The following is a 54,854-nucleotide window of genomic DNA, read 5'->3' on the forward strand; positions in this document are numbered from 1 at the left end:
AATCACGCCTATAGTTTAAGGCATATTGCACTCACTTCATCCCTTTATACTTGACAATCTATTTTCACCAACGCAATGCAAAACTCCAGAATATTAAATAACATGGTTTTCTCGTATGGTCTGTACTTTCAATTTCCTAATATTTCTTTAAAATTCTTTTCTTCAGACTGCCGTCTCAAGTTATTAGCCTATTTATAACGACAGACTTCTGCATTCCAATCCCGCCAAAATCATTCTACCATGAACCAGTTAGATCACCGTTTATTCCTCCATCCTGAATTGTTAAAATCAACACAATTTTGCATTCTGTCATCAGACTTCTGTATATTTGATTTTACTTATATGAGTGTACTGATTGTGCGCCTTATTGTTCTTGAAAAAAATAAAAAGAATACTCTTTTTCATTTGGAGTACATTCAATGCAGACAAGAGAATAAAGTCCGATTCTGAATTGAACTAAACCGAACTGATATGTTAACTTTTAATTGCTTTCTCACTGGTTGTGCGAGATCGTAATAGCTACAGAAAAATATATGATGCACTACGTACGCATCGTCGAGTCATTACGTACGCATGGTTCCGTCATAACGTACGTATGGCTCTGTCATTACGTACGCATCGTTCATTCATTACATACGCTTGGTTCTGTCTGAGAGTGTGCCATTTTTTCCGAATCCATGCGTATGTAATGGCAAAACCACGCGTACGTTATGAAAGAAGCATACGTACGTTAGGAATTTCATTGAAAAATAATAGCAAATGTCCCATGCGTATGTTATGAAAGAACCATGCGTACGTTATGAAATAAGCATGCGTACGTTCTGACATGTATGCGTATGGTTTGGCACGCGTTTTGGCGGCGATGGCCTTCCATACGCGTATGGTGTTGACACGCGTTTTGGCGGCGATGGCCTTCCATACACGCGTACGTTATGATAGTAGCATGCGTACGTTTTGACAGTAGCATGCGTACGCTAAGAATTTCATAGAACTATAATGACAAATGTCCATGCGTACGTTATGACAGAACCATGCGTACGTTACGAACCAACCATGCGTACGTTCTGACATGCACGCGTATGGTGTTGGCACGCGTTTTGGCGGCGATGGTATGGAAGGCCATCGCCGCCAAAACGCGTGCCAAACCATACGCATACATGTCAGAACGTACGCATGCTTATTTCATAACGTACGCATGGTTCTTTCATAACATACGCATGGGACATTTGCTATTATTTTTCAATGAAATTCCTAACGTACGCATGCTTCTTTCATAACGTACGCGTGGTTTTGCCATTACATACGCATGGATTCGGAAAAAATGGCACACTCTCAGACAGAACCAAGCGTATGTAATGAATGAACGATGCGTACGTAATGACAGAGCCATGCGTACGTTATGACGGAACCATGCGTACGTTATTACGGAACAATGCGTACGTAATGACTCGACGATGCGTACGTAGTGCATCATATATTTTTCTGTAGCTATTACGATCTCGCACAACCAGTGAGAAAGCAATTAAAAGTTAACATATCAGTTCGGTTTAGTTCAATTCAGAATCGGACTTTATTCTCTTGTCTGCATTGAACGTACTCCAAATGAAAAAGAGTATTCTTTTTATTTTTTTTCAAGAACAATAAGGCGCACAATCAGTACACTCATATAAGTAAAATTGAATATACAGTAGTCTGATGACAGAATGCAAAATTGTGTTGATTTTAACAATTCAGGATAGAGGAATAAACGGTGATCTAACTGGTTCATGGTAGAATGATTTTGGCGGGATTGGAATGCAGAAGTCTGTCGTTATAAATAGGCTAATAACTTGAGACGGCAGTCTAAAAAAATAATAGGAAATTGAAAGTACAGAGCATATGAGAAAACCATGTTATTTAATATTCTGGAGTTTTGCATTGCGTTGGTGAAAATAGATTGTCAAGTATAAAGGGATGAAGTGAGTGCAATATGCCCTAAACTATATAAGGCGTGAATTTTTCCTGAATGGTTTGATGTTTAATACATTCATGAATAGTGATCCGAAATATCAAATGCATAAAGCATATCGTGAATGACATATTTAGATGTTTCCTGATCTTTAGATATTAATAGGCCTATGCTTTGTCATGGGAAATTTGAAAGAAAAGCAAAGGTGTCGCGCATGATTTGATTCGTTCCGGCAGTGATTTCTATTAACTGCAAGGTCCGTGGTATGAGATAGAACTATGGAAGAGGAGTTGCTTCGGATTAATGAAAACGAAAATCTTTGCAATGACGTGTGGGATAGGAGGTTGGTATTGCAGTTGGGGATGAATGTATCGTGGAAGAAATGAAGTAATTGTGTTGATGTGCTTTAATATAGTGCAGACTGGTAGGTACAGAGGTCACGTACTCTCATAGTTCTATAGTTGTTTTGATAAAGGAGAGGTACAAGCTAAATAGACAGAATCTATATATACCAATTGGAATGTCCTTTTCTGTACGAGAAATAACGCATCAATTTTGGATTTGTTACAGTAATTCTAAATAGTAGGCTATTACAGAAGTTGAGCCATGGTGAAACAAGATAGTTTCTCGGTTGAAAAGCAAAACATTTTCGCGGCATGATATTGTCGTGACTTGGAGCCGACGGTCTTTTTTCGTGGCACAAAACGTTCGCGAATCGCCACTGACATTCAATGCATATGGTATAGCAGGCAAGAACTGTCGCATGCATTTTCATTTCGGAAACCTTGACTCGCGAAATTTTGCGAATTGATAATGCACGCGAACATCTCTGGTGTTCTAGGATAAATAAATTATCAGGAGGACTTTCTTTTTTTTTTCGGGGGGGGGGGAGGAGGGGTCAATTTGATAAAGTGTTTCAATTGATATTGATATTGCTCTACATCAACGTATAGGCACCGAATTAATCAGTGTTTAGTAGTAGCCACGATAAAAAAATAATCAAAGGCCTACATATTCGGGCGGGATTCAAATCTACGACCTCCTGCGACCTCTATATGACCTCTTGCGACCTCTACGACCTCCTGCAACCTTAATTGCACAAAAATCTATAAGACCTAATGGACCAAACCTTTGGAACACACTTCCAGATTATGTTAAATCATTTAAAACGTTATATTCTTTTAAAGCTAGATTGAAAAACTGTGTTACTGTCAGATTACAATAAATGAATACATGTATTGAATCTGAATACAAATTTTGTTTTGTTTAAGGCATTTATTTTCTTAATTGAACACAAATTTTCCTTTGCCGTCCATGAAAAAAAAAATATTTTTGTGTTATGTTTCTGCTCAATATCAGGGATATGCATGCCAAAATAAGAGATGAATAATATCTTAGAACGCTTCAGAGACGCTATCTGCAATATCTGTGTCTGCGCATAATAATAAATTGTCTCATGTTTCTGTGATTAATTCGTCGTTGAACAACAATATTTTTTTCTAATGCAGATGAAATTTGCAGTTTGTCTCAAGTTTTGTTGGTATAAGTATAGAAATTCTGTGTGTCGTCAATAGGTATATACTGTATAGATGATCAGAAATGTTAGTTAGAATATAACCAATTAATGTTGGTAAACTGATTCTCGCCGATGTATATACTGCATAGTTTATTGTTATAGATATTCTCGCAAATTCCGAAGATCAATATTAGAATTGCCCATCTCTGTTTTCTTAAATATTAATTGAGGCAAATAAAAAACAAATGTGAGTTAGAGGATAATTTATTTGGAAAATAAACGTGCGTAGTAGAAGCGTCCACCTTGTGAACGATGCTACGACACAGATCAACAGCTTCTGAGGAATTATTATAAAGCGTAGGCAGTGGCATAACTAAGGGGGGGGGGGGAGTGGCACGTGTCCCCCCCCCCCATCTGCTGGTAAATGAACCCCAAAACAAAAACAAAAAACAAAATAAAAAAAAGACCTCACCAAAATGGTAATGCAAGGGTTAGTAAACTGCTTTTGAAATCGACATGAAAGGGTGATCAAGAAATAAAATATTTTTCTAAGATTTCTTTTAACCATGATTAAAGAGGTATATAGTGTGGAACGTTGTTGAAAAAGCCTGGAACCGACAAAAGATTGTGATTCAGCGTGATCCCTGGTTGGCATTCTAAATATAAGCAGGATGTGCGCAGTGTACATCCGAATGGCAAAAAGAGTCGCTGCAACGTTGCGTAATGTGATATAGAATGTACACCTTTGTACCTTACGCTTCGTTATCAAAGCCAGATCATAGATTTTGCAGTGTTGCTTTATACAAACTAGTCTATCTTAAAATGCCTTGCATTGCCAATAATAAAACTTGACCTGGGCTATTTCCTAACCTTTCCATGTATATAAAACATATACACACACAAACACAAACAATTTGGGGATGCTCTATAGTGCAGATTTTGAACATCTTTCCCCCGCTTGGTCACTTCGACGCCCCTTCGCTGGTCATACCTCCCCCAATCACGAACATAAACCGACACCCTTGACTACCAGTGGTGGATCAAGGGGGGGGGGGGGTGGCGCACTATGGGCGCCCCCCCCCCCTCTTAATTTCCAAAGCGAAAAATATAGCTACAAACGGCAGTTTTTGGACTGTAAAATGTCAAAATCCGCTCGCTCGCATTTCATCGTTATGCCATTCTCCTGATGTTACTGTCAGTAAATTGCCAGCAGTTGCGCCCGGTGAGCCCCCTTAATTTCCAAAGCGTAAAAGTATAAGCTACAAACGGCAGTTTTTGTACTGTAAAATGTCAACATTTTCAAGCTCGCTCTCTCCGCTCGCTCGCATTTTATCATTATGCCATTCTCTTGATGTTACTGCCAGTAATTGCCAGCGGTTGCGCCCGGTGCACCGCCCATAATTTTTAAAGCGAAAAAGATAACTACAAACGGCAGTTTTTGGACTGTAAAATGTCAAAATGTTCAAGCTTGCTCGCCCCGCTCGCTCGCATATTATCGTTATGCCATTCTCCTGATGTTGCTGCCAGTAATTGCACCCCCCCCCTTAAATTCCAAAGCGAAAAAACATCGCTACAAACGGCAGTTTTTGGACTGAAAAAATGTCACAATTTTCAAGCTCGCTAGCTCCGCTTGCTCGCATTTAATTGTTATGCAATTCTCCTGATGTTGCTGCCAGTACCTTGTCGTTTCACACCGTCATTCCATAATCCATGTAAGGAAAACTTACAATGTTGCTCAATGACTGCTCTGTGGAATGTATCACATTGCGTTATGTATTGTAGTCCCTTAAAGGGACATTCCGGACGATTTTCATAATTTCACATCATGTAGTACATAAATCAACAACTCCATGTATAGATTCGTGGAATTTGTTGTGGTCCTTGAGCAGAGAAGCCAATAAATTGAAAATCTTAAACAAATTACACTGAACAGTGTTGATGACATCAGAGCCGGTTACGCCGAGATATGTAGTAAAAAAAAAAAAGGAAACCTCAAAACACAACAAAGTTTGTGTAAAAAAGAATATCAATGACTGCAGTGGACACTTGTGGGCAAGCAGGTAATGTTGCCTCAATGGTAAGACTTATCTGTCAATCGCTACTGTCCATGTATACTTTGAACCAATGTGCGAGAAATGGGAAAATTAGATTACAAATCACGATCCACTTGCCAAAGTATTCACTTTCTCTTGTAAAGTACGTGCAAATGAGATCACTTGAGCGATCTTTTCCCAAAATACACTACCGCTGCACACGCATTTTCTCTCTCTCTCTCTCTCTCTTTTTTTTTTTTTTTTTCATTTTTCCGGATCTAAGAGAGTTATTATCTTCCGCGCATGTAGTTTCTAGATTTTCAAAACGTAGTGTTATTTCCATTCAGGCTGAATATCTTATATTATGAAGGATATGGCAATATGATCAAAGCAGGAAAGCATATTTACAGCAAAAAGTTATTGTGACGCCTTTAACAGAAACAGGTGCATGAATTGATTAACAGGCGATGAATGTCAATAAGTAGTAGGTCCATTGTTATAATCACATAATTATTAGCTTCATTTGACGAAGTTGATCGGAAAATGATAATATAGGCTTTCCAGTCAGGATATACAGTTTCAAATATTTTCACATTATGCCTCAGATTTATGATTGAACTTTGCACATTGTTTTGGACAGGATTTACTTCTGTTCAATGTGCTTTACCATCAGGTAAAATGTAATTTCATTGAAAAAATAAACAAGCGAAATATACGGCCAACATTATGCTAGTGCTCAAAAGTATCTTCAGATTGCTTGGAAAGACGGCGGCATACAATCCCAATCGCCAAAGGCACAAATGCACCTGTGGAATTCTTTTGTGAATCCATACAAAATTGACAGCTGTTTGAATAGTTACTGCCAGTTGGAACTCTTCAGATTGCTTAGAAAGACGGCGGCATAGAATCCCAACCGCCAAAGGCACAAATACACCTGTGGAATTCTTTTGTGAATCCTTACAAAATTGACAGCTGTTTGAATAGTTACTGCCAGTTGGAACTCTTGTTCTTGAGCCTCCTTAATTGGTATCATATAGGGACTACCGCCAAATTGGTCATTCCAACATACCCGCTATATATTGCTCACGAAATGAAAAGACTATGCGTACGTAATGACGAGACCATACGCACGTAATGACAAGACCACGCGTACGTAAGGAAAAGGCCATACGTACGTAATGACGAGACCATACGTATGTAATTCCAAGACCTTACGTACGTAATGACAAAAATCTGTTAGACCATACGTACGTAATGACAGAAGCACACGTATGTAATGGCAAGACCACGCGTACGTTATGACAGTAACATGCGTACGTTATGACAGTAGCATGCGTACGCTAAGAATTTCATAGAACTATAATGACAAATGTCCATGCGTACGTTATGACAGAACCATGCGTACGTTACGAAACAACCATGCGTACGTTCTGACATGCACGCGTATGGTGTTGACACGCGTTTTGGCGGCGATGGCCTTCCATACGATGGCCTTTTGTACGTACGGACGTGACGGACGACGGACGACAGACATAATCTGAATTTCACAACAAACTACAAACGTTGTGTTGAAACCGGTCACCGAAAACAGGACAATTATACATGTATTTCCTATCTAACCGTAGCGCAATTACACATCAGTCAAGTTATACCACCAGCGAATTCCCATGCATGTCTTGTAAACAAGGTGAGTTTGTGATTGTGCATATTTTATTGTTTTAGCTGAACTAACCAATGGTTATGGTTGCTATATTGTCTGCCCAGCCAGACTAAGCGACCACTATCGCTAACGAACTGCTGCTGATGATGTTGTTCATAGTCGAATGGAGGATAGAGCGATCGTGCCGGGATCGACCGGTAACCCCACCGGCGCTCGTCGCCGCTGCGCTGCTGCTGTGCAGCTGCAGAGTGCCGTGTGATTCAGGGTCGCATACATCTCTTTTTCTGTTTCTGTTTCTGTTCCGGTATACAATACTCAGAATTATCTGTACTCCACCAACGTTATGAGTATTATGGTGTGCAGGGCAAGAAAAGTGTTTTACATTTGAAGTCTCTGTTTGAAGACTGCATTGGCTGTACCCATGTAGACGTGACTGTTTCCTCGTCAAGTAAGTTACAATGTAGGGTTGGACCTACTACTAATCGACCGCCTAATGTTTATTTGCTTGATAAGAATATTTAACACTGAAATTCACGTAAAAAACTTGACCTACGTGATTGAGAAAATCCAGCTCTATCAAATGCCGTTGTTCCCTTTTCGATTCGAAGTTTCAGTGCAAAAATATCGCCGACGAACTTGCGTGGCCTCGTTTCAGCTCCCCGCGGTAAATCGCGTTTTTAGGATCGACCGCTGATTTTGCATTGACAATGCACGTAAACCGAGTTGTATTGAACACCGTGTTGTACGAAGCTTTTTAGAAGCCTTTTAGAAACTTCCATAGACATTACATTGTGCTGTCATTACGATTCGGTGAAAATATTCATTCGAAATTTTGTCCTTGATTAAAACCATTAATGAAGAGTGAATTATCGCGTTTTCCCACACCATCCTAATCTACATTCAAAGCCAATCCATTTTCATGTGCTTTGCGCGCAGAGAAGTGCGTATTAAGTGTTCAGTGCGCGAATTATACGCGGTCGGTTTCAATAAGGGTGGTCGATATGTAGTAGGGCTACCATACCGGTAGGCCTACTGGCAGTACTGCTGTCCAATGGAAGAATGAGTACTTGTGTACATCTTTCTTGGTCAGTGTTCTTTGGATTCTTCTGCTGTTCCCTCTGGTTGTTCTTTCCCCTCTGTCATTAACTGTAATGTAGGCGTTGGGATCAATTCCCACTTCCCCGTTCAACTCAGCTAGACCTATTTCATTTTCTTTTGATTGAATAGAACCTACTATTTCCTACTACTTTTCCAGGTAGGAACAATTGTTTTGAGTTGACCCGTTTTTGGATGTTGGCCTAAATTTGTATCGTGCATGGCTTTCCTGATATTTTTTTTCTACATAGACGGGGCATGTGGGGTTCTAACATTAGATCTAATGTATGCCGTGAACTCCAGACAGTAACATTGTTACGTCATGATTCTGGGGACATGTCTGTGGTTAGTATTGCACCATCAATATACAATTAGATCTACTGCATTGACAGAAAGATCGGTCTGTATCTGGTCGTCGGGGATATGTTCCACGGAGACTGCGTCTAGCTTCACGGTGATAACGTTAAAAAAAATAAAAGACTCCTCCGGACAGACGGATCTTTCTGTCTAATTACTGCCACTAAAAAATAGTGCATTATCAGATTATGACAAGGACAGTACGTCGGATGAGAATGCGAAGGGCTTTATTCACTAGATTCTACACACAGCCCTGCCCTGTCACTGTACACAAGTGTACACAGCGTCTGATCGGGCTAGGCTTTAAGTTGCCTCGAACACTGGCCTTAGAGACAACTTGAAACGCCCTTTGCTTTATATTCTTTATATTATTGTACTGTGAATTCCATGTAGTGGTACTTTGTTATGGTACTACTACACCTGTAGGTTCCATGTAGTGGTAGATTCTACTTTGTGTCTTTGGATTGACCGAAAGATCATTCTAGCTAGGTTCTATACCATTGGGGATTTGATGTTTCACTAAGAATACCATCTGACTTCTCAGAATTCTCTCCCTATTTGAAATAGAATCTATATCTAGGCCATAGGGACTATAAATCTGGTAGATGAGAACCATCAAAGTAATTTAAAAAAAAAATCGTAACAAGAGTCTCCTCTGAACAGACAGATTGTTCTTGTGTATTGCCACTTTTGAGCAGATTCAATAGTCATAGTATTAAGACACCTGTCCCGTGTCATCAATGAGTGGCGCTGCCAAGAAAAAAAAACAAAAAGAGCACACAAACAAACAACAAATAATCAATCAATTATTTTAAGACCAAAATGAACAATATTGAAAAGGCACTTTTCTTGTCTTGAAGTTGTCAATTTCATAATTGAAAATGCAAAATTTTCGTCCCTAACAGGGCGAAAAATATAATACACTAACAATCATCTATACACTAATATTTACTGATGAGTAAATTTAGTGTATAGATGGTAGCTTCATGTCTTCAATCGACTTTGTTGACCACTTAAGAGAGACACTGGTCGAGACACCAATGAGATAAAGACTGCAATGCTGGACAGACAAACTTGGAGTGCCATTGGCATTGTGAATCGAGAACACCACTTGAATTAAGCAAGCAAGCAAGCAACTCTGCTTATAATATGGAAATGTACTCACAGATATACTTGCTTGATTTGATTTTGATTTTTATATTTATTTATTTCTGCAATTCATAACAAGCGTAATACATGTATACAAATACATTTTTTTTTGTACAAACCATAGGATTTTTTTAAAAGAATTAATAGACTTGGTGAATACGGAATATTGACAATAATTTGATAATTTGATTTGATTTGAAAGTGATTCAATGATTCACAGACTTTTGCTAATCAGTTGATTGCAATTCTCTACTTCTATTCAAAGAGATGTGACACCAAAATTATGATTAGAATGGTACATCTGTATATGATGCATCACGCGTTACCCCGGGGTACAATAGTACCCCGAGTTACCACGTTGTGTAGCGCCACCTCACGTCCACTCGAGGACAGCCAGAGAAAAATGCATGCACTGTGTGTGCGTGTACATAGTCATTCCCATGCCACTGCATGTTATACTATACGTGCATGGCATGCTGTGCTACCACTTGCGTGTGCTTCAGTGCAGTGCAGTGCAGTGGCTAGCGCGTGCTAGCTCCAGCACCAAAATAATTTCCTCTTTTTGGCACCCAGGGTACAACCTTTTTAAAAAATGTAATAATTCAACAAAATGGCAGATTTTTATTTGGTCTCCGGGATACCATTTATGTCATCATATACTGATGTGGGATAGGTGAGGAAGATTTTTGGTTCCCCCCCCCCCCCCCCCCCCCGGCTATTATTAGCAACCCACCTTAAATACTGACTGCCTTGTTGGAGAACAAGACAAGCATTGTGAATGTGAACCAGGAATATTAAGCAAAAATAAAATGATGATTTGAGGATACCTGCAGCCAGGATAGTTTGCTGTTGAATGTTTTCATCTAATGATATCCTGCATAATATGCTGACTTCAAGGTCATGTCAATTTCAGGAGTATGGGGAAGGACATAAGTTACTTGATAAAAAGTTATCAAATCAAAATATTGTTGTATTCTGGTATTGGAACAAAGAAAGGTTAACCATGCAAAATTTATAGTCACTAGTAGTAAACAAGGTGCAGATTTTATGCAGTTATACAATTATACGTCTGTATTACTCTGCAACCATGGTCCAGATACAATGTACATAGGCCCTACAGGGAATAATTTTCCTGGTATCGCATAGCAATTTGCTATGCATTTTGGTATGACTGCTATACAAAATGTAATTAGCGTAGCAATTTCATTACATAGACTTGTATACCATATTGTTAAAAATGTATGTCCATCGACAAAAATTGCTATTCAATTTCGAGAATGAAAATTATTCCCTGCCATATATTCATAATTTACATGTACAATTAACAAATGTGGCTGATTGTTTTTATAGTTCAGCAAATCACATGTTCCCTTTGGAATTGTCTTCCCCCATCACACGGGTACATTACAAATACATCTGTCCTTCATGTATACAGTCCCATGAGTGGAAGCACCAACACCCTGGCCACCCATCGAAGGCCCCCTGTGGGACCTGCAGGGGCCATCCCAAAGAAGAACATCCCCAGTGCCAACATGGACAGGCCTCATGGATCAGGACGACTGAGACTTGCCAGGTACACTTGTACTTCTGGGCTGTTGTACATGTATGATACATAGAACTACCAAGGAATTTACACTATTGTATGATAAAGTAACTCAAGTGTAATAAACCAAAAATATGATTTACCTGAGATCTGCATGGAAGAATAACCCATCAAGTCTTGAAAGGAACTTGCATGAATTGCACTTATTTTGTGAAGATGTATATTAATCGGTCATGTAGTGATTGAATTATTAGAATATCATGGCATTCTTGATTCACGTCTTTGTTTGTACATCTTAATGTTATATGTTTTAAAGCATTAATTGTACATGTGCACTGAAAGAAAAAGGAAAAACAAGTCAAAATCATTAAATCTCAGCAAAATGGTGTTTGTAGGCACCTACAATCTTTGTTCAGATAATAATAATAATATTAAGTTATATTGCGCTAAATCCACTCTGTAGAGTGCTCAAAGCGCTACATACTACTGTATATGCCATATATTTCGCGAGTCTAAATTTTTGCGAATCAAGACTTTCCGACGATTTCGCGAGTGGTTACTGAAAATTCGCGATCGTAGAGTCCTGTACTGAACGGAGAAATGTGTACGCGTACGTCACATTCATATCAGGATCAGAGTCGATATTTTCGCGTGTTTTTAATTTCGCGAATATCAGCTGACTCTCGTAATTCGCAAAATATTCGGCGTATACAGTATTATTACCCCGGTGTCTGGATATTTCCCAACAGCACTGACAGTGCTCACTCTCCACTCTCTGGGGAGCATTCCAGCCAGTCGCCATTTTACAGGCACGCACATGCTGATCAACCAATATAAACATTCTCATCCTACCGGGTAACCATTTATACTCCTGGGTGGAGAGAAGCACAGAGAGATGGGTGGGTGGAGAGATAACTTCGCAACTATGTTGTTACAAAATGGCAGTATCATTTCTCTTATTCTTATACATCAGTCAGTGTATTTTTGAGTGAATACATGAAGACGGATGTTTCTCTAACGAGGTTGGAAATCACTACACCATGACACCAATTTTCATGAAGGAAAAGAGAATCAGCCATATTACCGGTACTTATAGCCATTATAAGTGTATGTCATCAAACTTGTCTCAGTGGACAGGTACAGTCCCTGTGGAAAACAGATGTAGGAGGCAGTAAATAACACACCAGCTGACAGTAAGATTCCTTCAGGGGTGTAAATTCTTATTCCATTAAATGGCTGCAACTATAAACTTATTTGAATTTTGTGGGCATATATGATATTATCATAATCATATTATATCTTCAGTGTTGTGCTCTTTATTTCCTGACTTGTCACTGTATGTGTACTTTCATTTTACTAGTATGGTTCATATTTTAAGTCTATTTCTCATAGGAAGAAGGAACATTTTACCAGTTCTGAAGCAATCTGTGACATGGTTGAGCATTCAGAGGTTCTACACACATGGTAGATGGAGTGATTGTGAATGGTGATACATCATATTTGTCTCTATTCTTTATATATTTATTTGTATATTTATATTGGTATTATTATTATTAATATTATTATTATTATTATTATTATTATTATTACTACTACTACTACTACTACTACTACTACTACTACTACTACTACTACCACCACTACTACTACCACCACTACTACTATTACTAAATTTACTATTATTATTATCATCATTATCATCGTCATCATTTGTTTGTTTTTTGCTGTTTCTGCTGCTGCAGACAACTCTCCTCCAGCCAGCCCAAGCTGGCTGCAACCACACGCAGAGGCTCTGTGGATGCCTTGCTTCTGGAGGGACGAGTGCGGTCAAACAGCCTTGCCAAATTGACAGATTTGAAAAGGTCAGCTCATCATTTGTAATTACCCAGAATTTCTTTTTGTTTGTTTATATTCACTTAGTATTTCCTTGTTTGTGTATTTTGTTTGCTCATATAGCCATTGGACATTTTTTGTTCCTACTGCTATTTGGTAATGTTTAACAGGATGCTTCTACCAGAGAGAAAGTATTTATGCTCATGCGTGCAGACTTTGACAAAGCCGATTTAGTGAAGTCTGGCTTAAAGGGAAGATAAACCCCAAGAACAATGTGGATTGAGTGAAAGCAGCAACATTAGCAGAACTCATCAGTGAAAGTTTGAAGAAAATCGGACAATCGATGCAAAAGTTATGAATTTTTAAAGTTTTTGTGTTGGAACCGCTGGATGAGGAGACTACTAGAGGTTATGACGTATGAGTGGACTACAATATCAAGAAAATATAAAGAAAATACTACAAAAATCCATTTTTCATGAAAATTACAAATTCCATCAACTTGATATTGACATATGTTAAGGGTTGCAATTATTTCCCCTGCTTTCTGAAAGCGGTTGGTCCACTGCTCTTTCATAATTCTAGAAAAGTGAATTTTTGTTGAATATCCTTTATATTTTCTTTGTATTGTTGTCCACTCATACGTCATATCCTCTAGTAGTCTCCTCATCCAGCAGTTCCAACACCAAAACTTTAAAAATTCATAACTTTTGCATCGATTGTCCGATTTTTCTCAAACTTTCACTGATGTGTTCTACTAATGTTGCTGCTTTCACTCAATCCACATTGCTCTTTGGGTTTACCTTCCCTTTAAAGTGTATTGGAGTAATCAAGTCATCTGAGAACTTGAATACTGGAGGCTGCTGTTTTCAAGTGTAGAAAGACTTCCTTTTTTTAATGAATGTTGCATTTCATGCCACACTAATGTACAAATTATAGCTACCTTTTTGATTGGAGCTCAACTGTGCCAGAGGCTCAAGTATTAAGCTATTGCAATAGGCATACATACGTCCTGCATAAACTTTCTTTCATAAAATTTCTTCTTGAAAACCAACATACCACCAAACTTGGCAGGTAAGATTCCTAGGATGATGGGAGCTCATTTGTTGTTTTTTTGTTGTTGTTTTTTTTTTTTTTGTTGTTTTTCATATGAGCACAATGCTCTCCCTAAAATTTAGAAACATTTCCCTCCAAATTATAGATTCTTTATTCTATCCCCCCCCCAAAAAAAAAAAAATAGAAATGACAGAGCTAGAATGCTATAAGGAAATATGTGTTTGAGCGTAGTTTCAAGTTTGTTCATGTCAGATCCAGGGATATTCTGTTGGGGCCCAAATAGAGGAGGGGGACTGAAATGGGACGAATTTTCACACTGTCATCTTCTTCTTGAAAATGCATGGTTAAATTTGTCTCTAAATCTTGCAGGTATTATTGCTAGGATGATAGAACATACACTGCAAGCACAAATGGGCACTCATGTCCCCCTCCCCCAAACACCAAATTATATAATCTGTAAAAGATCTTCTTTTTTTCTATGAAGCCAGAAATACATTGAATGAAGGCATGAGTGAGTGTACTTTGAACATTGTTTATTGGGGTCCAGAGATCAGCACCATAGGGCCAGTGCTACACATGCTATTATTCACACTTTCATCTTCTAAAAAATGCATGGTGAAAAATACTACAAACTTGGCAGGTATTACAAATGTGATGTGATCACAAATGTGATGAAATAAACAAATGGACACCATGTCAACATGGAGGTCCCCCAAAGCACCCAAATTTGCTATGTTCATTAGGTAATAATCTGTAAGAATGTGTGAAAGGGGAACTTACTCAGTTGAACGCTAAACCCACTGGGTCTCATGTCTTCTTTATTATCTTTCCAAAGATTAAAATTTGACCATACCCATTGGTAAGTCCTCATATTAATACAGTCTTACTCCTTCACTTATAGCAAAGCTACCTGTTGGATATGTATTGCAGTCGTGCAATATTACATATGTTTGGGCATGGGAATGTTTTGCTTAATCAAAAAACAGACACAGAAATTAATAGAATGAGCTTTTCTTGTCTGGTCTCATGTGATATATTTCACATAAGCCTTGTGTTATGCCCAATTGGTTAACTAACTTTGCTCTTAACCAAATTCTCCTTGGGATATATATCCCCTCACTTACAAAATTGTTGATCTACACTTGACATATCAGCCACAAACATTTTGTAAATTGCCTTTCAAGACAGTAATTTAATCTCAGCAGTTGATATAATAATGATAATGCTTTACACTTTTCCCTCACCCAACAGAAATCTTAGTGCTAGCAACTTGGCAGCACTCTCAGACAGCAACCTGTCGGTCCAGGAAGCCGAACCTGCCAGGAGCTATGACACACCTAACACTGCAGGAGCACTGGCAAAATCCTACCTTGAGCAGCTGGTGAAAAGGTTTGCCCTAAAATTTGAACTTTGCATATATAGTTTATTTTCATTAAAAGCTTGTGTAATGTTAGTAATCAAACTGTAAGCTCCAAATTGCATGTGAAAAATTTGACAGTGTATGTAGTCACATCATTATTTTCCCATGTGTGGCTTGAAGGTATATATTATACTGCTATGCATCCAGTAACCAAGCAACTGATCTTGCTGTAATAATATATTGTACAGTTTGTTTGAGATTTGTTGTGATTTATTTCATAATAAACTTAAGAATATTATGGAGAACAACAAATACGTTTCTTAAGTGAATAAGTCTGTAAAAAAATGTGATATGTTTTGTACTGTTTTTATTGTGGCAGGTACTACTACCAGATTACTGAGGGTTGTGGCAATGTGGAGTGCCAGAATAAATTCTGTAGATCCTCCAAGGGTGCGCTAAAACTTGCCCCAGACATTGCAGCTATTGTCAGCATACAGCTTGCATCCAGTCAGAGGTATGTCATTGTTTCATCATATATATAGTTGCTTTTGGTTTCAAAGAAAGCATGAAAAATTAGTCATGCAAAAATATCCACTTTTACTGTACTTCTAAGCAGGGTCTAATTTTTCTTTTTTTAAAGAACAAAGTAACTGCATTATTTCTTCATCAAAGTCACAATGAAGACATTCATTGAGGGAAAAAAAAATGGTGTAAGGTAGACATATTTATCTCTTTTGTCTTATTGGAGATCAGATGTCATTTTTTTTTCCTGTATATGGTAAAAACAGCAAGATGACAATGCATGTCCTGAATACGTGCCAGTCAGTGTGTTTTGGCTCTATGTCATTTTGTCAAGAAATGAATTAAGAGAGAAAAGGAACACAAGTAAATGAAGAGAGCATTAAGACAAAGATCTTATAAATAGAAACAGGACAGAACAAAGACTGTAGGGCATGTATTAAAGACACTCAATCGGGAGGGTACATGGATATATTTCAGCCGCGGGTGGCGCCACGTAAACTCGCTTCCGAAGTTACTACGAAGCATCCCTGCTGCAATGTATCACGCTATAGTATCTCGATTTCTCGCTTGAGCGCTGAGCTCAGCTGAGATGTGTGTACGTACTGTACATGTGAATTGCATGCATGGTATACACGGTAGCGATCGCAATATCGCCAGCCGTAGTTACTATAGCACCTGAGCTGCCTTTACATATGTACATACATATATGCACCTTCTATAGTAGACTCCTCTCATCATCGCATCGTCGATCGTCGTCACTCGTCAACTATACTTGTCAGATCAGATCAGACTAGAGTACAGACCACAATCAGTTGACAATAGATACATGTGTGCGGGTAAATGTGAGGATGGCCATCATGGACGATGGCACACCGTCATGGGTTGCGGACATGACCGCAGAGCTGTCCATTTTGAACATGGACGTTTGGGTCGGAGACCCTGTATCATGTACTTGCTCAGGCGTGTGTAGATTCAGGACGGGGAAGCGGCTGTGCCTGTGCAGGGCCAACGGCCACAGTTGCACTGCACAGTGTACCTGTGGCCGGCCTTGGTAAAAGGGGGCCCTGCGATAGCGTCATACAAGTAAATACGTTCGCAGTCTTTCGAGTTGGACGGCTGTTTGATCTCCATTGTGGAGTTTCATTACTAAACCAAAGGCTTTGCCGAACTGAACTGAACAGAAGCAGTACTTAATTTTTATTCCAAACAGTACACGCACACCACACACATTGATATTGACATACCGATGACCTTATATCGACTTTGCATGTTACGATCCGGCCGAACGTATCACAGCTGACATGGGATATGCAGCAGATCACTGCACAATGATCAAAACAACCTGCCATATGCATTGCAACTTGCTATATATATGAAGCTTAGGGTTTTAATATTTCTTCATTAAACCATACTCATAAAACTAAATATTCAGTAACGTATTATATAAATAATCTATAATATTGTTATAGGATATTTCCAGAAATTTTAACATATCATTGCTTAGATTGCTGAAATTGGCACCACAGTGCAAATAAACAGAGACTGTAGCCAGGTACATGTACAATGTACGTACGTACACACACAGCTCTCTCAATTGTGTCATGACCGGACCCCGTAGGAGAGATTTTCATGCGCATGGCTGTTATGCGGTTTTGTGCGTGCATGCACCCATTCGGCCCCATTCGGTAGATATTCGGGCGTCCATGTTGAAATTAGGGTGGACGGCTCGAACGCCTCTTGTAGTCTAGCTGGGTGTTCGCTGGTGCGTTGCGTAGCTTCGTGTTCGGCATTCGGTACGTACGGGGGGGGGGGGGGGGTACGGTAACGGGAGGAGCAGCGTGTCATGCTTTTCTACTGAGTTGCAAATCGCCTGCGACGATTGAGCGTCTTTAACTAATAGCTATGTTTCAGTGACCACTTTTCTATCAACCTGTTCCTCCTTATGATCATATAAACTTCAGTAAGGTATCCCTTGACATTATTGTGGTTTTTGTAGCTTAGTGCCCCTTCTCTTGTCTTTGCATCACAGGCTTTATTTCTGCAGTTCTGAGAAATTCATCGGCCGTGCCTTGCCTCTTAATGTCTTCCAGTCCACAAATGGTAAAGTAAAATCTTTTCTCCAAGCCCTCTACTCATCCTCCCCATTTGCCACTCTTTTCAATGATGGACCAAAGAGGGAGCCCTTAGTGACAATTGATGGTCGTGTTGCTGGGGAGCGAAGACGAAAGAGCTGCCAGCAGCTTTCCTATTTGGACCATGAGGGCTTAGATATGGGCAAGAAGGCCTTTCCAGCCAGGAAGGAGCTGCTGAAGAAACTAGTGCACAAACCCCCCTCTGGGAAACATTCCTCCACTGCCGCACTGCCTACAGGTTCCCGAAATCGACAGGCCCCCGAGGGTAAGGGCTCCAACCTATCACTGCCCACCCAACACTCGGGTTCACTCGGCAAGCTTAGAGGTGTAGGTCCAGAAGAGGTGTGCAGCAGTGGAGGGGATGTACTGCGATGGGGGAGTGATCACAGCCTGCCAATCACTGCAGAGGCAGACATACCATGGATGGATGGACCAGCTAGCAGAAATAGAAATGGTATGAAACCCATTTTGTTGGAGCATAAAATTCTCAGTTTCACAATTTATTCTCACATGTACATGTCAATGCATTTAGTATGGATCTGGTTGTTGTCTTGATGTTGACAGTTTTGATCATATTGACAATATTTCATATAACACAACTTATAGTAATTCTATATATGTTTACCATCAAACAAACTTGTCAACGTTAAAGAGAATTTACCTCAAATACATATTTAAATGTTGATTGAGTGAATGCAGCAATATAAGAGAACACATTGGTGAAATGTGAAGAAAATGAGACCATTGGTTCAAATGTTTTTGTGCTGCTATCACTGGATAAGAATCCCCCCTCCTCAACATTTCATGCAATAATTCTGCAATGCAAGAAGGCCTCGTCACAAGGCTTCTTGACTTTTTTTGTTCATGTCGCACGCAACTTTTGAGACTAAATTTGCAACGTCCGTAGATACCGTTACGAAGCCATGCCCTCTTTTGTATGCATGTCGCCACAAAAAGGGCAAAATTTTGTTCATTTTTTTCATGTTTCCTATGGAAAACTGCTCTGTCATAAAACTCACAAAAACCTGACTTTTATTACTATTAATCACTTTAATTGCTTAAATTTGATGCTAATTATGGTAGAAAAGTGGTCATTGACAATTTCCAATAAAAAAGGGTTTAAAAAAACAAAGAAATAGATAATAAATTCCAAAAATGATGAAATACATAAGAATTGAAATGACTTTTGGAAGTTTTTAATGATGTGCAATTGTTAAATATGTTAAAACAGACATACAGATGAAAAAAAAAAATAGACTCTCAGTGCTAGGCTGAAACAAGATCTTAGGCTCAATTTGCATCCTCGAATAATCAAAATAGTAATTGATAATTTCATCAAAGCTTAAGACACAATCTTGTAGATAACGATGTGGGTGTCACACGTGGCATATTTCATAGGATTGCACCACTGATGGCCAGTAGAATCCACCCCCCTCTGATTTTGACATAGCCAAAAAAGCCCAGCGTGATTAGGGTTCAACATCTCACTTCAGCATATAGACCCAAAACATGTAAGGATGAAAATCATTTCAACTGTAAAAGTAATGATGTTATAAATAATGATGTGATATCAAACTGAATGACTGTAGTGGCATCTAGAGTATACCTGGTGCGAGCAAGCATTGTGTCGTTTTTTACTTCAAATAAGTTCTTGGTTTTTGTTACAGGTCAGGTGACCGGGTCAGGTGATGATGTCAATATTGGCCATGTGAGAAACAGCTCAGGGCTATTGAAGAGTCGTGGGATGTCTGTTGACCAGGAGGATGGGCTTCATACTGCTGGACTTAGCTGTAGCCAGGAGAACTTCAGTGCTCATGGAATCCAGAATAATCATTATAGGTCAGGAGAGAAAGATTTTTTCTTTTCTTTTCTGGGGGAAAGTCTGGTGCCTCTAATAGAGAAAATAGTGCCATACCAAATCTATACATATGATTTATTTTCACTTTGAATTAGAATGGGATCTATAATTGTAAATCCACTCTACGTTATAAATTACCTGTGTACACTGTGAGTCAACAATTACCGTATTAACTGCATGCTTTTACTGACAAGAAGTGTGTCAAAAGGGGTGCCTGTCTTACATGGGTCATAGTGTAGAAACACTGTTAGTCAACTTATCAGATATTGTGTTCAGAGAATTAGATAGTGGTAACATCACTGCTCTTATCATGCTTGATATGAGCTCAGCTTTTGACACAGTCGACCATGCTATTCTGATTCAGCGATTGAGATATTTGGGCATCAAAGGAACTGTTCTTGATTGGTTTATATCCTACTTATGTGATCGATCTCATTATGTCAGAATTGGTGATTCTACCTCTTGTAAAACTATGACAAAGTTTGGTGTACCTCAAGGTTCTGTTGGAGGCCCGCTGCTTTTTTCTCTGTATATACAACCAATTAGTGAAGTATTTCGCAAGCATTGTATTAGTTATCATTGTTATGCGGATGATATACAACTTTATTTGTCTTTTAAACCCACTGTGTCTTCATTGTCATCCGCCATTGTAAAACTCGAAGCATGTTTGCAAGACCTGAAAATTTGGCTTACATCCAATGGCCTTAAACTAAATGATGATAAATCTGAGTTTCTGTTATTGGGATCAAAGCATATGTTAAGCAAAGTTGATTATCAGTCATGTCATGTCAACATCGGTAGCACTTGCATTACTCCGTCGAAAACAGCCCGTAATTTAGGTGTCATATTTGATCAGGAAATGTCATTTCGAAGTCATGTAACTCATATTCAGCGGAATGTTTGATATCAGTTGCGTAATTTAAGTTTCATAAGGAAATATTTGTCTAAATCTGCAGCTGAGATACTTATTCATGCTTTGATTTCTTCTCGGTTGGATTTTTCGAATTCATTGTTGTGTAATCTTTCAAAAAAAGATGTCACAAAACTTCAACGGTTGCAAAATTCTGCTGCCCGATTGTTAACTTTTACTAATAAGTTTGATTCCATGTCACCAGTTCTCCGTTCCTTACATTGGTTACCTGTAGAAAAAAGGATTATTTTCAAGATTCTGTTATTAGTACATCATTCAGTTCATTCTTTTTCCCCAATATACATAAGTAATTCTGTTCAAAAATGCAATCCGACACGAAGGCTACGTTCATCATCAGATGCATTCTTACTCCAAACACCCAGAGTAAAACATGGGTATGGTGATCGTGCTTTTTCCGTTATTGGACCAAAATTGTGGAATCAGTTACCTCTTCAGTTAAGGGAACTGTCATCTACAGAGTCATTCAAATCCAAACTTAAAACTTATCTGTTCCTTTCATACTGAGGACTGTAATTGCTGTATGTCATTAATATTGGATTAATATTGTATTTTTAATTGATATATGTTGTATTCTTTATATGGTATATATTTGCTTTTGTTTACCATTTTTTTTTCTTTGTTGAAATGTTTGAATATGTATATGCATGTAAATATATGATATTTTTTCATTTTTGAAGCGCCATGAGCACTGAAAAGTGGACCTGTGCGCTATACAAGTAGCCACTATTATTATTATTATTATTATTAACATTTGTGCATAATAAAACATTCTATGTCTATGTACACATATACGTGTATCATCCTCAGTGTTATTTCAGTAGCAAAAGTACAAAAGGTAGCATTCTTGTGTATGTTACATGATACATCAAATTTATATTCCTATTTTAGACGTTTTGAATGACAAGAAGTAGTCGTAGTAATTGTAGCAGTAGTGTAGTAAAAATGTGCAGCAGCAGGATTAGTGGAATAAATAGTATCACAGTAATAGAGTAGCAGCAAGTGGCATACAGTAGGAGTACTTGTAGCAATAGCTATTATATCTATATCAGCACATCACTTTTATATTTCTTTTCCTCCAGTCTTTATTCAGTTTTTGTCTTGTTGTGTCTTCAGGACCAGGTCCAGTCCAGTAGGAAGTACTAGCCATGGACTTCTGATGAATTCTGGTGGCTCAGCCCTGAGTCTTACTTCAGCCTGCACCCCTTCCTCCCTCTCCTCCAACCCCATGTCAGTGAGCCCCATCCCCAGCCCATGTGCCAGTCCTGCCTTCAGCCCAGCCCCCAGCCCTCTGCGGCTCCTGTCAGACCAGGAGGCTCTGGAGGAAACCGAGGACCTGAGGGAGTTTGAGAGGTCGCTGTCCCTGGAGCTGGACTCAGGCAGGGAGTTTGCCCTTACTCACCTTACTCTGGGCATGCTGCAGGTGAGTGCCTTGACTTCACTCAAGCCTGATATTAGTATTAGTTTGGTTGTAGGGCAATTACCCCCTGAACATTTACCCCAGACCCTTCCCCTGACCCTAACCCTAATCCTTATCCTGAACCTAACCCTAACCCTACACCAAACTCTAACTCTAAACTTAACCCTAACTCTAATCTTTGCTCTAACCTTAGAACTAACCAGTATTTAGTCGGGGATAATTGCTCTGATGATAGCCCTGATACAGTTAGTTTTCTGCTGAGAATGGCCCAGGTTCTGAGATAGGCAGCAGGCTACTAGAATGTCTAATACCTGCCCTTTGTGCTCGACCCTGTCCAGTGGATCAATGTGGGTCAGGGGGGCATTTCATGAAGGAACTTGTCGGATAAAATGTCCGACAAGTCAATTATATCCGACAAGTTCAGAGAAATCAGCAAATCAGACTAAATAATTTCTCAAAACTTGTCCCATATAATTGACTTGTCAGATATTTTATCCGACAAGTTCCCTCATGTAACGCCCCCCAGATCACACATCCTCATTATACCCCCGCCACACGTAGTGTGAAGGGGGTATATAGGAATCAGCGTGATGTTGGTCGGGCGGGCGGGCGGTCTGTTGCAAAATCTTGCGTCGCAAACTCCTCCTACAGTTTTGAAGCGATTTAAATGAAACTTAGGGTAAATGATGATATTGAGGTATAGATGTGCAAGACATGTTGTTTGTGTTTGTCGGACAATGCGTTGCCATGGTAACCATAATTTTACCAAAAGCTTGTGGATTGAATAACTTCCATAGTATTTAAGCAATCAATTTCAAAATTGGTATCTGTGATGATCTATAGGTGTAGTTATGCAAGACACTCTTTGTGTTTGTACTTGACAAAGCGTTGCCATGGTAACCGCATGTTTTCTTCGAAATCTTGTGGAGTGAACAACTTCCACAGTTTTGAAGCAATTGAAATCAAATTTGGTAGGCATTATGGCCTTGAGGTATAGATGTGGAACACATAATTTTTGTGTTTGTCAGACAAAGCGTTGCCATGTTAACCATAATTTTACCAAAACCTTGTGGATTGAATAACTTCCACATCGTTCAAGCAATTAAGATCAAATTTAGTATGTATGATGATCGGGAGGTGTAGTTATGCAAGACACCAATGTGTTAATATAAGAAAAATGTGTTGCCATGGTAACCACTCATTTTTTGTATCAAATTGAACTATTTAATCTATGAAGGTGAAATTTGGTGTGTATGATGCTCTTTAAGTGTTGTTTTGCAAAATGTCCTTTGTATTTGTATCGAACAATGCGTTGCCATGGTAACTGCATTTTTTTTTATTTTAAATCCTGTGGAGTGAACTTCTTCCACAGTTTTCAAGCAATTGAAACCAGATTTGGTAGGCATTATGGCCCTGAGGTATAGATGTGGAACACATAATTTTTGTGTTTGTCACACAAGCCGTTGCCATGGTAACCACAATTTTACCAAAACCTTGCAGATCGAATAACTTTTCCATCATTCAAGCAATTAAAGTCAAATTTAGTATGTATCATGATCTAGAAGTGTAGTTTTGCAAGACACCAATGTGTTAGTTTAAGGAAAATGTGTTGCCATGGTGACCACTCATTTTTGTATCAAAATAAACCATTCAAGCTATGAAGGTCAAATTTGGTGTGTATGATGGTCTTTAAGTGTAGTTATGCAAAATGTCCCTATTGTGTGTATCAGACAATGCATTGCCATGGTAACCACACTTTTTACCTAAACCTTGTGGAACTCAGTGTCAACTCTGTAATTGTAGAGTAAACTAAAATTATTCTGTTTCCAATTCGACAAGTGCACAAACTTGGTATCAACGTCATTGCCCTCATGACATCACATACTATAAAGCGACACTAGGGGCGGGGGTATTAATCACCTTCAGTGATAATTCTAGTTCCAGCCCTGACATGATCAGACCAAGTTTTCCTTGGTCTTCCATCTCCTCTGGACCTGTAAATCGGCATACTCAAGACTGTGTTAATACAGTGTGGCACTCAGTCATTGACCTTCTGGTTATTTCAGAGTTAATTAGTGGGAGGATTCATTGTGCAATTAGTGTTATGCATGTGCAGATGGAGCCAAGTCAGACCATGGACATGTGATGAAGTCATGATGATGTCCCACTGTAGACATTGCTAATCTCTCTGTTCCTATTTGCTTTCAGAGCATCATCAATCAATACAAAGAATGCGATGACGATGCCTTCCTGATCAACACAATCCGCACAGTCTTCATGTCTGATGCTGCCCTTAATGCAAGCTTCAAGGTATTTAAAGTCATTGCCTCCCTCCTTTTTTGCACTCGCACTAAGCAGAATTTATGTTTATACAACCTCAAGGACAATTAACCCCAAGAAAACAGTTACATGTCTTGTGATCAATAACAACAGATTTTTTTTTTTAATGTAAAAGTGAATAAATATGATTAATTAATGTTCATTATAAATGTCATTATGTCATCAAACCTGAGATCTATACATCTGCTGTGGTCATATAAGTCCAAAATAATTTTGATTCCCATGTGATATAGGTACCGTATCTTACATTATTAAAGAGGTTCCAATCTCAACTGGTTCCTTTGTATGTACATGATACTGTAGAATGGTCTATTAATTAAATCCCAACTTTGCTATCATGTTTTGTTTTTTGTTTTTCTAAGGTTGATGAAAGGGACCCAAACAGTTCACTAGATCTGCAGGCTGTGCAAATGGCCTTCAGTCTCTTGTCAGGCCTTCAGCCCAAGGACCGCTTCATGACCGTTCTGGCCAATGCCCTAGAGATCCTCTTGATGAGACTAGATCAGACTCTGATCCAGCCCCACCAGATCAACCAGGTCAGGCTCTTGAGCTAAAGTGCTTCAACATTTTATGGGTAGTTCAACAAAGTAACAATAAGTGTGAGAATTCACCATTTTTCTCTTGAAAGCATGATAAGACATGCTAGTGGTAATTTGGAACAAGCAGGGTGAAGGAATGATTATTTGAAATACATTGTGTTTTTACTTTAAGATAATGATTTTCAACTGAAAGGAGGCTCAATACTTTATTTTGGTGATTTGATAGTGCATGATCACTCAGACTAACTCATTTGGACAATGAGATACTAGGTTGGATCTAAATGTGCAGAGTTGCAGAAACATTAGAATGTACATGATGCATCACATTGAGGATAAAGTGAATATCATCACAGTGGGTGATTTCAAGTTCGGTGCTAGTGCTAGTGCTAGTGCTAGTGCTAGTGCTATCTCAGCACTAGCACCGGCGATAAAACCGAACTTGAAATCACGTCGGTGTTGGGAGTTGACCTCAAAATTATGACGTATTTCCAGTAGTTGGTGCTGGGCTCGGTGTTGAATGTCATCTGCTGAACTGAGATGCGCCGTTTGTGTTAGCGATTTAAGTGCTTTTTCCACATTGACTAACACTAGCCCCTAGGGATTATCATTTTCTTCATTTCAAGTTCAGTGCTGGTGTTAGCGTTGCCGTGCGAGACCCGTATGCAGTGGTTGCCCACGTAACGTACACGAACACTCCAGACATGGCTATATATATCTGAGCCTGGGAGCAAAATTAAGATAGTTGTATTTTGGAGAATGGATGAAATTTGTGGCATTTTAATCCATCTTCCTTACTATATATCTTAAACTAAGCAGTTTTGGCTACATCTTTTAATATTTGACTGTAATCACGCGCCATCACTTTTTTCGTCGCGCAATTCCCGCGGAGCTCGCGGTGCTGTGATTCCAACACCTAGTGCTGGTGATCGATAATTTTGATCGGTATCACCTCTTAATCTGACTGTCGGTGTTGGAGCTCAGTTTATCGCTGTTATTTGGCGGCTAGCACTAGCACTAGCACTAGCACCGAACTTGAAATCACCCATTGTTTTTGTGTGACATAAGTTGTTGCGATGCAATCCATTGCTGAAAAGTGTATTTGTACCTCATTTTCTCTTATTCGTAACCAAGAGATCTTTAAATGATTATTGCCCTAGAGAAGTGGTGACATCATTAATTGTCGACATTCTATTTTGCTTTTCTAGCTTCTCATTGTGCTTGAGTGCCCGCTCCTGGAGATCCATTTTGATATGGTACAGGTCTTGTGCCGGCTGCTAGCCAAACATCTGACCCCTGGTGCCAGGTCTGCCCTTGTTGATGCCCTGGCTCTCTTTAAGAGGGACCGGTTCCAACGCATTCTCCGCATCATGCAGACCCACATGGTGTCCATGATAAGACCAAAGCATGGGTATGTCTCACCAGTAGTGCAAGAATAGCTTTACTTCCCAAAGTGTCATAATCAGAGGTGAACTCATCACAGTAAATAATAGGGGCACAACTTGCCAAGTATGCCACAGTATTAACCCATATCGGGCCAACGCACTTGTGTGAACAAACACTGCAGTGGCCCAGCACCGTTTGCACACACACGGCGACAGGCAGACAACTCTCCAAACAATCGCTCTTCATTAGCAAACAGTAAACAAAACATAGACAAGTTATATATCATTCAAAAGAGGATAAAATTGCCTTTTAAATGATATATGACATGCTGCCATTCAATGCACAGTGCAGTCATAGCACTCAGCAGAAGTGAAGTACAGTCATCCAAAAGTTACGAAATCAATTTGTTTGTTTGCTTTCATTCATGGATTAAAGATAGCAAATGTTGTAATTTTACACATCCAGTACCAGAAATGAAATGATCAGTGTCGGCTCTCTGGACATATAAATATCATGACCATTGATACAATAATTGCAGGTTAATGTTTGTATTTATGATGATGAAGCCATTGCGAGTGCACGGAAAATCGATAGTATAATGTGTGCATCCTATAGTTTCTTGAAGCGAAACTCGTCACGATAGATACAGCTACAGCTTTTCAGGTTCGACTGAATTATACAATTATTGTACATACATGTGGATGTACATGTGGGACTATTATCACAGTCGAATCATCGCCCAGCAAGTGTCCAAACCTCCTCAAAAACTGCTGCAGAAAATTGTGTGAACAAACACTGCAGTGGCCCAGCACCCGGGAGCTTGAAAGTCGGCGTCAATATTGATACTTCTCAATTACCGATTTCGTTCAAATATAAGACAGTATTTTGAAATATGCTTAGAAGTATATCCTGTAATTTTGGTGCGATTTGGTTCAGCGAAATTTGAGACAGGTGCATGAATAGGACAGTACACAAGTGCTGCCTGCTAGCTAAATTGGGCCTAAGCGTCGTCTGCTACTCGGTACAATTTTACGCACACGTATGCGAGAGCTTGTAATCAGTGATATAGTTGGCACCGGTGACATCACGACATCCAGGCTCGTCAGCTCATCAGCATGATTCTCCCCCAAAAAGTTCAATTTTTAACATGAAATTACGGGCTACATCGTTATGAAATTTTAATTCTGTTTGCACCGCTGGGTCTTTTAGAATTAAAAGAACAACATATAAAAAAATAAAAAAACCGGTACAATGCCCTTTTAAGGACGTTCCTCAGTTAAAGTGAAGTCCATGTCATTTTCTTCAAACTTTCCATGCAGTAACTTTGACCCATCTGAAGCCCAAATACGTAAATAAAACCATATGTTCATGTGCTTGTTTTTCTTCTACGGGACTTTGAAGAATATGACTTATATGCCGCCCTGTACCACAATGATAGCGTTACAGGATCAAGACCATGATTGGCAACAAAATCTGCAATGACAAACTTAAATCCCCATAATTATACCCCCATCCACACATAGTGTGTCGGGGGGGTATATAGGAATCACTCTGAGGTCGGGTGGCCGGTCGGTCAGTCGGGCGATCGGGCGGTCGGTCCGTTGCAAAATCTTGTGGATCGAACTCCTCTCTCATTTTTTGGAGCAATTGACCCCAAATTTGGCATGTGTGACCAATATGAAAGGTAGATGTGCAAGACACCTTTTTCGTTAGTATCGCATAATGCGTTGCCATGGCAACGACATATTTTTGTAAAAAATTGTTGATTGAACTACTCTCTCATTTTTTGAGCAATTAACCCTGAATTTAGCATGTGTGACTGCTATCAAAGGGAGATGTGCAAGACATCTTTTTCGTTAGTATTGCATAATGAGTTGCTATGGCAACTGCAAATTTTTAAAAAATCTTGCAAAATGTTGTGGATCGAACTTCTTTCTCATTTTTTGAGCAATTGACCCCAAATTTGGCATGTGTGACCGCTATCAAAGGTAGATGTGCAAGACATCTTTTTTGTTAGTATCGCATAATGCGTTGCCATGGCAATGGCATATTTTCATTAAAACTTGTGGATCGAACTACTTTCTCATTTTTTGCGCAATTAACTTCAAATTTGGCATGTGTGACCGATATCACAGGCAGATGTGCAAGACACCTTTTCATGAGTATTTCATAATGTGTTGCCATGGCAACAGAAGATTTTCATAAAAATCTTACAAATTGTTGTGGATTGCACTACTCTCTCAGTTTTGTAGCAATTCATTTTGAATTTGGGATGTGCGATCAATGTAATGTATATTTTTGCAAAACACCTTTGATGTGTGCGTTAATAAATCTGTTGCCATGGCAACAGCAGTTTTTTTTTTACCAATCATACAAAAATGTGTGGATTAGCCTAACTCCTTCAGTTTTTAAGCATTTGGCTTGAAAATTGGCACATGTGACCACTATGGTACGTAGATGTGCATACTTACTCTTTCATCATTGTTGATGAATGTGTTGCCATGGTAAGAGCATAGTTTGAATGAAAATCATACGAAAATATTGTGGATTCAGTTAACTCCCTCAGTCTTAGAGCATTTGACTTGAAATTTGGCACACATGACCACTATAGTATATAGATGTGCACACTTAAAGGGAAGGTAAACCCAAAGAACAATGTGGATTGAGTGAAAGCAGCAACATTAGTAGAACACATCAGTGAAAGTTTGAGGAAAATCGGACAATCGATGCAAAAGTTATGAATTTTTAAAGTTTTGGTGTTGGAACCGCTGGATGAGGAGACTACTAGAGGATATGACGTATGAGTGGACAACAATACAAAGAAAATATAAAGGAAATTCCACAAAAATTCACTTTTCTAGAATTATGAAAAAACAATGGACCAACCGCTTTCAGAAAGCAGGGGGAATAATTGCTACCCTTAACATATATCAATATGAAGTTGATGGAATTTGTAATTTTCATGAAAAATGGATTTTTGCAGAATTTTCTTTATATTTTCTTGGTATTGTTGTCCACTCATACGTCATAACCTCGAGTAGTCTCCTCATCCAGCGGTTCCAACATCAAAACTTTAAAAATTCATAACTTTTGCATCGATTGTCCGATTTTCTTCAAAATTTCACTGATGTGTTCTACTAATGTTGCTGCTTTCACTCAATCCACATTGTTCTTGGGGTTTATCTTCCCTTTAATCTTTCGTCAGTGGTGAACAATGCATTGCCATGGTAACAGCTTTTTTTTAACCCAAAAACATACAAAAATATTGTGGATTCAGCTAACTTCCTTTAGTCTTCGAGCATTTAGCTAGAAATTTGGCACACATGACCACTGTGGTACGTAGATGTGTAAACGTAATCTTTTGTCAGTGGTAGTCAATGTGTTGCCATGGTAACAGGATATTTTGAATGAAAATCATATAAAAATATTGTGGATTCACTTAACTCCCTCACTCTTTGAGCATTTGGCTTGAAATTTGGCACATGCAACCACTATAGCTTATAGATGTGCAAACTTAATTTTTTGTCAGTGGTGAACAGTGCGTTGCCCTGGTAACAGCATCTTTTCACTGAAATGCATACAAAAATATTGTGGATTCAGGTAACTACCTCAGTCTTTGAGCATTTAGCTTGAAATTTGGCACATGTGACCACTATAGTATGTAGATGAGCATACATAGTCTTTCGTCATTGTTGATCAATATGTTGCCATGGTAACAGTATATTTTGAATGAAAATCATGCAAAAATATTGTGGATTCAGTTTACTCCCTCAGTCTTCGAGCATTTGGCTTGAAATTTCGCACATGTGACCACCATAGCATATAGATGTTCAAACTTAATCTGTCATTATTGTTGAACAATGCGTTGCCATGGTAACAACATTTTTTTCAACAAAAAGCATGTGGATTCAGTCAACTCCATCAGTCTTTGAGCATTTCGCTCGAAATTTGGCACACCTGACCACTATGGTACGTAGGTGTCTGCAAACAGACATCATGACAGGGTTCATGAATGTCATGCTGTACATTCAAAACCAATGTCATTTTCACGAAACTTGACCAAATTGTAGAAAAAGGCTTACTAATACAAGAAGCACAATAAAAAGTGGGGGTTCATGAGCTCATTTTTGTGCTAGCAGCGCCCCCATGCGACATATATCATCGTAAGTCCCCAAAATCTGGTCAGGAACCTATGCAGGGATGCCCTGACAAGGTGGGTTCATAAAACTTATGCTGTACATTCAAAACCCATGTCATTTTCACGAAATTTGACCAAATTGTAGAAAAAGGCTTACTAATTCCAGAAAAACAATAAAAAGTGGGGGTTCATGTGCTAGATATGATAGAAATCATCCTCGGACCCCAAATTCTGGTCAGGAACCTATCGTGGGTGCCCTGATTAGATGGGGTTCATGAATGTCGTGCTGTACATTCAAAACCCATGTAATTTTTATGAAACTTTATCAAATTGTAGAAGAAGGGTTACTTAATACAGAACAATTGTAAAAATGGGGGGTTCATGTGCTCGTTTTAGTGCTAGCAGAGCCTCCTTGCAACAGAAATCATCATAAGACCCCCAAATCTGGCAAGGAACCAATGCATGGATATACCCTGCTAGGATGCATGAATCTCATGCGGCTCACTCAAAACCCCATTTTCTTTTAAAAAAGTGCCATAATTGCAGTGATATGGTGAAAAAAAAAATCCAGAAAGATGGTCCATGTGCGTTTTTGTTATTATTTCCCTTACACAGCCATAATGATATTATGTGGACGCAAGCAGAAAACTCCACATTGACATGCTTGTTTGTTTGTTTGTTTTACCCACTTGCTGTAACCATGTGCAGAAAGTGATAATGGAGGAAGAAGAATAAATATAAGGAAATGGGAGTTTTGGCATTAGTCTGACGGTCCTCCTTGAAAGGAAAAACAAATCTTAATATGATGACGTTGATTGTAGACTGCATGTGTTGGTTATTGCAGTGGTTGGTAAAGTGCGTGTTGTAATTATGGAGATGTACCTTGAGTACCCCCCCCCAAAAAAAAAAAATAATGATAATAATAAATCTTTAATTCTCCTTTTGTTACACCAGATTTGGTAATCATAAATTAATGTCTGAATGGTGAAAGTGATTAATACTTGTTTGATAATACTTTCGTGACCTTGTATTTTGTAACCAAAAAAACCCAAAAAAACCCCAATATTTTTGTATTAGTAATGACAAGTTTAGATCTCATTTAGATTTTAACAGAGATACTCAGATTGTTTTAGTTGTTAGACCTATAGATGGAATGTGTGTCATAATTATGTTTGTTTTGTTGTTGTTGTTGTTGTTGTTGTTGTTGTTGTTGTTGTTGTTGTTGTTGTTGTTGTTGTTGTTTTTAACACCTACAGTAGTCTAGTAGACTAGTAGTTCCCGACTAGGGCCTATAGGCCCTAGGTACCTTAGCACTCGACTTGACCATGTTGATGAACAGATAATGAACTGCATGTCACAAAACAGAACTATGAATTGAAAATGGAAACAGCTCATTTCCACTTCCAAGCTTCCCGATTCCGTCGATCAGTGTTGTGCTACCATGACCGTGAATATGCGACTCGGACCGCTGAACTTTGCGTAGTACGTACAGATTGTAACGCGTAGAACAGTCGGCACGCGAGCCAAGCGAGGCCGCCCAGCGCAGCCGCGGTGGGGAGCTGTCGGGTATCCGTATGTACCACACTCTAGCTCGATCTATTAGCAGCTGCTCAGCTCAGCTAGCCCAGCTCATCACTTGTGCGTGCGCTTCTACGCTCTTTGTTACGTCACTGCCAACCTGCGCAGCTAGGATGCGCACAAACTCAACTGAGGAACGTCCTTAAATGATTCTACATGCTACCAACATTACTAGTAATTCAGATCTGCTAAAGTGAAAAAAACAACAACAAACAAACATGATTTATTGTAGCAACTAATTATATCACAGCATTATCATTTACTATTGTCTCACAAAGCTTCAAAACGGCAGTAGATCTAAAAATGTTGCTACAAGGGAAAGTTTTCTTGTAATATTTTTGTTATACCCCCACCTACACTTTTTTTTTTTTTTTTTTTTTTTTGCAGAGTGATATTGTTTCTCATGGAGGAAAATTTGCAAATATACATTCATTTTTGCATTGATATGCCCCTTTTAGTGTGTGTGTGTGTGTGTTTAACATGTGTATGGTGCCATACAAATACTGTGAATCCTATGTAAATGTGTTTTCATTTTATCGCAGAGCATCAGAGGGTATGCTACATGTTGCCACGGCAATTGGTATCATTTATGAAGCCAATCAGGTTGCCAGCAAGGGTGATGCAAGCAAAGAACTAGCCTTTACTGAAGACTTCTATTGTCATCAGTTATCCAGGTAAAGATAAATTGAATTTAGTGACAATTTTTCATTTTGATTTAAAAGTGTGACTGTGTTGCCTTTTACCTAGATCTTCTGCAGATCCAACAGTGAGTAAATGAGGCATGCATGTTAAGGGGTATATGATTGTGATGAAGTCATATTTAGCAGTCCATGTACCTTACTTTGCAGGTTAATTTCTGGCCTTGCTTTAATGACACCTGTGCTTCATTAGCTCTTTATGTGCCTTATACGCACGCCAGACTCAATCGACGGCGTGCCAAGTTCACATATTCTGCTCAAACACACAAATCGCAAAATGCCACAGTACAATGAAAGCATTTCTCCCGATATCATTCCTGTCAAATGTAGCTTGCATTTTATGCTGTGATTGACTATCAAGTGGTGTTCCCTACTGGATTTGCGAGTAAATTCTAAGTTTCTGTCACTGTTTTGTGTGCAAAAGTCATTCCTCTACAATTATGTAGCTTGTGGTCATTGAAAGAAAACAATAGATTTATCATACAATTTACATCAAAGTAAAGCTTGGCATTTTTTTTCTATAACTTTGCTCATTTCATGTCCAGGATAATAAAAATCTATAAAGTTACATAGATTTGAAAAACAGAAAAAACAGAATGGTTTCCAAAAGCATGACTATGGTGTTGTCTCAGAATAATGTGGCACACAAGAGGTTTACACCATGTCACATAAAGAGTTACTGTAAAACGAGGAATGTTCACATGCATTTTAATTTCCCGGATTTTGCGAGGGCCAAGATTTGCAAAATTAAAATGCATGTGAAAGTTCTTGTCTACACTATATGCATTGAATGTTAGAGACAACTCACGAACTCCAATTCCGAACTCAAAAAATTTCATGCCGCAAAAATATTGTGTTTTACAGTAAATGGAAGGAAATTTGTTTCTCAATCTGGCCAAGTCAAGCTGAGCCACTGAAATTACGATATCACATTATCATATTGTCAGGGACTGATAAGCCTGCCTTCTATACTATGCAAACATATAGAAAGTTTTACTTATTGCTCTTTTTCGATTTCATAATACAACTGCTTTAAGTGATTTATCTATGTATTCGATTGTTATTTGTTTGGGTTTTTTTCATAGTATACACTCTCAACTTTATCCGCATAGAAGAAAGCTGGTTGTACACTCTATGTAAACTGTGAACTCATTTTCTTGTTTCTGGTGATGAAGATCTGCTGTTTTTTCAGTCCTATGTAAGGTCCTCTCATAAGGATATATATGTGTTTATAGATTCATTTTTCCTCCTTGTTTCCCTTTGTTGGGATCATCATTGCAGAGAACTGGACTACCAGGCCGAGTACCATCGTTGGCAGGTCAAAGCTAGTCTCAGTGCCAGTAACATGGAGATGTCTCTCTTGGATTTCCCATTCCTTCTTGATCCTGCTGTAAGTTGATCTGCATTTTCACGACAAAAAATAAGGCAAACAAACAAACAAGCGAGAAATGGCCAAGTCACAATTTCAATAAGCTATGATGCAGGTTTTTTCATTTTCATCCCTGGTGTTGATTGGAGATACCCTATGATATTCTTTTATCAAGTAATGTGTGAACTGTTTTGGCTGTGTGGCTGCACTATCTTGTAGATTTCAAGCAGAGGGAGTGTGTTGTGTAAGTGTTGATATCTCTTGTGTTAAGTTCTGTTTTTATGCCTCCGCCAACGAAGTGGCCGGAGGCATTATGTTTTCGGGTCGTCCGTCCGTCCGTCCGTCCCGTTTTGTTTTTGTCTATATCTCAAGAACCGTGTGGTGGTTTTGCATCAAACTTGGTATGACGGTATATCCTTGGGGGATGATACTTTGTGTGGATTTTAAGATCACAGGGTTAAAGGTCAAAGGTCACAGGTTATTTTGTGAAAAAAAAAATTGAAATTTCATGTTTTTCTCCATATCTCGCAAATGGTTCAAGGTATCTTCATGGAACTTAGTATATATGCTTGTACCGATGGGCAGTGATTATCTAGGGAAGTTGGGGGTCATGGTTCAAAGGTCAGGGGTCAAAGGTCAAGGTCAACTCCTCAAAATATAACTACTTTCCTTATATTTATGCAATGCCTGAAGGATTTTTTTAAAACTTGATGTATGCATGTATAACCCAATATATATTCTATGGGAAGTTTCTTGCCAAAAGGTCAAAGGTCAAATGGTCAAAGGTCAAGTGAAAGTGCTAAATTGCACTTTTTCCTCCATATCTCAAAAATAACTCAAGGTATTGTCATGAAACTTACATATTTATGCATGTTCTACCTAACAGTGATTCTCTTTGGAACTGTGGGGTCAAAGGTCAAAGGCCAGGTTTCAATAATACTATTTTACCATTTGATACTGAAATTATACTTTTTCTCAATACCTTGAAAATTACTCAATGCAGAAACTTGTAAAAGGGTCAAAAGTCAAGTGAAAATCATCAGTTCCCCCAAATACCTGCACTCTGACATTTTAATCATTCATCCAATTGAACCTAGTTCTAGGAAAGTGAACATTCAGCACATTTGTGGCAAACCTGTCATTTTAATATTTTGCCAATTGTGTGAAACTGTCATCACACATTGTCAAGACATTGTACTATAGACCTATTAGGAGAACCATGTATTATGGCGGAGGCATACACCAGTCGCCGTAGCGACATTTCTAGTTTTATTCATGTGTTGTCAAGGGCAGTATAGCTTGTTTTAGAGTAGTAATTTCTGTGTGAGTGCAGGTTGTGGTCTGATTCTCAAACTGACAGAGTTATTCCATGCAATGCCAGAAAAGTTTGACTTTGTACACAAATACCATCTTGACACTTATTTAGTGTTTGCTGTCGTAATACACAAACATGCACGAAAACACACATACAAACACACACAAGCACACAAACCCTAATTTCTTTGTCTTTCGCTTTTATCGAATAAAGAAAATCAGGAAGAAATAATGCATCTGGTCAGGAAGATGTAGATATTGTGATATGTGAGCATTATAATGTAATGGATTTATTTCTCACCAATGTGTTTCATCTATCCTGTAAACTTTGTTTTGTTATCTCATAATATACTCTCCAAATACTGCATATTCTATAATTCTGTGTACTAAAGAAACTTGCAATTTTACAGCTGCAGTTTTCTTTGTGAGTTGAAAGAAGAAGAAGAAAAAAAAACATACATACAGATAAATATAAGTATTTTATAAATACTTGTATATACTTGAATACTTATTACTTGAAAGATGGGATCATGCAGTACACTTTCAGAACATTTCTGTTCAGAAACTTAGGGAACAGATCCATTAATTTGGCTTCTGTCTACAGCTTAGATTAAATGTCCACAGAAGTAATCTGGCAGTGTAAGGTGTCAGTACACAAGGAGTTCAGACTTGGTACACACATTGCATGAAATGTTTAAATGCATCTAGAACCATATGTAGTACACCATATATGAGTGTACAGGGAACATCTTACACCTCAATAACACTTGGTAAGTGTGTCTTTGTGAATTAAATCACCTTCCAGTCCAAGGTCCATGTCCTTCACCTCGATGCTGTAGTGCAGATGAGGAGAGAATACCAAGCAGCAATCCTTCACCAAGCTGTGAGTTTTGCCTTTTGTGTCCTTTCATTCACTAAGTTTCTTCTTGCATGTCTTAGTCTGTAATGCCAGCATTTTGTATACAGCTTTTTACTTGTGGATAAGAGAGAACCACGCCTGCTCATATGACGGCAAATCATTACATCATATAACATTCCAAGTTTGTAGTAGGAACCTGAGATACAATCTTTTATGAAATTCTTTGTTATATTAGCCACAATTTCTTTAGCAATATCAAGGCAGTTGCTACTTTTTAGTGAAGCAAACACAGAAATTTGAATGAGAAGGACACCTGCCTGAGTATTTCCACAAAGTTTGTGTTGACAATTGTCAGTGTTTTCATGCAAGGAGTGTTCTTAGATATGGTACTTTCTATTCAGGCAGCATACCTGCTAGCCATCAAACACGATTGATGTCTTACAGAAGGATAACCTGTAAAAGAATTTATTAATCTGTTCATGACATCATTTCCTTTTGCAGAGAGTGAATCAAGCGCAAAAGTATCTTAAGGATGGTCGTCGCTTCACTTCCAACCTCAAGGACTCTATCAAGGCAGCAATGTGCCCCTTCCTAGTGCTGGAGGTACGGCGCGACTACCTCATCAGTGACACCCTTGCCCAAATCAGGCTCAAGAAAAACGACCTGAAGAAGCCCCTCAAGATCAAGTACATTGGTGGAGGAGAACAGGTGGGCAGACTGACAGTCATTATTTCTTCTTTCATTTCAACTGATGCTTTTGAAGCACGTAGACATAGAGAATACTAACAAATCACACACATGTGTCCACACACAGTTAGATTAGCTGGTGTTGTAAAGAATAAAACATAGCAAAACAAAACAAAACAAAAAGGCCAAAGGGTGCTTTTGTAAGAATGTAGGTTGCTGGAAGATGTGATGATGAATATATACTGCATTTGTGGCCTCATTTGTGCTCCAGCTGAAAACGTGATAATCATGTTGATGATGATACTTAGTACAAAAAAATATATATATATTTTGATTTAATAATGTTCATAATAAAGATATTGATTGCGCTATTTGCTGATAAGATTGACTTGATAATAGCGATAGTGTTAATTATTATAAGAATGTATAAAGTTGTTTAATGAGCGAAGAAGTTGAAACCATACTTGTTTTTTACTCATTCTATTTGACAGGATTATTATTTCATCTTCTTTTTTTTTCTTTTTTTTTGGCAGGGGGGGAGGTAGTTTTTATAGTGGAGAATATTTTCTGAATGGCAGAGTGTGAATTTGCCCTGTAATGTACATCAGTTTTCTGTCTTGTGTATGGTTCTCTTCTGCAGCTTTTGATATACTGAGATATCAGGAATTGACTGACTCGCATTTGTTTTGTTCTATTTTGTATGCAAAAGAAAGAATGGATGGCTATAAATAGAAATGTCCTGTTACTAAGATTATCTTAATTAGTTGTATTTGCATGAATGGGCTGGTGCTTGTATTGTGCTATCTGAACACTAGCACAAGTGATAATCCTTAGCTTGAAGGGTAAGTATGTTTACTTTAACAGTATGGCGTTGTTCCTGTTGCAAGTATTGTGGCTTGTGTTTAGTGTCAATTGCTGAACCGAGCTCTATTATGTGTTTTTGTGAGTTACTGTCAAAGTGGATATTTTCGCGCGACTAATTTTTCGCGTTCGGCGGTGTTAGAAGAGTTTCGCGTGTTTTTAATTCCGCAGAATCAAAACGTCAACTACTGGAACATATGGCAAGCAAAAATATTCGCGTGCTTTTATTTTCGCGCTAGTTTCTGGTTGCGCGAAATGCGCGAAAATTTCAACACCGCGAAAATTTCCACTTTTACAGTACATGTTTTCACCCCCACTGATTTACAACAATCCCTTAGAACTATCAGATATGTTCTTTCAGGTTAGATGTTGGTATTAGCATTGCTATAAAGAGGTCAGACCTGATCTGATGTCTTAAGAGCTTTAATTTGTATTGATCTCTTTATGTGTTCTTTTCTGACAGATGGAGTGTACTAAAGTCCACCGCAAATGAGACTAAATTAAGATGTAAATGATTAGATTCCCTGTGATAAACAGTACTTATCTTCTGGGTTTTCTTTATCAACTTGTTCTAGGGTCTTGACATGGGTGGGCTCCAGAAGGAATTCTTTCAGCTGATCTCTGAAGCAGTCTTCAAGCCAAGCTATGGCATGTTTGTCACCTCTGAAGAGAACAGGACTATATGGATTAATGGTGAGAAAGAGAAATAATTCAGTGCTCTGTAGCAGTGTTTTTAGTATCTCCTGCCACACTATTGCTTTGTTCTGCTTATTCTTTAATCATTCAGGCAGTTAACTGTGTCTCATCAGATCTTTCTTAGAGCTTATAATGAGGTTTTCATTACATGATGATGTTAGCAAACATTTCATGCATGTCCACTGCACACATGCCATTGCAACCGTAGGAATTGAAAATCCATGTCACAATAATCATGTGAAGGACTGGTGTCCAGTGGACCTTGACACTTAATATGTTGGAATGGATGGAGTAAGAGAGTGAATTGATACTTCTACCAATAAATCACCCAAAGATGTGTGGTCATGATGCAAAAGCTGGTCTCTGTGGGACAAATCAAGCTGTTACTTCCCACCTACTAGAATTATTAGCACCGGTTGCCTTGATCAGTGCCTAATCACTAGCTTTCTGTCAAGCGTGTGTGAAGTCATTGATTACAGGTGGGACTAACACTTCCCCTTAGAGAGAAAAGATGATAGGGGAGGGGAGTTTTCTTAGCAAATTCTGTGCATTTTTTTATGCCTTGTGTCTTGAAAGAGGAAACTTCTCAGCAGTGTAGTGATCTCTTCACGTCATATTATTTTGTCTCAAAGATGAGTTATCAGAGGATTTTGGTGCCTTTTCTTATTCTAAATTTTGTCTACACCAAATAGAAGTCTGGATTGTCTGACTAGACACGAGGCATTCCTGCAAATTAATATGATAAGTATGCCAACATGACCCTTATATTATAGCTGTCCAGTTTACATAAATGATAATAAGCTGTCACAATTAATATTTATGAATATGTTATTATTATTATTATTATTAGTAGTAGTAGTAGTAGTAGTAGTAGTAGTAGTAGTAGTAGTAGTAGTATTTAATTCTTAGGAGATTCATAATAAGCTTTTTCAAAGAACTGGTGATCTATCACTTGGTCTACTCCTATTTCACCTAATTCAGTCCAAATGCCACTTAGCCTCATTACCAGTTGGTCTACATGTACTTCCAGATGGGCTATGCCAACTTCGTCTAATACCCAAAGTTTATTAAGACAAAATGGGAAAAAGTCCAAGGAGACAAAATTGTAATTAAACCATGTGGTCATTAGACGAAACAATAAGTACCCAAACTGGGCATTAGACCAAGTGAGAAGTAGACCAAATGGGCATTTGACGAAATTGATAGTAGACCAAGTGAGTTTAGACGTAATGGTGTTAGACGAACTGGGAAGTAGACCATCTGAAAGTAGACCAAGTGGCAATAAACTAAAGAGCTTGCCTGGTTTTGGTATATTACTGTGAAACACTTCGCTCACCTACACAGGATCAGGGAGCTCGGCTGACTGTGATGATGAGTTTGAACTGGTAGGCACCCTCCTTGGTCTGGCCATCTACAACGGGATCATTCTAGATGTCCACTTCCCTATGGCCCTCTACAAGAAGCTCCACAGCCACACTGTCACATTGACTGACCTTATTGGAGTTCAGCCCTCCCTAGGGCGGGGCATCAAGGACCTGCTGGGGTATGAAGGAGAGGTGGAGGATGTCTTCTGTCAGACATTCCAGGTGAGTCCTCAATGGTCTCCTCAACCAGTTTGATTCAGGTGATAGATTCGTCTTGGAGGCTGCATCAAGTTCCACTCTGGTGGTAAAAAGTTTTTGACATAAACAATGTAAACACAGTATTCTGAAATGGCAAAGTGTGTATATTGTGGTACTGCTGTTATCCTATCACAATGCATTAAAACCCAAAGCACACTTTTGTATATCTGAAATGTGATATTCATGTGAAAGAGCAGAGTTATGCTTCTCAAATATGTACTGAAGGAATTGAACCACCAAAATATTTTTGAAGAGTGTCTATATTGTAATATTGCAATGTGTTTAGAATTTACTGTGTTTGCTTGTCAGTCATTTAGTTCTAATGTACACTTACCTGGCAATAATATATTGATTTTATTTCTGATAGTGATGGCAATCTTAATTATGTTATTCTGTGGCAACACAAGCATTTATACAATATCAGCGACCACTCCATGAGCAGTGCTTTGACCAGTGACAAGGTCAGTAAATAAAAGTGGGAAGAAATCAGTAACAATCACCATCGGCTCATGATTTTTAGGGTCTATTTGAGACTTGTTCAATCCATCTCTAAGTAAATCATTTTGTCTCACTAGAACAAAAATAGCTAAAACCATTAAATGGATATAAATTGCAAATTGGAATGTATTTAGTCAAACACATTGGTAATATCTCCTTCTGACATTGTTTGCCAATAACTAGGTTTCGTATTCATGCATGGGTGATGTCATCACGACTGACCTTATTCCCAATGGATCACAAGTGGCCGTCACCAATGAGGTAGGGTTGGATGTAATCTTCTGCAGAAGTGTTTGCTAACACACTTCTTTGAGATGTTGTCTGTTGTGGATGTATAATCTTCATTATTTCAAAACAAATTGTTTTGTGTGCATCAATTTTCCTCCATTTGTATCTGTCCTATGTCAAGCAAACTCTCAAGCAAAGGAATCAAAAAGTTACTTTCCAACTCTAGTAGTAAGGTTGTATCAACATATTGTTAGACTAAGTTGCTGTGTAAGATTTTGGAGAAGAAGGAAATTTCATCCCATGCTTCACTACAGATGTTAAGGAGACTTATCTATTTATGACGTGTGTTAATGTATTTTGATGGGTTTTTTTTTTTTTTGTAATGGGAAATTGTAGATTAATCACTGTTTGTGTGTAATAGTCAGATTCATTTGTTTTCTAATTACGATTTGGATGAAACCTTTGTTCTCACAGAACCGTGAGGAGTTTGCAAGGCTCTATGTGGAACATCTACTTAATGACAGCATTGCAAGGCAATTTCAGGTAAGCTGTATCAGGTGGCAATTTGAATTAAAATGATTACAGAATTATTTATGATATTTTGATATGATACAATTAATAATTTTTATGCCTCCGCCACGAAGTGTCGCCGCAGGCATTATGTTTTCGGGTTGTCCGTCCGTCCGTCTGTCCTTCCATCCGTCCTTCCATCCGTCCGTCCTTCCGTCGGTAATCAATTTTGTGGACAGCGTATCTAAAAAACTGTTAGAGGTATCCTAATGAAACTTGGCATGTATATGTATGAGTGGGCGAAGTTGTGCCTGTCAACTTTTGAGCGCACATGCTCAAAGTCAAAGGTCAAAAGGTCAAAGTCAAATGCTCAAAATTTCACTATTTCCCTTATATCTATGCAATTCCTGGAGGTATTTTCTAGAAACTTGGTGTATACATGAACTACCAAATAACAATTCCCCAGAGAGAGCTTTGGGTCATGAGGTCAAAGTTCAAGGGTCAAAGGTCAAGTGAAAATTTTAAATTTCACTTTTTTCTCCATATCTCACAAATATTTCAAGGTAACTTCATGGAACTTGGTATATATATGCATGTACTGACTGGCAGTGATCATGTAGGAAACTTAGGGGTCATGGGTCAAAGGTCAGGGGGTGAAAGGTCAAGGTCAACTCATCAAAATGTCATTATTTCTCTCTTATCTGTGCAATGCCTGCAGGATTTTTTTCTTGAAACCTAGTGTATGCATATGTTACCCAATACAGATTCTCTGGGAAGTTTCTTGCCTAAAGGTCAAAGGTCAAGTGAAAGTGCTAAATTTCACTTCTTCTTTAAACTTACAGAAGGGTCAAAAGTTGGGTACAAATCCTCAAATCCCCAAATACCTGCACTCTTAGACAGTACATATAGCCATTCATCCAAATAAACCTAGTTCAAGGATAGTGAACACTCAGTGCACTTGTTACAAACCTGTCATTTTAATATTTTGCCAGTTATGTGAAGCTGTCATCACAGATTGTCATGACATTGTGCTATAGACCTATTCGGAGAACCATGCATTATGGCGGAGGCATACCAGTCGCCATAGCGACATTTCTAGTTCTTCCTGTGACATTCACTTAACATTGTTTGTTCTTATATTTTCTCACTTTAGCCTTCGGGGCCAAGGGGATTAGGCGTCAATGTACCCCATCTATGGGGGAAGTCTTGGAGAGTCATGGGTTTGAGTGTTTTGTTTTGTTTTCCCTTTCTTTTAAAGAGCAAAACAGAAAAAAGAAAAGTGCCCCTCTCCATCCCTCCATGGCCTCTGGGTTTAGCTACAGATCAAGCAGTTTTCAGATTAAAGTCTCAAGGTTGTATTCTCATAGCACTTCCAAAAGGATAATGCCCCCCCCCCCCAAAAAAAAAAAAAAAAAAAAAATGGCGCTATTGATTACAATAACTAAACTATAGGCTTGCACTGAAATATTTGAAGAACTACCGTTTATTCTGAAGTGGATTTTTTCTTTTCTTTCCATCGTGTACCATCTCTCACTTCACTGCTTACTCTCCATCTATCTGCCAATATGACCTCCTTTGCAGGCCTTCACAAGGGGCTTCAATAGTGTGTGTGGAGGTTCTGCTCTACAGCTATTCCAGCCATCAGAAATCGAGCTTCTTATCTGTGGTAGTCCAGATCTGGATTTCCACGCCCTGGAGGCATCTGCCACCTATGAGGATGGCTTCACGAGGTGAGCATCAACAACCCCCTGGCAGTCTGTGGCCTTCCACTAACCTTTGCAGACCTTTAGCGATTCAAACTCTGACCTGTAGACTACTACCCTGATATCACTTGACAGCTCTGGACTCCTGACTTTCTGTTAACTTGCACTCATTATACAGTATATGCCCATGCAAGTGTAAGTGCTAGTGTATTATGATGTACACTTTCAGACAAAGTCAGACAGTAAATGGAGTTACAATCAACAGTGTAGGTGCTAGTGTATTACGATGTACACTGTCAGACAGAGTCAGACAGTAATCAGAATTACAATCACCTTTACTACAAGGTGATATCCTTTGTAGATAATATGTAAGAAAAGTCCATGTATTTGTCCCTAAACTTACCAGTTCAGTAGAGATGAATATATTCTGACCTAGTGGATGGTTGAATATTCATCAGGCATGTCTACTATAGGTTCTGAAGATCATGTGTGTAAGTTTTCTTCTCTCTTTTTTCTTCATCTTCCAAATAGGAAACATCGCACAGTGCTATACTTCTGGAGGACAGTTCACTCTCTAGATAATGAGTGGAAGAAGAAGTTGCTGCATTTCATTACTGGCAGTGATAGGGTGAGTTTGCCAAGGAAGTGCTTGCTCTAAGCAGTTTTGTGTTCAATTCCAGGTCACTTTGACCTCTGAGGTGGTAGCCCTCTTCCATGTCCACTCAAAATATCCACCAATTTTGGTTGATGTTTGATGGCTGTAAGTAGACAAAGACATCTGTGTCATGTGATGCGAGTACATGTGGAGTTGAAAGTGCTGATATTGTGTATGCAAGATGCAAAGTGTTCAACATTAAGGATTTAACATGATCATATTCAACAGATATCTATTATGTGGATTTGATAAGTATGAGAACCTGCTGAGATTGAGTACCCTGTATGTAAGATATGCTAGCATATGGAACTACTAAGTAACAGATTGTTGCAATGTATTGTCTGGTATGGTAAGCAGAGGAGATGTACTGCAGAATGTATTGAAAGCATGTTATACTAGCTTGGAATGAAATATTTGTTAAAAATAACCCTCCTCTCCAACCCCAAATCTATTTTTTTTTCCCCATCAGGTGCCCCTGAAGGGCCTGTCTAGTCTAGCTATTGTCATCCAGCGTAACGGCCCCCACTCAGACCGTCTACCCACTGCCATGACCTGCTTTAACCGGCTGCTGCTGCCAGAGTACAATGATCAGACCACATTGCGACAAAGGCTACTACTTGCTGTCCAGTATGGCAAAGGCTTTGGCCTGACGTAGAGTCAGTTGGTTGTCAGCACTGATGCCATGTGTGATAAGGGGGAAGGGTTAATGGGAGGATGAGGAAATCTGCCACATACATTCCTCATCAATCCCAATCTCTCAGCTCTTAGTGCATTGAGTGAAATTTTGGTGCCTGTAGTATCTGTGAGTGCATGAATTGGAATACACAAGTGTTAATAATTGCAGGACATTGTTTTATGATATGCCATTAATATGACATGAATGCAGTGAAACAAGGGCAACAGGCTGGCAAAGACTCAGTTAAAATCAGACAATTACCAAGAAACCTATGAGCAGCTTGATGATAGCAGTAGATTGTTGACGTGGAAATCAAAAGGTGGCATGAAATAATTTTCATTATAATGTGATTGTTGTGTCTGTGTTCATTATCATTGCCAATATATTGGTACAGCCGTCATACTGCCTGCAGCACAAGGAAACACGTTGGTCTTACCCATATCACTACGACAAACATGGTTAAGCAATCTTGCCGTTTGTAAACAAAGCAATCAGGCATAAAGATAAAGAAAAGGATTAGGGACAAACTTATCAAAGATGAAGTTGATGAGCCATTAGAAAAAAAATTCATGCAAGTACTCACCAAGTCTCAATTCAGGTGAGGTAAACTTGGATTTACTCTGAATGTAAGCAAAGGGTTTTTATTTATTTGCCCATTGTTGCTGAAATATGAAACTCTGTTCAAAAGCTCTATTCCTTTTGATTGGATCAAGCAGTGATACATGGCTCTGAGAACCAGGTTCAATTTGTGTGTGCCATAAACATATGAAGACAGTGAACAAATTCAAAATAGGTCAAGTAGCACATATACAATGTATGTGTTCATCGATTTCTTGATATGAGGGACATGATAGGAAGGGAGTTAGGGCTGTAAAAGACTTTTGTGTTATTTCTTAGTCATTATTTATTCCTTAACTTGCCAGAGCACAAGATTTGTCCATTGTTAAATGCATACATATATGTCTTCTTCTTTTTTAAAAATCAAATATCCGTCTGTGACAGGCAGACCTGAGGCAGAGGAATCCATTATTCCTTCTGCCTTTCATTAATTGAGCATGTGAATTCACACATGCCTTCACCTGTTATGCTGCCTGACTACATGTGTAACCAGTGTCGAGAGAGAAAAATGTCATTCAAATAAGGTGCTATTGCCAAGAAATCAAGAACAAAAAAAAAAGAGAACATTTACAATATAGCTTCCATTTTAGGGAATGAGGTAAAGTAGATGTGAAACATGTTTTTGATGGGTTCATTTCTTTGGGGCAGCTCAGTTTTTATGCCTCCGCCACGAAGTGGTGCCGGAGGCATTATGTTTTCGGGTTGTCCGTCCGTCCTTCCGTCCGTCCGTAATGAATTTTGTGGACAAGGTAACTATCAGAACCTGTTGAGGTATCCTAATGAAGCTTGGCATGTATGTGTATTAGGGGGTGAAGTTGTGCCTATCAACTTTTGGGTGCACATGCTCAAGGTCAAAGGTCAAAAGGTCAAGGTCAAATACATAAAATTTCACTATTTCCACCATATCTATTGAATGCCTGAAGATATTTTCTTGAAACTTAGTGTATACATGTATTACCCAATTAAGATTCTCTGGTGAAAGTTTGGGTCATGAGGTCAAAGGTCAAAAGGTCAAGTAAAAATATTAAAACTTTTTTTTTTCTCCATACCTTGGAAAACTGTTCAAGGTATCTTCATGAAACATAGTATATACATATACTGACTGGAAGTGATTATCTAGAGAATGTAGGGTTCATGGGGTCAAAGGTCAAGGGTCAAAGGTCAAGTGCAACACTTCAAAATTTTACTATTTCCCTCCTATCATGCAATGCCAGCAGGGTTATTTTTTTTTTTACACTTGGTGTATGCATACATGTGTAACCTAATAGAAATTCTCTGGAAAGTTTTTTTTTTTCTTCTCTTTTTGCCTCAAAGGTCAAAAGGTCAAAGATCAAGTGAAAGTGCTGAACTAACTTTTTCCTCCATATCTCGGAAGTGGCTCAAGTTATCTTGAAACTTAGTACATATTATGCATGTTCTACCTGAAAGTGATTATCTTATGAATTTTAGGGTCAAGGGCCAGATGAAAATGGTAACAATTTACTATTCAATTCAGAAATTGCACTTTTTCTCCACACCTGTACCTTGAAAATTACTCAATGCCTAAATGTATGAATGGGTCAAAGTCGAGTTAAAGTCCTTAAATCCCTAGATACATGCTCTCCTATTCATCCAATTAAACCTAGGTCAAGGAAGGTGAACATTCAACACATTTGTGACAAACTTGTCATTTCAATATTTTGCCAATTTTGTGAAAATGTAATCACTCATTGTCCACATGTACTATCTAGACCTATTGGGAAAATCATGCATTATGGCGGAGGCATACCAGTCGCCAAAGCGACATTTCTAGTTTAACATTTGTCAGGGCATCAGCACAAAGCATAACTAACATGTATTAAAGGCAAAAGACCTTGTCTTTGGGGTACAATTAGCACAAAAAAAAAAATGATAATAAACAACAAAAAAATGCTTTCAACATTTGAAGTGATGTTGCTCGTTTTTTTGTTTTTATATGGACATATTTATAAGTAACAATACGTGGCCTCTGAAAGTGTTGTATTCAAAATCAGTAATTCTAATGATGTACAGGTATAGGTAAGTAAACAGTACTACCAATAGTGCCATTAAATGACTTTTATTACTGGTGAGTGGGGAGTATGCATTGAAGGTCTTAATGGTTACTACTTCAATAGATGTTTTGGGGTTTGTTTGTTTGTTTTAAATGTTTTAGGTAAAATACTTGTCCATTTAAAATAGCCAGAATCTGAAACTTGAACTTGATTACAGATTTCAGAATTATGCTTCATCAAAACTGAGATAAACAAGTTTAAATTCTTATATTTACCATCAAATCTGTCAGAAAGGCTTTGTGATGTGTGCAGTAGTAAGTGCAGGAAAAATGATGATTACCAAATACTGGCTGACCTTGATGCCAGATGGGGACACTGCAAGGTATTGCCAGAGCTAGGACTATATTGCATGAGTTGAAGACAAGTACACACATTTGTCAAGAAGGCAATACAAAGCTTGTAACCCCCTAATACAAGTCTGCCAATATTTCCTATTGTTAAAGTGGAATGCATTGTTTCTCAGAATTTCATCCTACTGCTCATTGTGTAGAATTGCAGCCTTGAACTTCTACAGTGCTCACCCAATAATCAGGAACCACTCTAATAGGAACAAATTATTTATGTGGTTTTGTTTTTTACCACAACCCACTTCCCATAGTGCAATTGGGACAATTACTTTGGCGTAAACACATTATTGTTTGTCATTAATGTCTAAAGAGGATAACTAAAGCCAGAAAAATAATCACAGGAATGTTGTTTCCCTGCCACAGTTGTTATTTTTCAATCAAATCCAGGTAGATTCTGTCAGTTGCACAGCCAGAACATTTGCTTAATTGCCAGTAGGAAATAGTTTATGGGACTACACAATAGGGTGGCATTGTGCCAGTGGTACAGCTTCTCCTCACACTTGCACTCCATTTTTTTACTGCTGTTTTGTGTTGGAGTTGTAGCACATGTGTACATATTGCCGTTGATATCAGTTGGTGTGATAACTGTGCTTGGTGTAGTGTAATGTACACAGTGGGTTTCATGTGGGGTGACTTGCTCGAGTCTGTGCCATTCACCATTTGAAAAACGGAAGCCCCACTTTAAGCAGGATAAAAACTTATTTCCCAACCCTTCCCGAGTAAGCGGGAAGGGACTGTAACAACCTGAACATTCTTGATAACGAGCATCACTCACAACTTTGGCCATGAGTCTGCACATTTTTCGCATAAACTATGGGAATTCTTCTGTAACCATGCAGTTTTGTAGCAAATAGGGGCGAGTATGTGAAGGTTGGTCACCATTGGTGGCTGGTTCTTGCAGTGTGATGTAGGCAATGTGATGAACACTTAGGTTATGTGGTATGACCTGTGTGTAATCTATTTGAATGGAGAAAGTGATTGAAGAGTAAAGTATGCATTTTAATTTTACCATTAACTTGCCTCATATAGCTGAGAATGCCTTCTATAAAAGGGATGTAGGGTGTCACATTGTATTTTCAGTGATTGTTAACCTGTTGAGGATGAGTCCCAAATACATTGTATAATCGGGCAGGTGTCCATGGGAAATGCGTGTTGTAGCAAAATCAGTCCATCCTCAGCGGGTTAAAAGCTCAACATCGGCAGGATTGACTATACAATCCATGCATGCTGAGCAGTGAAAAGGAGTTCAAAGCATGTATCATGTGGCAGAATACTGCTCTTTAGCTGAAAGGATATAGAGCAACAGTTTTCTCTGGTAAAACCCTGTGCTCAAGTTGAACAAAGGCTCAAGCAGTATTTGATCAAACTTGACTCAAGAATTAAATTTGGCATATTGCTCCAAGTTTAAGTCATTGATGGCGATACCAGAAAAAATGATGAGTGTATATACATTGCTTTAAGTCAGCCAGTAGTTTTATAGCAGTGAGTGAACACTATGGCCCAAATTTACAAAGGCACTTAAAAATCAAATCAATGGTTTGAATTTAGTCCATTGACTAAAACAAGCACCAAATAGTCATACCTTTCACACACACATATCAGTGCATATTAATTATCTTATATCTGTCAGCATACACGATCTTTGACACACATTTATGACGACAAAGTGAGCATAATCCATGGACTAAATTCAAACTACCTTTGTGAATTCATATAGCACTGTGTTTTCATACATTTAAGATACCAGGGGAGTGTAATCATTTATTGTCTCCATGTACTGCAACTATTTTCTTTGCTATGTGTACTCATGTGTTGACCAAACCAGAGTACTTATGATGATAATAATAATGATAATGAATAATAATAATAATCAGAACAACAACAGGAATAATAAGAATAACATTCATAATAGGTTATTCATGACAACAATAATTGAAGCAATAAGAATGAAAACATGATAATGACAAATGTCTGTCAAAGAGGAAAGTGCTGATAAGAATAGGCATTCGTTGACTGAAGTGGTACAGACTTGTGCATTACTGAACTGATCTTTTGTACTCTAAAAAGAGAGAGAGACTATGTTAACAATGTTTCCTAATGAATGTCAAAATTTGTGAACACAGTCATTTCAAATTTTCTTCTTTTTTTTTTGTCAGCATGTGAAGTTTGTCCTTAGCACATTTCCACGTCTCCCTTCTAGCTACACTTGTCAACTTTTATCTCTTTCTCTCTTGTAACAAAATGGTCAAATGAACAAAGGTTTGCAACATGAATTTTTACTTTCATCTACAAACTAGCATCTGACCATCATGAGTGTCAGATGCGTGAGCGGTCGTGTCATTTTCAGCGCACTCACAGAGAGCTCATAGCCAAGTCTGTAAGGGAGATTATGTCTCTATTCACAATAGATTGGGTCACAGAAAGGAGTGCAGGGTGTTTGTTTGTTTGTTTTTTTCCCAGGTAGAAAATCATCATTCCCTCATCAGCGTAAGGTAACAGTGTGTGTAGGCAAATGGTTCCCAACGGGTTATATGATATACATGTGATTGTGAGTGCTTTCATCACAGATTCTAAAGTATTTTGTCAAACCAACTCCTGAAAATGGAACAGTTGTAGAGTTAACCTTCTCTAAATTGAATTCATTTGGACTGGAGTGAAATTCTTGACTTTTGTTGTGTGAGGATTGTGTTTAAGGTTTTGTCAGAGCTTCCACTGACGTTGGTTTACTCCCTATTGACTAAATGATATGTCACATAGACAGCTGAAGTGAACATGAGCATATGATGCAATTGTAAAATCAACAAATATTATGAGATGTGAGTCAGGTATGTACTGCAAGAAGTAATGTATCATCTCATCAAATACCATTTCATTATATTCCTGAAGTGTATTAAAGAAAAGTCATACATATATTTATCAATAATATATAAAATTCAGGAATGGAGAGCTTGAATGTATTTGTTTTCTTTCACAAAATTTTTGCATATGTACACATAATATATTAATTATTCAGGGTTGTGTGAACTTTTGTATGCATTATTTAAAACCATTTTGCAATTTTCCACTTTGTCTGAAATAAACACGAAGAAAGTATGCTGAGTGTCAAATTTTGTCAGTTACATGTTTTGTCTGTTGTAGCTTGATGTGATGTCAGATAGGTCATCATTAGATTTCACTTTAGAGACCTTTTGCCACAAGAGGATTACAGGCTCGTGATCTGCCACACATTCCAGCTGCTCTCTTGACCCATTTAGTCCGTAGGGAATGTCACTGCATAGATTATTTTGTTATCCTTAGTCTGGCACTTTTTAATTCACTGCATATTTTACGAGATTATGTAAAGACCAGGAGACTGATCAAATTTGTTAATTTGCCACAAAATCAGAAAGAAATTTACTGAAATTTGCCAATTTGAGAAACGGAAAAACTGAAAGTGGTATCTTTAATAGTGTGTTGCTGATTTAAGAATCGTACACATTTGGAATGTAGAAAGTAAGACGCTTTTGAAGCAAACAATTATACTATATGGAGACAACATAGATGGTATCTTATTTTCTTATTGAACACGGACAGTGAATTATAAAATGTGGTTTCTTGGACTTATTAATAATTGAGGATAGGAGGAGTTCAAAAGGACGGACTATTGAAGTGGTAATCCAACAAAGTTATTGATAGATAGATAGATTGAAGTCTTCAGTAATAGAGGAAGGGGTTTGAGTAGGGGTCATACAGTACTAATAGTACTCATAGTAGAAAATACTGTCAGTTCGTTTTACAGACCTTTTACAGTTTAATGTGGCGTCAAAGCAGTACACTGTACTTGCAGTTTGTCGTAGCCTATAGAGAGGAAGACACCTTGATCTAAAAAACAAACAGACAAACAAGAAATAACAAAGAAATTAATAGTTTCAAACATACATCACATTTCATTACCCGGTATCCTGGGGGCCATGAAACAAGGGGTGTCAAGGTGGGGTCACTCCCGCTTAGAATCTACTAAGGACGGGGCCTTCAGGAAAGTCACGGGTGTTGGAATTTTTTCCCCAAATTATGTTTTTCTTATTTTTCTTATTTTTTTTCTTACAGACCAAACGTGTGGTGTGTATGTGGGGGTTTAGCCTCCCGGTTCCGCGACCCCTGCATCTGACCACGGTCCCTGATCTGACACGTGACGATCTTATACACAGGGCTGACTGCAGACGAAATTGGTTTCGTCTCGCCTCCTGGCAAATGAGGGGCATTGCCATTAAAGCCCAATTTATGGTTTCAACATAAAAAAAAGCAACAACAAAAACTCCTGCACTTCTACAGAAACTGGTCAAGTGTCTTGAATGGTTGAAGACAAGTGCATACGTTCTGTTTGGTTGTTGTTTTTAAGTGAAAGTCTATATCATACCAGGGAGATGTTAGAGAAGGAGAAGAAACAAAAATCTCTCCTTTGTACCTATGCTCCGTGTTGCGGAGATGTTGTGCGGTCTATAGCAGGTGCTGATGAATTGCTTTGACAAAAGACAGTATTTTCTGTTGAAGTATGCATCAGCGAAAAACCGAACGAGCAGCAGTTCGCTGTCCATTTCAATGTTTTTGGCAGCACTTATTTAGTGTGTAGATCACAGAACATGCGAACGAAATTCAGTACAAGAAAAAGTACTTCTTCAACTGTAAAATGCTATGAAACACGCAGAAACACGCATTATAGCCAATCACTTTATCCGAAAGATTTCACATTCAGGTACTAAACCTGCCGCGCAAAACTGCACAACCGCGAATGTTCCCCAAGATGGTTAAATGTTGTTGTTGTTTTTTTTTTCGATATTGATATTCCGGGCTTGTCTGTCTGTTTGTTTGTTTGTTTGTTTGTTTGTTTGTTTGTTTGTTTTTGTTTTCGTTTTCGTTTTTCAGTCCTGCGGTACTGATAAACAAAAATATTTGAAGAAAACCTGAAAGAATTCGTGCCGCGACATATTACCATTACGTTCCATACAGGAAACCAACATTTCCTTTTGAAATACAGCTTATCCAAAACTGTCAAAATCAAGGACCTCTTCTTCGGTCTACATAATCAAAACTGGATACGATGGAAGAGCGGCTTGGAGCGTGAAAATCAAAGCCAGTTGAATGCTGAGCATTCAGTTGTTATACTGTAGAACCTATGCGCATAAATTTGCATAAATTGGGAAGAAATTCCACGCCTTCACGACACCTCCCTGGTTTAAAAACTGGATATGATAGGTTCATAGTGTGATACAATGAATACGTGAGTTTTCGAACCTGTTTGGGTGTCTAAAGAATGGTGATTCCAAGCCAGTCTATTGACAGTGCACTTTGACAAGACCGATTGTCAGCCATGCCTGATTGTCATGGAGAGATGTTTAAACAGAAAGCAGTGCGTTTTGGTAGGAAATAGCAGAATTCCTCTGATTCGTACCTGTATTTTTCTTGATGAATTAGGGAAATTTCGCAACACAACGGGAAGACCGAGAGGACGCGGAAGCAATCAGCGGGTACAGTCCCCACCCTCGGACTCCCGTCCCCATTTTAAGCAGTTTCGCCTTTCTGTGAAGACGGAGCCATAGCGAGAAGATCGCTTATAGGCTGGCTGCTCAATCGTGCCCAACATCGGGACCGGACGCTATTTCAACCGAAAACCGTTCTCGTTTTCCCCCCGGCGCGGCCGGGAGGTTTTTCGTATTTGAGCATGCGCAGAAGCAAATTTGCACACGGCACGCTCAACTACCGGCCGCGTCGTGCTTGCGAAAGTTCCCTAAAAATTATGTTAATGATATTCCTTGTGTCGAAAAAGATAGCGTAATATAATTCTTATTTTTAGACAAATCATTTTTGTTTGGCTTAATACAAGGCCTATTTTGACCATAGACTACTACACATGGACTTTCATCGCTTGTTGATTATTCATACACCTGTTTCTTAAATTAAAAAAAAAAAAGTGTCACAAAAACATTTGATCTCCGACAGCCAGCCTAGATGAAAACAAGATGGCTCTTTGAGAAATCTAAAAAATACATGATGCTCTGATGATAACTCTAAAACCGAGAAAATGCATGTGCAGTTGTAGTGTATATTGAAAATCATCGCTAAAGTAATTTAATTTGCGAAATGCACATATTTTACAACAGAAAACTAATATTTTTGCTGGTTGATTATGATTTGTAATCTAATTTTCCCATTTTCGCATATTGTTTCATTGTAAACAAAAATATGGAAGAAATGGACGACACTAGTATTACCATTAACAGCAACGTTACATGTGTATCCACAAGATGTCCACTACAGTACTTACCGATTGTGTGACAGAAAAAAAAAAAATTCTCTTCGAGACCACCTCCAGAGCGAGGCCAAATGCGAGGCTAGCCTCGCATTTGGCCTTTTGCGCGTTTACACTGAAGCGGGGCTGGGCCGAGCCGCGGCCGAGCCTCGCACTGTAAACGGGGTCTAAGTCATGCTTTGAGCATGGACCTACCACACATGGACATACATCGCTCCTTAATTGATTCAAACACCTGTTTCTATCAAAAGCGTCACAATAACATTTTGTGCATGCTTTCGTGCTTTGATTTCATCACCACCGCCGACTGTCAGCCTGGATGAAAACAAAACGGCACTTTGAGAAATCTAAAAACTGTATGCGTAGAGATAATAACTCTATCAAATCAACAACAAAAAATGCAAGTGCAGTTGAAGTGTGAATTTGGAAATCATCGCTCAGCCAATTTCATTTGCGAAATGCACGTACTTTTTGAGAGAAAGCAAATATTTTGGCAAGTTCACTGTGATTTGTAATCTGATTTTTCCTATCTTTCGCACATTGTTTCAAAGAAAACATGGACAGTAACGGTAGATAACATCTATGTCTCACCATTAAGTAACGTGACATGCGTGTCCACAAGTGTCACTTCCGTAATAACTCATTTTGTGACACATTTTGACATACATGTACTATGACGTTTGCTGCTCCCCATAATTGGTGCTTATTTAAAGGCAGTAGAGTCTGAAAAGGTACCTCAGCCAAATAAGGTCTAAATGAAGGAAACGGTT

The 54,854-nt window shown here is 38.5% G+C and overlaps 1 protein-coding gene across 1 annotated transcript; it reads left to right on the forward strand.

The window, feature by feature from the left end:
* Positions 1-7,163: 7,163 nt before the first annotated feature.
* Positions 7,164-45,294, forward strand: LOC140242724 (probable E3 ubiquitin-protein ligase HERC4). The gene is made up of 22 exons (XM_072322483.1): positions 7,164-7,184; positions 11,194-11,331; positions 13,044-13,163; positions 15,439-15,576; positions 15,927-16,061; positions 18,099-18,655; positions 19,869-20,040; positions 22,104-22,410; positions 24,616-24,717; positions 25,110-25,283; positions 26,492-26,694; positions 32,928-33,059; positions 34,365-34,473; positions 36,572-36,649; positions 37,127-37,333; positions 38,749-38,866; positions 40,214-40,455; positions 41,173-41,250; positions 41,692-41,760; positions 43,309-43,457; positions 43,962-44,058; positions 44,555-45,294. The coding sequence occupies exons 2-22, from the start codon at positions 11,198-11,200 to the stop codon at positions 44,738-44,740; spliced, it is 3,507 nt and encodes a 1,168-aa protein (XP_072178584.1). The 5' UTR covers positions 7,164-7,184; positions 11,194-11,197; the 3' UTR covers positions 44,741-45,294.
* Positions 45,295-54,854: the final 9,560 nt, after the last annotated feature.

Source organism: Diadema setosum, chromosome 19, assembly GCF_964275005.1.
Source record: "Diadema setosum chromosome 19, eeDiaSeto1, whole genome shotgun sequence".
NCBI classification, from domain to species: domain Eukaryota; kingdom Metazoa; phylum Echinodermata; class Echinoidea; order Diadematoida; family Diadematidae; genus Diadema; species Diadema setosum.

What these genes read in the sequence shown, in the direction of transcription:
- LOC140242724 (XM_072322483.1), top strand. Translation starts at nt 11,198, where the DNA reads ATGAGTGGAAGCACCAACACCCTGGCCACCCATCGAAGGCCCCCTGTG. An exon ending in AGCTAGCAGAAATAGAAATG is followed by an intron (nt 18,656 to 19,868) that starts GTATGAAACCCA and finishes TTTTTGTTACAG; the next exon opens with GTCAGGTGACCGGGTCAGGT. An exon ending in CAGCAATCCTTCACCAAGCT is followed by an intron (nt 36,650 to 37,126) that starts GTGAGTTTTGCC and finishes TTCCTTTTGCAG; the next exon opens with AGAGTGAATCAAGCGCAAAA.